Raw genomic sequence first — 64,836 nt, 5'->3', positions numbered from 1 at the left:
CCTGCAGAGATGGAAGAAGGCAGCCAATCACTTACTCAGCACTAGGATCTAGAGTCTGTGCTTGTCCGTAGCTGTTGCAGCAGAGTACCACACGGTGATGGAGGGGATGATGATGATGGACTCCACGATGGCAGTGTAGAACTGCACCAGGATCTGGAATATCCTCAACTGACACAAGAAGAACATTCACTTCTGGGTCTTCTTCAATCAACACAAGCTATCATGCTAGCGAAAACAGAGTAGCTGCTGGTGACACAATACAAATATATACTGTACATTTTCATGAGTTCAGATCTTTTAAGAAAATTCTGTCTAATCTGTGACTTAAAATGTTCCTTTTATATGACTAATGATCCAGGGTTCTTGCCCTTCATAGCTCTGTAATAGTAAGTAAGTCATTTATATTTATAGAGCCATTTATATTTTCTAGACCAGGGTCAAAAAGCTAACAATACTCAAAAAATATATAAGAAACTGGCATCCATTGAACAGTTTTAAGGATCGGAGAAATGTGAGTTCTTCTACTAGAGCAGGTCAGAATTCTTGCTGCAGTGTTCTATAGCAACTGCAGGCGAGACAGATCCTTCTTGTTTAGACATGAAAACAGACTGTTACAATAGTCCAGACGAGAAGACACAAACGCACGGATTATAAGCTCCAGATTATGTTGTGTCAACATTTTCCTAAGTTTAGAGATTTTTCTCAGTTGAAGGAAACAGTTTCTGCTAGAGACAAATTCAGTAAAATTGAATGTACGGACATGTGTAGTTGAGTCTCACTGATCGGCTATTAGTGTTCTCACTAAGTGTATTCAAACTTGGACACACAGTTCCAAAACAATCCCTTCCTGCATTGTGTTTGTTATTGACCGAGCGCTGCCGGCAGCTCTTTGCTGCAGGTGAGTCATGACGACTGGTGAGATATTGTTATGTGACACGAGGTCAGTCTCGGCCCGACACCAGCCCCATTCCACAAATTGCTTGGACAACATCACAGGGCAAACAAACTGTGAAATCAATAACCGGGCAAATATTTGTCCTGCAATTACACCTTCATGATGGACTCGCTTCCTCTCAGCGCTGGCTCACCTGCATTTTTAACGTGATGTGAGGCAAATGTTTTAATTATTATTAATTATAGAGCTATGTTTAGACAAATGATTATGAGTCAAATAAATATTCATATTTTAGGTTCCCATAGTATTTGAATTAATTACTTTCGAATTACTTTGACTTAGTTAATTTCCCTTATAATCTCTGCCCTTTGCTTCTATTCTGTTGAAGACATTTGTTTGTTTCAATATTTCTGCGCAACTTCCAGGATTTGTAATATTGTAACGTCTGTATTTAGGATTTGTTGTTGACTTGTATGGATTCTCACTGCTGCCGCTTCTTTCAGAACCAGCAAAAGAATGGAAAACAATTTAAATCAATTTGAATTGAACAGAACACGGGAGGCAAATGGACTTCAACGAGAAATAAAATAAAATTGAAAATAAATGAAGGTGAAATACTTAATTAAATATAATAAATATAAATAAATACATGAATGAATTCATAACAGAAAATTGCCGGTCTTGACCAAACAAGCTCCTCTTTCAGGTCAGGATTAATTTAATTAAAAGCATACAGATGCCACCATCATCATGATTCAGCAAAAATAAACAATAGCCACATTTTTTTCAACCTGAGGTCAAACTTGTTTTCCTATGATGGTCCTTAAGGTCGCTTTTTAGGAACAATAAAGCACAACCTCAGATTGATGGAGCATCTTTTTAAAATCCTCAGTTAATGACATTCCTTCTCCGATAATCCCGCCTGATAATATTCGTTAATCCGAGCATCAACACGGAGGTCAAGACGGGTCAGCTTTGTTTTATCTTGTCAAAATCAGCAGATCAGGATTCGACCAGACTGTGTTCGGTGGAGGAAATGGCAGACAGACAGTGGGATAAATGGTTGACAGGATGTTTTGTGCAGGCGGGTGGTTAGTTATCTTGTCAGAACTGTTCGTTTTTTTTAAAAACCCAACGTTAATCAGATTCCTTTCATGGCAGCATATAATGGATGGAGAGATATCACTCTAATTTTGTGAAAGTCCAGAGATAAAATCCTTTTCTTTTGTGCGTCAGAACCTGTTGGTTTTTCAGTTAAATGTCTTGCAGCCAGTCATTTCACATATCACATTACAAGATGGGCATGGCCAGCCAGTCTGTAATTCATAATGAGAGGCATTTGGTCACAAGGGGAAGCATCTTCCTCTCCATTAGGATGTGGAGACGCTGGACTCCGACACTATTTAAAGGCCTTTTCAAGTGGTGAAGGTTCCTCTAGTCTGCAGATACAACGGTGAGTACATCGACTTTTCTATTATTTTCTAGTCATTTAACCTTTTTTTTAATGATGTTCTAGAATAAACTATTTTTATTTATGGGTTCAAACATTTTAAATGAATTGAGTTGATCATATTTCTGATTATTTTATATATTGAGTTTATTTATGGCATTAAGAGTGATTTATATTTTGTTTGTCTGAGACTTTTTTACAAGCCTGGTATTATCTGCCTCTGCAAACACATGAAATGTCTGTTCAAACTCCCAACATTTCGCAGCTGAATCTGAATCGCTTTACTGTTGTTTTTTCAACAATCTCTGTCCCTCTTTCGTCCGAATCAGGCTGGACCGCAAACTGTTTCACCACCCTGTGGTTTTGAGTCGAGTCAAGATGCTGATGGAGGATAAAGTTCCATCAATAGTTAACACTTACATTTGAAGTAGGAACTTGTCTAAAGAGATCAAAACCCCCAAAACCCTTTGTGTATTTATGTCTTGTCTCTTGAACATTTCAAAGATTCCCTTTGAGTGCTTCACGATTGTTGAAACCAGAGTTCCACTCGACACTCTGGATGCATAATAAATCGGCTGCTTGTGGACAAGTGAATTAAATTGATCCGTGCTGCGACCACATGTTGGTGAGGTTAATTATTGATCTATAATGTTCTCATTTAGAGGAAAAAACCTCTCTGCTAGTTTACAGGAATCATGAAAGTGTACCTGGACTCGGTTGAAATGTGAATTTACATTTACCAAGTTCTAAAATATCTAATTTTTAGGATGAGTACTCATGCGGGACTTAAACCTTTTTAAAGAAATATTAGTCTTTAAGGACATGAACCTGGTGATTTGTGTCTAATAGAGAGCTTATGACGGCCATAAAATTATATTGTAGGGAACAGATGTCATTACAGAAGCCTGAGGTCTTCCTCAATTCAACTGTCAAACAAACAAAACCTGCTTCAACAGTTGATGCTTTTCGTGAGCTTCTAACCAGATTTCTTTATGTTCATGTTTAATACTTATTACATTTTTGTTAGTTATGGCAATTATTTAACTGCTAAAAATGATATTTAATCATAAACATATTAATCAACCAAGTTAATAATACTTTCAAAAATTTAACAAAAAAAAGAAGTTAAAATCTATTGTCATTCTACTGAAATTTATATTAAATAATAAAAGCCATTTGGAGACAATTCATTAAAAAATATATTATTGAAGCAGAAAAGAGAAAAATAATTGTGATCAAAGATATAAAAGATGTAACAACGAATGGCTATATTCGCAGAAAATGCATTTGAATAACAATTGAAAAATAGGAAAATCCTAATTCCAATAATAAATAGTAATAAAATGTTAACTACATAACCAGAAGCCCAACAAATTCAACAAAATAAATTCATAAAATGACAAACATTGAAGTGATTATTTTTATTATATAGTTCAGCTACCAGTTATCTTAACGTTTTTCTTTTTTCAGTTAAATTCCTTGTTATATTTGTAAAAGATGCAAATAAAACATGTAGAAGTAACAATTGAAGATCAGCAGTTAAATTTAAACACAAAGGAAAAACCTCCACTCGTTTATTTTTGTGAGCTCGGACTGGTTGTTAAACAACCCTTCCATGAGAGTTGACAGTAATACCAACTTGATCTCTGTCCTTTGTTATTTTCCCATCAGGGGGCTGCCACATCACGTCAGCCTCCCCCACTTCAGTCTATCTTGAGCACGCTCCAGAGACGTGTTCAGCTTCAGCCGCTTCAATGTTAATGAGTGACGTCGTCTTGTGCACTTGTGTGGAGCCTAACCAGCGGCTTCAATCCTCCGCCGCATACAAACGCTGCTGAATAAGGTCAAGGGGATTTTCTGGTACGAGACAATTACGAGGTCCTCCTCCGGCCCGCCCGGGGAAGTCTGAAACAAGCCATAATTGGCTTTTTTTTTGGCCTTTTCCTCCGCGTTGAGGTCTCCGCCGTCCAAGAACCGCCTTCCGGGGGGTGGAAGACAATGTCATCCCAGCTATTGTGTGTGACTTTGAGAAAATATCTGCAGGTCTGACGGGGAAATACGTTGTGTGTCGTTGTCCTCTTGTAGACAAACACCTTCTTCCTCCATGGAAGCTCAGAGCTGAGTGATGAACTTCAACAGAAGGGTGACCAGACAAGCTAGCTGTTACACGTGCGTGGTGGAGGATGAAGAACCAACCATGGTGAACCTAAATGTACTCGAGGTGATTTTTAAAAACACGTTTACATGAAATAAAACATGTATTTATTTGCTCTTTTCAGCGTTTTAGAGACAATTTTAATTGATTTTTAAAGGCCATATTTAAATTATAAAGCAAATGTGGGAGATCATGTGAGTTTACACATACCTGTATTGCTCCTTCTAGGATGACTTGTTATCAAAGAAGGGATCCTGTTTTTCATTTAAATAATCAGCTGATAGAAATTCACTGCAATGTGTTCCACACATACTCAAGCTTTATGAGCCCACAAGTCACCATCAGTAAGGGGCTTGTGGTACTTACCTCAAAATGAATGGCTGCTGCTGGAAGTTAGAAGCAGATGCTAACGACGCCACGGTTTTTGAGATGACATCATGAATATAATTGCATTTTGCAGTTGGCCGAGAAGGGAGACCTGGCTCTGCTGGAGAGCCTGGTGAGGAGAAACGCGGGAGTCTTGAGTGAGAAAGATGAATGTGGAGCCGGTCCCCTCCATCATGCTGCCGCAGGAGGCCACGTCGCCCTCATCCAATTCATCATCAGCGCCACAGACTCACAGCGTAAGCACCGCTCCATCATCCATCACCAGCATCTGTGGATCCGGAGAACGTTTCTTCTGTAGCTCTGGACAGCTGGATATTACCATACGTGGCACTGGTGACACTTGTTCTGTCCTCTCTCTGTATTCTGCTGGATTTCCTTGAACAGTTCTGAACAGCTGCGACGACCTGGGCAACGTGCCACTTCACTGGGCGGTGGAGAGGGATGAGGCGGCGAGCTGCAGAGCGCTCATGGACCTGGGCGCCGACCCCAACACCCTCAACAAGGCTCTCATGTCCCCGCTACATCTGGCCGTCAGCAAGGGACACAATGACCTGGTGGAGGTGAGGAAGAGTCACCTCCGACGAGACGGGGAAGTGTGTTCACATCAATTTGTGTCACACAAAAATCACACGGAAAAAAATGGATTAAAGCAGCATATGTAGCTTTTTTTTCTCTTCTTCCTCTGTATAATGGGTTTGATTTTGTTGTGACTCAACGACACAACTTTACACCATTGAGTCATAGACGTTGTTTTTATTATGCAGTACTACTGAGAGACTTTTAGACGTTACCAGGATGATATAATTAAAAGAATAATAGCACAAAAAGTGCCTTTTCTTTTGTTCGTTTTTTTAAATGCACATTCTCTATTCCATGTAGTCCACTTTATAACACATGACATATACAGTGTATCTTCATGAATGTGAAAGTTGGAGTAGTTTCTAGAATGTTTAATTATTCATTTTTGCAAACCACCCAGCTGGATTTGGTCCCTTGGTCTTAGGTTCCAAACATATGTTTGATCAAATAAAACAAAACAAAGGTCAGCTGAACCAACCAAGTTGAAAAAAAATGTCCTTATGCTGAAACAAATTGGATCAACAGTTGAGGCGCTAACAGGATAACAAACATTTATTGCTGATTTAATAGCATCAAACCAATAAAACAACGACATACTCTTCACAAGTTTTCTGTGATCTGTTGGACAAATTAGTTGAGATGTATAAATATGGCTTATTTTGTTGCAACTCAAATTCCCTTGTTATGTATGGCAAGCTAATATGTGGAAAAATTACATGATATTCCGCAGCTTGATTGTGAAAACAAATTAATCAAAGTTATTATGAATTATTTGATTTAATAGTTAAGATGCAATGAGACAAAAAATGTCTTTCCGAGTGAAACCACACACAATTCTATTGTAAACAACAAAATATAGATACATTTTGGAACAAGGGTGTTCAAAAAATACTGCTGAAAGACCCCCCCAGGCTTAGGACCTCTGGTGACCCCCCAGCATGTTGAGATTGAGACCGTTGATCTAGATGCTTCTCCTCTAAACTATGATTATTAAACCTTCTAAAAAGGTAGCATATAAAGTTGAGGTAGAATCCAAACATCTCTTGGTGTAAATCTTTAACTATGAGTTGCTCTTTTGATTCCGTGCGTCTCTCCAGCTGCTGCTCTGCTACCCTGACACCGACTACAACCTGTCCGGAGATCTGGGGAACACTGCGATGATATTGGCGTGTTCCATCAATAACTTCGAAGCCCTCAGCATCCTGGTTGGTAGAATGTCTTCACAGTTACACTTGTGTGATTATTTAACTTGAACTTTTTTTGTCTCCGCTCTCTGTCCCAGCTGAAGAACGGAGCGCGGCTCTGTAAACAAAACAAGCTCGGACATTTTCCTGTGCACGCAGCTGCCTTCGCAGGCGCCAAGAAGTCCATGGAAGTGATCCTGAAGGCTGGTACGATGTTCCCAACAGGGAACGATTATTCATAAAGAAAAGATGCACAATTCATTTACTAACAACGGAGCCCACCTGAAGTATTTCCTGTACAATCAAGAGTTTGTGGGCGACGCATCGAGAGTACATCTGGTAGATAAATATAGACATGGAAGAAACGCCAAGAAACATATTATTATAGAAGATGCTGAAGATAAACATTACTTACGATCCAGTTTAGACGTTTTAAATGAGTTCAATGACTGTCTTTTAAAATTATCTATTTTCCTTTAATAGCAAAAATAACAGATTTAGACCCAGTTTTATTTTTCAGGTCAATTTCCATTTGCTTTCCTATATTGAAGCTTTGATCACCTAAATGAACTTTGAAAAAACATTTGTAAACCTTGACAACCAGTGGTTAACTATATTGCGCTGAAACACAACCAATCACGTAAAAATCTAATCCAGGCATGTCCGAACCGTACTTTTTTTTAAAAACTATTGTTTATTGCCATTACTACTTATCCATAGCTGACATGTCCATCATCGTTATAGACATAGATCACTGGATATTAAAGTATCCCATCAGGTCAAACACAATACACATGATACACAATGGCAAATAAAAATAAATTAAACCTATACCTTAACACCAACTCAGCTACAACTAAGCGCACGTTCAATCAGAATTCAAGGCTTAGACATTTTCCTAGGACTTAAAATAGTTGTTTTTTGTATTTAACTGGATAGAGATATCAGAGAATTTATTTTCAACCTCTGAATAAGACGTTTCTTGAAAGCCACAGTTGGCCGTCGCTCGTTTTCACATCATCGAATGTGACCATCCTCGATAACGTTTTAGATACCTCTGATCTAATGAGCTAGACAACAGAATGATCTTGTCTAGGGTGGAGACTTCAATGTCATTGAGACTCAAATAACATCTAGTACCTTCATAAACCCAGATGCCCAAATTTGGGGAATAATATAAACATGTTTCAAAAGAGGAACATAATCCATTCATTAAAAATGCACTTGCTAGTGAGGAGAAGAGGTTTGTACTGTGATAGAAAATGTCTTATCTTACCCTAAGACTTCTGTCTATATCTTGGTATACTATGACTAAACATAATTAAAGGTGTCTGACTATGTCTGACTAAAACTTCCTTGCATGTCAGGTGTAGAGTTCGGTCACCAGATGGAAAAACATATCAACTATCTGGACAAGAACAACAGCAGTCCTCTTCATCTGGCAGTGCGTGGCGGGAACCTGGAGACCATCCAGTTATGCATTTCTCTCGGAGCCAAAATTGACCAGAAGCAGGTAAAAGTGAGATGTTCCAGAATTTCCATAAATGTGTGATGGAAGGAAATGATGTGGTGAGATGGAGGTGAAGTTTCGTCACGGCTTCATCTCAGACGAGAACGCATATGGATTTGCATTGTTTTCTTTTGTCAGGGACACATTTACCTACACCTGAGAAAGAACGCTGGGAATACATTTCTAGTGTTTGGACGGGATAATCCTGGTGCTGGTTATGTCTCGGGGCTTGTATCATGAGCTGCAGCAGGAGACGCCAGCACTCTAATCGCTCTGGTCGACTAAATTGATACAAATTATCAGCACTTAGTGGGGAGCGGCGCGATGGCTGGTGTCCTGCTGCCAGTTCCGGTTATCTCATTACGGGTTTGTTGCTCGGGCCGGCGTTGAGGCTGAACAAGCCTTGTAAAAGGTCCTCGGGGGGAGTTTACAACCTCCATTTGTGTCGAGATGTAAACGATCCACACGTCGGCTCTTCTTCTTTCAATATTCATCACTTTGTTTATCCGCTGTCCTTTCAGAGCGACAAGTCCACGCCGCTCCACTTGGCGTGCACGCAGGGCGCCACCGACGTCGTCAAACACATGCTCTCCACCTTCGACCACGTGGAAGACATCATCAACCTCAACGACGGCGCCATGCAGACCCCCCTGCACAGGTGGGCGTCCTCTTCTCGGGCAAATACACCGCGTGTAGGAAACTGCTGATTATTCCCTGGTCAGTGATGGATGGATGAGGTGTTGGAGGGTTCGTGTTTACTTATCCATACCATTTGAAAAGTGGTTACATGCAAATTTAGCCCCTTAATTGCCTCTCTTTACAGTCAGCTGCCCATTTGACTAATGATGCCGAACCTTTTCATTAGTTTCCGCAGCTGCTCAGCAGAGCGACGCACGCGTTTATTTGCTGGCTGCCACTCTCCTTCTATTTTAGATTCAAGGGATTGTTCAACAAAAAGGACATGTTTGTGTTGTTTGACAAGTGCGAGTGCAAAAGTCTTCTACATCCAATAACTGTTTTGTGCTGTGCACACAAGCCAGCTACACACGCGAGTGAAAGACGTACGACACAATGAACCGACATTGTTCACGTAGATGTTGAATGACCTTCATTTGACCTTTTGAGAGCCTTTCTTGAAAATAATTGATTCCATAGAAGCAAATACATGGATGACTGGCATGATCTATGCCCTTATAGTCTCACAAACCGCTTGAGAAAATTGAGAAACTAATGTGAAAACCCAACTCTCCTGACTCACATGTTTAAAAGTTTAATCTTCCTCTCCAAGATTTAGTCTCTCATCATGACCATGTTTTGAATTTATTACTTTATAAAGTTCTTCCTCATCTGAAATCATGGCGAACCAGAGGTTACAAGAGCAAAGTCCATTATGACACTCCAGCCAGCTGTAATCACGTCTCTCTTTGTTTATACAACAAGTCCCTTGGAGGTGAAGAGGATTTATATATGACATAATTAATATAAAATATTTCTGAAACATTAACTCCTATGTTCCTTTGATTTTCAGGTAGTTCAAAGGGAGGAAGAAAACTCATCTTCCATAAAATTGAAATGGGTCAAATTTCATTTTATTTCAGATTTATATAACATATAAGATTGACTAAATATCTGTTTAAAGAGCACCAATCCGATTTATTGTCTTTCTGTTCGTCCAAAAAGACATGGATTTCTCTTTAAATATTCCTAACCCTTTGTCGACATGAGGGTGAGAAGAAAATGAGTGAAATTATTTTGCCCTATGAGGCTGACATTATACAATCAACGCAGTGTATTTCAGCTAGTAACAGTATACATCTTTAGCACAAAGTGATCTACAATATACATCCTAAAGTGTAAACCCACACCAGAGTGAAATCAAAACAATCCGTTTGCTAATGAAACTGCTTCTGTTGTTCTGCTCATGTTTTGCCGCAAGAAAATGAGAAGACTGTTAGCGGTCATTCAGCCGCTGCAGAGGTCATTAGCAATGGTAATGAGCTCCGTGTTGATCTTGATCACCGACTGTTAACTTTTCCTGTTGAGCGTTTCGTCCGACTGCTCCTATCAAATTAAAATTAAATCAGCAAACTCCTCAGTGGGCAAAGTTCTAAGTAGCAGAATAAATGACATAAATAAAACACTGCCTTTTAGACACAGGCACAATTACATATATGTGACAAAGGCTGGATATTTTCTCCTTTCAGTAAATTAGTTAGAAGTTAGAGAACAGACGGAAAAGCCAATGAGCAAGAAAAGATGATTAAAGGCCAATGAAAAAAAGCTCAGTTGTTTCACCCGAATTTGATTGAAGTTACTTTTGTTAACGATGATTATTTAGGGGGTAGAAATGTAAAATAAACCGAAAAACCAGAAGGGAGAGCAGAGTTCCATAACCAGCACGATTCAACATGTTTTATAATTGCAAAAGTTTAAAATATGGTGAAAACTGAAGCGTCTCAAGCCTCACTCTGTGTGTGCAGTTGTGTAAAGAACAAGAGAGTGTACTCAAGTACTCTGTGTACATGGCCATGTCTTCATCCATGTTGGAAATTAGTCCAACCGTCGTCTCCAAAGCACTCCATTAAAGGAGTTTGGTGGTCAGGTGGATGGTTTGACCAATCAAATAATAGCTATAAAGTCCCAACTGCACGGTCGTGACAGTTTCCAATGGTTGTGATCTTCCCCAGCATTTCATGTAAATCCCACCCTGAACAAAAAATGTTGGTGTCATCTGCAAATAGAACTAATTTTAACATTTTTGAAACTTTGCAAATTTCATTTATGTTAAGTCAAAACAATTTTCGGACCCAATACTGACCCCTGTGGAACGCCACAAGCAATGTCCAAGCATGATGATCAATATTTCCCCAGCTTCCCAAATTGCTATTTGTTACTTGAATTACTTCTCACCCAGTGCGATACCAACCCCCTGATCCCATAGCGTTCAAGTTTATTATCAATATTTGATGATTTATTGTGTTTTTTCAAGTCTATGAATACCACAGTGTGAGTGCAGTTTGTGGTCTGTTGCATTTGTGATCTCCTCAATCGATTCTATTAATGCTAGTGATGTTGAACTGATTGCTCTAAATCCATACTGGCTGTCTGAAAGTAATTAATGTTTGTTGATTAAATTATCTAATCTGTTGTTGAATAGTTTTTCAAGGATTTGGGAGAATTGTGGGAGTAAAGAAACAGAGATTGTAATTTGAGAAGTGTCTATCCCCAGCTATATATATAGCGGCACAACTTTAGCTCGGACAACGTTCTTCAGTCCATCCCACTGCAGTATTAATCCCAGTGCTGATATAATCAAATGTACTTATTAAGCTTCTTCAACACGTACTTGATAAGTAGACGAAGATATTCATCATAAATCGTCAAAATATCTGTGAGTATCTGTAATCCAGGAGATGAACGACGTCACCTTCGCTATCAGCCCTGAAGGAGAAACTGTTCTCCCTGGTCAAGCTCTGGCAGCACTAAGTGCTTGTTCACTACCGTGTGTTGTTGTGGGTTTACAATGTATTGTGTTTGTCTATCCAGGGCTACAATATTTGACCATATGGAGCTGGCGGAGTACCTTATCTCTTTGGTAAATATCGCTTATCTGCACATCTATCAACACCGTGTACAAGATAGTGATGGATCAATTGAATTATTAAATGTAGCTGATAGTGTTTATACAAATATAAGATAAGAAATGATTATTGCTGCGACCAGCTTATTAGTGTCAACATCTGCTCAGCCGCACAGCAAATTGCTTTAGAATGTCATCACGTTCCTACAGAAAATACAAGCACAAACAAGTTCATACTAGAACTCATGTACAATTAGTAAAATAAGCTAGTGGTAATAAATTAGACATTAAAAGCTTTCATGGTTGTTGTACAGATGCCTATGAGAAAATAAAACAAATATAATCTTTTTTTTTTTCAAGTTTATTTTCTCCCCCCAAGAAATAAACAGCAACTTTAATTAAGCTTTGATATACTTTTTTTGTAAAATGGAATGCAGTTTTAAAGGTATTTACAATAGTAAAAGTGTATAACACAACCATTTAACTGGAGGTTGGAGTGCACAGTTTTTCACAGCTCTTCTTAAAACTATACAAAATGTTTATTTGTCCCGCTATAAAGGGTGCTAGTCTGGATGACATGGACTGTAAAGGTAACACCCCACTGTTGGTGGCGACCAACTGTGGAGCCTGGAGAACTGTGGCCCTGCTGCTGACCTCAGGTGAGCTCGCCATCGCCGCGAACGCACTTATGAATGACGGGTTTGTTTTCTTTGGATCGACCAGGAGCCGACGTGTCCATTACCGACAGCTTCGGCTGCAACTTCCTCCACCGGGCGATTATGCAGCCGAAGGGCCTCAAGAACCTCCCACAAGACGTGCTGCAGGTAACGTTAATGATGGGGTCATCTAAGTTAAACAAGCAACACTTGCAAAATATTTAATTTTAATAAAAGTGGATTCGTACACAGTAGCTCTCTGTTTATTTAGACAGATATAAGAGAACAGGTGTAACGCACTTGAGTTAAAGGCGACCCATGATCAATAGATTATTAGAGCATAAGAAGCCAAAGTTTATTATATATATAAAGTCAGTTTAATGGTCTTAAAAAAAACTAAAACTTTTTAGTACCTTGGGCAGTAACATGAAACATTAGAATAGTTTCCTCGGACGAGAAAGAGAAAACAGTAACATTTGTCAAATAAAAACTCCACACAGACTTCAGCAGTTAAATTTTATACATTTATTACACTGAAACAGATAAGCTACCATCTCGAGCCATGAGTTTTACCGTTTGTTGTCTGCTGGGTCAAGAGTTTAGAAACAAACTGAGCTCCATTGTTAGTGAACAGTACATTTTAAGCCCATGCTCAGAGATATCAACCATTCAAATGTATAAAGCCGTCAACTAAAAAAAAAAAGAAAAAAAAAAAATGTCAACTTCTTAAGTTAATTCACGTTTCTGTTTTTTTCTGGTTTCCTGCAGAATGTTTTCTTTTTAATCAGCTTAAGGTAGATATTTTAATCATTATTATAACTTAAACCAGCTATACAAACTAAGATAATTAATGTTTGTTGTTGTATAAAATATTAAATTGGGCATATTGTCAACATGTGTAAAAAAAAAATGGAGGTATTCAGACTGATATCGGTTTCAACAATAATTGTATTGAATGTGGTAGGGGACATCTTGTGTGCCTTGAGAGTTCCCAACAAAAATAAATAAAAGTAAGTAAACATTTAGATTTTTAGTGAGTAGAGAACTAGAGCCGGGAACTGCTGAACCTGATGGTGGCAGAGACCGCCACTCCATCATCCCAGTTGTGTGCACCTGCCTGAATCTGTCAAGAGGGAAACGCCACCTAAACCCGGAAAGGGACGAACAAAATAAAACCAGATCAACAGGAAACATGACACACGGTTTCTCATGATCACATTTTGCGTGTAATTCCAGTGGAGCAGAGTGAAAGCGTTGCTCAACTGTGAGGACGGCGATGGCTGCACTCCGCTCCACTACGCCTGCAGACTGGGCATCCACAACTCGGTCAGGAACATGCTGGGCCTCTCGGGCGAGGTGGGACTCTCGTGCAAATCTCGGGACAAGAAGTCTGCTCTTCACTTTGCTGCACAGTAAGTTGTATCTTCATAGCAATGAGAATAAAATGATCCTTAGAAACAAACCATAGCAGTTCAAGCATTGACTCTCTGGAGCTCATACATAATTACTCTTCCTGAAAATCTATCAGAGTGACCTGCGGGCAAAAATAGAATTTCCTCGAGGCACCTTTGAATGAATGTTAATCCGGGTCAAAGTGGAAGAAATTCTAATATATACAGAAGGCTTTTCATTTCCTCCATCTTCCGTTTCAGCAGAGCTTCAGGGTCACATTTATCTGGTCAAAGAATATTTTCACACCAAACGTTATGATGGTGCTTACGATCACTGTGGTTGTGTGCGTACATTTTTTTGTGAATATAGTGTTAAATAATTGCTACATTTGTGTGTCATACTTAAAAAATAAGCAATTTGAGGATTTGCCAAATTAATCTCTTCAATTTTTATTTAATTATTTTATATTTCTCCATTTAATTTGAGTGCCTTTTGTTTTATCTTAAAGCATCTTAAATGTTTGTTAGAAGTAGTTCGTCAATTTTATTTCCTTCATAACAATACTCACGTTACCTATGCCCTGTTTAACAGAGCATTTGTAAATATAGAATATTTTAAATTAAATTAAAACTTGTCAAATTTCCCTTATTTTCTTTTTTTCCCATTGATAACTCTTGATACTGTCTCTCTCTGGGTCAGTTGGCGGGCAATTGCGTTGCTGTGGTTTTCAAAAGAGTACGCCATCTGCTTCTGTAAGATGCCAAATTGGTATCATACCATACATTCCTTGTGAAGTTGTCCTCTTCACATCATCAATCCATGACGTCTCCTCCATCCCTCCCTCGGCATCCTTCTGCAGCTCCCTGCAGAATTTGTTTTTCAACTCCACTGCTCCTCCTTACAATGTGGCCAAAGTAGCTCAACTTTCTTTCCAGGATATACTTCCTTATGGTTAGGTATATTCCAATCTTATCCAGCACCCAGATGTTTGTCCTATTATCCTTCCATGACACTCTTAGAAGCCGTCTGTAGCACCGTATCTCAAATACATCTATACTTCTCTCGTCATTCTTAGACATGGCCCAGGATTCACATCCGTAAGTCATAATTGGGAAGATCACGTTAAGTAGGCGTAATAGACGTAAGGCGTAAGTAGGCGTAAGTAGGTCGGTTAATAGACCTTGGCTCATCCAGATTTTTGTCACATGGAGGTATTGCCATGGCCAACGTTCTCTTTATCGTAGTTTAACTATAACCCTTGGTGTTTATCAAAGAACCTAAATACTCAAACTGTTTCACCTCTTCAATCTTCTGACCATCTATCAACAATTTCTCTCCAGTAACATTCCTGTCTATAACCATAAGGTTAGCCTTCTTTGCATTGAGAAGAAGACTTCTCTTCACTGGCTTCCTTTATGCGACTAAATATATCCAACCACTCCTCTCTGCTGCTAAATATAAGCGCAATTATATATCAAATTTTTAATTCTCGTGCCGCCAAATTTCCAACGTTTTAATCCATTCAAGGCTTCTCTCGTGATGTCTTCGGCATAGATGATGAACAGATTTGGTGACAATGTGCCACTCTGTGTCTCCACTACTTGTTCTGACTGCAGATTCCTGGTCTTCATACAAGTTGAAGATAAGATCAACAATGTGAGCCGGGAATCCCATCTTCATCATGATCTTCCACATTTGGTTGTGGCGGACGCCGTCAAAAGCTCAATACTGTATCAAAAAGTTTATTTACCCATTAATGTTATTTTTCTAACCGGCCTACAACTGTACTGTATTTATTAAAAAAGCAAAGCTGAAGTTGGTTAAAGAATTCTCGTCATGTTTTCAGATACGGACGCATAAATACATGTCATAAACTACTGGAAAATCTGAAAGACTCTCGGTTGCTGAACGAAGGCGATGAAAAGGGCCTCACGCCTCTTCATTTAGCTGCCAGGGAAGGTCATTCCAAGGTAGTGGAGCTCCTCCTGCGCAAAGGAGCTCTTTTCCACTGGTGAGTTCAAGAACCTGCGCACACATTAGTTGTCCAGCTTCATTTCTCACCTAATGAAGTGAAACTTTTTTTGTAGTGACTACAAAGAATGGACTTGTCTTCACCACGCTGCATCAGAGGGATACACTCAGACCATGGAGAAGATCTTGGCAGCCAATATCAAGCTCATGGATAAAACGAATGAAGACGGGGTGGGTTATCGATACATCTAGAACCCATTTAAAATTGGCTCTTTGTCAACTACTGAATTTATTTAGGCCACGATAACATCATACATTGATATAAAGAAGTGTGATCGAGGAAGTCCATCCATCCATCTATCTTTAGATCACATGATCCTTAAAGTCATGAAAGGCATTCATTTCATGAATCTAAAAAATAAGACAAAGTTAAGATTTTTACGGTAGTTTCAAAACAAATAAATATCTGGTAACATTTATTTATTTAAAATAATTCTCCATGGCTGCAAGTGGTACCAAACAACGTGTACAGGCACATGTGGAAGAAAATGTAACGGTTCAGCTAGCAAAGGTGACCCAGAAGCAGAGGATAATAGGTCAGCAGGCAGAGGTTCACAACAATTATAATTATAATAATTAATAATCCACAAAGACACAATGTAACATACAAAACGTCCACAAGATGGCATCAAAGTTCTGAGTCCAGTTCTCAGTCTATATGGGTCCAATATAAAACCAGAGCACACTCTTTATGCACCACCAACGGATTGGCCTGATCGTAGACAGCTGTGGATCTTGCCAACACCGCACTCACTTACGTTCAAGATAGCAGCGCAAACACAGGAAACACAGGAAAAAAATGTACAAAATAAAAGTACCAGAAAGGAGAACGTGCCATAAATCATGCAATAATTCATGGTGTTGTTGTTTTTTTTTTGTTTTTTTTGTTGATGTTCAGTGCTGTCTTTCATTTCATTTTATTGAATGGTATCCCTAAAAATCTTGAATTTAAGTTGCCTTAAGGTGTATGAACTCTGAACCATCTTGGCATGCCCAGTGTTGCTCTGTGTCCCATAATATATGATAAGAATGTTCAAGTCCTCTCTAAAGAAGTGTAGAGAAACACTGTTAAAAAATCTCAGTCAATAGTAATTTTGCCACTGGCTGGAGCTAGCGGTCAGAAATAGGTGTCGATCAACAGGTAAACCGAATGCTTTGCCTTTTGGCTCAGTCCCTTCTACTAGGTTTTAAATAACAGATGATTGATGCAGTGTTGACTTCACTGAAAATGTTCCATCTGGTTATCTCAAACTTTCCCTACATGTAAACAAGTAAGGGGAATGTTTACATCCACCCAGCTGGGCCAAGAACCAGATGATCCTACTGCAACTTCACTAGCCAGAGTCATCACTGACCCAAGATAAGTATCTTGATAAAGACAACTGAAGTTAGAGCAAGTTATTTCACATTTATTTCCCACAACTGAGGATTTTCAGGTATATTAAACGAAAAGCCCTGCCAAAATTAATTTCCTTGAAGCCAGGAAGTCAAAGGTCTCACAAGCAGCAAACACACCTTTATAAAGTCTAACATGTAAATTAGAAATCATCTGGACTTAGACGTGTGAAGCTATATCATCCTCTCAAACTGCTGATCCAGTAAAAACAAAACCAATCATTTATAAAACTGTAGAGTGCAAACGGCACCATAGCACTCATGTTCTTCATTTTTCAATCGCCAGAACACGGCACTGCATGTTGCTGCGAAAGAAGGACATGTGGCAGCGGTCAGACTGTTGATGAATCGAGGCGCTGAATTCGTCTTGAACAAGAACGACGCCTCGTTCCTCCATGAAGCTATTCAGAATGCAAATGGAGACGTGGTGAATGACATCATCGACAATCACAGGTACTCCGAACCTGACCTCTCCACAACAAACACGTTTAGCTCGCAGACTGATTTGGTGAATTGCTAAAACATCATCATCTAACCTTTGATATCTTCTCTCAGACGTGATGAGGCCATTCGTCTCTTCATACCCAGCTCCCCACAGCGATGCCCGTTACTTGACATGATTGAATTTCTGCCAGAAACTTTCAAGGTAAGAAAAACTAAATTGCCAATATTAATAAACATTACAACTCTTTTATTTAGCACCTGCTGGATTCCTGTGTGAAAGAATCTGATGACCCCAACTGTCCCAACTATAAAGTAAACTCTAGCACAGACACCCAAATACAACTACATATATTTCAGTGCTTTTATATTTGTATTGCTTATAGGTTGAGTACAACTTCCGGTGGCTTCAGCCTCCTCTTACAGAAAAAAAATACCATGACAAGACTGTCAGATTCAAGCCTCTTGCTGCCCTGAACGTAAGACACGTCAAAGGTGTTGTTGGTCAAGAGAGTTCAGACGGATCTTTTCTTGTCAACAGGCTATGGTGACCTACAACCGCGTTGATCTCCTAACCCATCCTGTTTGCAAGAAGTACCTCTCCATGAAGTGGTGAGTCCTGTGCCACGGAGCGTGAGGCGCCGTTAGAATGGCATCTTCACGTGTTGATCTTGCATCAATCCACAGGGGAGCTTACGGGAGCAAAGCTCATCTGCTCAACATGTTTATATATTTGTTGGGACTGCTGCCACTGACGTACCTGATCATATCACTGAGACCAACCATGAACATCACGGATACAGGGAAGTACAACATCACCATGATTCCTGTCTCCATCACAAAGGTGAAGAATATATTAGTAAAAATCTAGTTATTGTACTTTTCTTGTCAATGTGGGAAGGTGGGTGTCACAACATGATTTTCCATGCGTTTGTGTCTTCTCTATTATACTATTGTAACAGTTTATTTCCATGTCTAAACAAGAAGGAGCTGTTTCGCTTTCAGTTAATACAAAACTCTGCAGCGAGAATTCTGACGCTCCTGTAGGAGAACTCACATTTTCCCGATCCTTAAAACTCATTGGCTGCCAGTTTTTTTCAGGATCAATTTTAACTTTCAGAGCTATTCATGGTCAGGCTCCACATCAGTGATGTGATCCAGACTTACACCCCAGCTTGGGCCCTGAGGTCTGTGGATCAGAATCTACTGATGGTTTCTCGCACACGGTTCAGGACCAGAGGAGAGAAATCCTCCTAAGCTTTGGAACGATCTTCCTCTCTCTTTGTGTTTGATGGATCTACTGAATCCTTCAAGAAATATCTTAAGGTCTTTTTATTTGTGCAGGTTTTTTCTTAATTATATTGAGGCTACTATTTGTTACTGTGTCTTGTACTTTTAACGTTTTTCAGTTTGTGTGTATTTTTAAATGTGTATTGTTTTGTCGTTAAAGCACCTAGTGACTCTGGTCTGTGAAAGGTGCTGTAGAAATAAGGCTGACTTTCTTCATTACTAGGTTTTAAATAACATATGATATTTCTCTTCTCTTTTTTCCTCTAGAACTCTCAAATCTACGTCTGTATGGTGATGGTGTTAGTCATGAACATATATTCCATAGCAAAGGAAGTGGTGCAGATACACCAACAGGTAGAGTTTCAGCAGAACAAGCATTTTGAAAATAATGTATCAATATCAATTTTTTTTTTTTTTTAATGTTCTTGACAATTTTTATTTGAATTTTATCAAAAGCGCTGGAATTACTTCAAGGATAGTTCTAATCCCAATGACTGGATGGTATCTATCCTGTGTCTTCTGTTCATCATCCCTCTACTCGTCCAATCAAATGGCACGCTTCACTGGCAGGCAGGGGCGCTCGCAGTCTTGACCTCCTGGATCGGATTTCTTCTCTATCTCCAGAGGTACTAAACTGATCTTCTCACCTCATTTCATCAGGTCTCTATTCAACTTTTTGTTACCATCAAAATGTGCACTTTGAAATCAAGCGTGACGTAAGACAAGAATACAAATTGTAAAAAGTAATATCTTCTATTTTATTAACTAATAAAATATTTGTACTTTAGTTTTTCACAGCTTATGTTGTACATGTAGTGAATATTTATTAGTTTTTGCCATCACTGTTTTCATTCTGCCACTAACAAGAGCTCCATTTATTCAGTATCAAGAGCAAGAGCGGATAGATGTGTGCGTAGAAACAGCATTTTTATTGATGTTCAGAAGGCATGTTGTCGGTCATAATAATTCCACTTCTCATTCATAGTTTTTCTGTTTAACTAGTGTTTTTTTAAGACTCTAATAAGGTGTTACATTCCATGATCTCAACAGGAAACAACAATCTCTGATTCAAACGAGCACTTTGCACCTGATTTTTTTTTTTAGTTCATACGACCTTAAAATGAGTAATATTCCACTTCTCCAGGTTTGAGGGTGTTGGCATCTATGTGGTCATGTTTGGAGAGATAATGAAGACTCTGGTTCGTGTCGTCTTGATCTTCATATACCTGCTGTTTGCATTTGCTTTGGCCTTCTACGCTCTGATGCCGAATCAGGTAGGAAATGTTCAAGAAAAAAATGACAGGTGGATGATTCTGTTATCTGGTCAAGTTAAGCCTTGTTTTTGTTCTTTTACCCTCAGAATGAGTTTAAAACCGTGCCCCTCTCGGTGATGCAAACCTTTGTTATGATGGTTGGAGAGCTCAATTATCAAACCAATATCCTGGATCCTTATCTGAAGGACAAGCTTCCCTTCAGCTATATGACCTACTATCTGTTCGTCATGTTCGTTCTTAGCATGCCCATTCTATTGATCAATCTCATGGTGAGTGTGTCGTACACCTGTTAAATCGTAAAAGCTGTTAAAACCCCCATAAAATGAGGGCTTTAATTAACATCACTTGCCTTGTCTTGTCTATTCACCTGTCACTCATGTAGATGGAGTGATGAATGAATAAAAAAGTGTGGAGAATCAACTTTAATATCAAGAAATAAATAAATAATCTTGTTAATATTTACAGTTACATGGATAGTTTTTGGTAAATTCCTTTTAAAATATTAATATTTATCTATTTTTGTTTAATAGATTGGTTTGGCTGTTGGAGACATTGCTGAAGTCCAGAGAAATGCATGCCTGAAGAGAATCGCGATGCAGGTTTGTTCATATACAACTATGTCTGGGATCTAATGTCGGTCCTTTCTTTACTTCATTGATGAACAATATGTGGCTGTAGGTTGAGCTCCACACTGCCCTGGAAGACAAACTGCCTTACTGGTTCATGAAAAGAGTTGACAAACGCTCTATCACCATCTATCCCAATCGCAACTGCAGCAAGGTGAGCAGCAGCGACATGATCTCATTATATCATTGACCACATATGAAGGTGCCGCATTAATCTCCTAAACTTAATTCCAGCGCTTTCTGAAGATGGTAATTTCAAATGATTTTCAGAGGAATGAGTTGTGGAAGCATCGCCAGGCTAAGTCAGCGCGCTGCACTTTCATGCAGAACGAATTGAGAAAGCAGAAGAGCAGGTAAAACTTGCATTGTTAGTTGAATAGTCTAATATTTTTAAACTAAATTTGAGATTAAAAAGTTGATATATAATATGAGACAGTGCAAACACAGGTTATATTTATAATTCATGAATTGTACGAACCCATGACGAATATCTACTCGATTTAAATAATAAATTAATAATAACATCTTGTGATCACAGTGACATGAAATTTGATTTACTGTGTTTTATTAACTAAAGATTTCTGTTTTCTGCTCATTCTTACCGGATGTGGCTGTGTAAGCAGCAGCAGTTATAGGCCATACGAGTGAACGACGGATCCTACAAAACACTACCAACATTTAAACACTGCCATGCAACCACAGTTAACTCATTTCTAACCAACCTTGGAGTTAAAATGAAGAAAATAAAAACATCCATTTTTTAATGGGGGCAGTCGCTAACTTAAATAGGCAGAGACCCCCTTTCTTCCCATAAGCCCATGGAAGAACTGCATTTTGACAACTGAGGACCATTGCCTCCGATCATGAGGAGCAGATCCTCAAGGTTCATCAACAGGTTCATCAAAATCTCCTGTTAATGCTGGAACTAAGTGATATTAAATGGAATATCAAAGATAAGAAAAACCATAATAAGCTCCGCAATATTTATCTCAAAGTCACGATGTTCAAAAACTATATTCAACATGGATAATATTCATGTTTAATCCAAAAACATTAGAACATGTGTATTAGTATTAGCATGTGTGAAAACATGTTTCTGATGCTTGAGCAGCCCCTGGTGGAACAAAATAACCTACAATCAGATTTAATACTGAAAAAGTGGGTATTTTAGATGTAAGGGAAAAGTGAAAAACGTTGTATATTTTCCAGGATGAAAGAAATGTCCAGCATCCTGGAGAAGCAGCACAGCCTGCTGAAGCTAGTCATCAAGAAAATGGAAATCACGTCAGAGGCGGACGAGTATGACGGCGGCCCGGCCAACATCCCAGCTCTAGGCTGGTCCAGCGCTCAACAGATCCGACCAGGATCACATCGCATGTCCCGCTGGGCTCCGGTGTTGAAGGCTTTAGCGGATAAAAAGAAATAAATATCGTGGTTGATAACTAGACTTTACTGACAATGTTCTTAATCATATTAGTACTTGCGTGGTCTTTATGTAACCTAATCTTATTTAAGTGCCTGTTCTCAATATAATAACCTGTTTTGTCATCTTTTAAAATCCCATCTAATTGGATGTTCATAAATGTTTGCATGAATACATGTTTATGTGCGAAGCTAGCTCACTTGTTCCCCCTCTTTTCATTAGACTGAAGGGTCTACTTCTTTCCTTTATTTCTGATCATACCAGAAAAAGTAAGTGTCGCTTTCGGTCCTAGATTCGTGAACAACATCAGAACCAAACAATCATTCAATGAGGTTTGTAGGGAGAGAGAGAGAAAAAAAGGATAATCTCTCTGACCTCATAATCTTGCACCTGTCCCTCCAGCTTCCAAGCCTCGGGGTCAGGACCCGGAGAAGTCCTTGCTGATAGACAATTGCAGGCTCAGCCTCTAAGTTGAGTGTCAAGTGATATTTATTACCGCTGGCCCTGAATTTCATTACCCTCTCGCCCTGCACAATAGCCTTGTAACCATCAGTTATGTGGATGTTTTGGTCTATATTTCTGCTTTTACTTTGAGAAATGACAAGCTGCGAATCACTTATGGGCGCCCTCGGTTCATCACGTGGACAGGAAATGAAACAGCAGGTGAAGATATGTGGCCTGCATGAAATCATTCTTCTTGCCGTGTAAAAAAGATTCATCTGATGAAATGAGATATAATGTCAGCGACAGAATCCCTTGACCTCAGTGACGTCAGGAATGTGTATCTACCATGATGGACCAGCTGGCACCTTGCCTGACGCTTTAATAGTCTGGCAGCATGGGAAGTCTTCATTTCATGACAGGACCATGTAGAATATAAGAAAATGAAGGTCAGGCTCACTAGAAGGAGACTGTAGTTCACGCTTTGGTCATTTTCTTTTCAACATGACTTTGTTGTTCTTCAGATAAAAGTGATTTCATGTTTGTGCAGCGGAAATAAAATATATCCTTACAATAACAAAGTGGGCGGCAATCATTCAAACGTATTCTTATATTTACTAATATCCTCTCTACGGTCACAAACCTGAGTTATCTATTATTTATCATGCTTCACTACATTAAACACCCCATGAAGATGCAACTTTGCTGAGCCAATCAGAGGCCAGGATCCTAAATCGTGCACTTCTGCACTTACACTTATTATTTTGAGTGCACAAGGGCGTCCCAATTAGCAGTGTGTGAAAATGTAGTGCGCAATGAGCACTTGAATGGCCAGAAACTGTGTGGATCGATGGACACTTTCCATCTTCAACAACCGCCATCTTAGTGACGTAGATGACGGTAAACAGAAGCTACGTCACTGACAGATAGAGGAGTCAATGTTTAAGACAAATTTTACTAAAAAACAACACAACAACAGTAATAACAAAAAATAAAACACAACTTAATAACTTGTTTCAATTGGTTAAAACCGCTGTCAAGTGTCAGAGATATTGTTGCAACGGCTGGTTACAATGAGCGTTTAAAAGTAGTAGAAGATGAAGCTGTAGAGTCATTTCCAGTAATTGGTAGTGACAGTGTTTGTAAGTAAGCAAGTGCACTGTCTTAACGTGTACTGTAAACCAGTGCAGTCCGGGATTTGGGACTCAGACCAGGATAATGTCCGTTGGTCTGTACTTACCAAAAAACCTTGGCTTCTTCGCTGCCTTAAACGTCATTTTAGGAAACAATGCCTTTGTAATAGTAAGTAAGTAATTTGTATTTATAAAGCGCTTTTCCAGACCAGGGTCACAAAAAGCTTAAACAATCAACACAATATTCAATAAAGTATATACTTTAAAGATCAAGATAACACTGTGGACAACACAGGAGTTCCAGAAAATCAAAGAAAAGCCTGCACGAATGAAAATGTCTTAAGATGTTTCTTGAAGGAGTCAGTAGATCCATCAAGCGCAAAGAGAGAGGAAGATCGTCCCAAAGTTTTGGAAGAATTTCTCTACTCTTGTCCTGAACCGTGTTCAGGAACCATCAGTAGATTCTGATCCACAGACCTCAGAGCCCGAGCTGGGGTGTAAGTCTGGATCAGATTACTGATGTAAGGAGGAGTCTGACCATGAATAGATCTGAAAGTAAGAAACAGAATTTTAAAGTTGATCCTGAATGAAACTGGAAGCCAGTGAAGAGATTTAAGGATCGGAGAAATGTGAGTTCTTCTACTAGAGCGGGTCAGAATTCTCGCTGCAGAGTTCTGAATCAACTGCAGGCGAGACAGCTCCTTCTTGTTTATACATGAAAATAAACAGTTACAATAGTCTAAACGAGAAGACACAAACGCATGGAATATAAACTCCAGATCATGTTGTGACAACACTTTCCTAAGTTTAGAGATTTTACAGAAGTCACTGTATCATGATACAATACTCAAAGTAGATCTAAAATACTTTCTATTTTCATTGTTCACAAATCTGTCTCCTCACCTCACAGGTGTGACATATCAAGGTGCTGATTGAACATGATTATTGCACAGGTGTGTCTTAGAAAGGCCACTGAAATGTGAAGTTTTGTTTCATAGTTGGGGGTCTGGGGACTGAAAAAAAACGGGAACTAGCTCGAAGATAACCCCCTCTTCAACGTGCCAGGCGAATTGAATGTGAGCATTTGCCCACTCAAGTCGGTTACAAGGACTAACTGGAGAAGGGCCAAGACCCCGATTGAGGACGAGCAAGTGGATAAAATTTCCTGAGACGATTTCTGACAGTTTGTGCAGGAATTCTTTGGTTATGCAAAGCGAAAGCTGCAGCAGTAGCTGGTCTCAGATATACTTGGAGCTGGATGTGGAGGTCCTGGGCTGGTGTGGTTACACTGTCTCAGATCGTGCACTTCTCTAAGTGCACTGCTTTACAGAACACTGTAGGACAGTGCAGTAACTTGTGCAGACCTCAAATATCGACAGGGTAGTACTGTCTCAAATCAAACACTGTTGCTACACGCTTACTGGAAAGGACTCGACAGCTTCTTCTTCTACTACTTTCCAACACTGACTGTAACCAGCCGTTGGAACAATATCGCTGACACTTGACAAAGTAACTTAATAAGTTATTAAGTTGTTTGATTTTGTTATTCTGTTGTTTTGTGGTAAAATTAGAGTTTTCTTGAGACACTTACGCCGGTATCTGTTCCCAAGACGCGTCGTCAGTGACATAGCTTCCGATTACGTTCATCTACGTCACTAAGATGGCGTCCATTAAGGGTGGAAATTGTCCATCGATCTACACTGAAGTTTCTGGCCATTTGAGAGCTCATTGCGCACTTCATGAAAGTGCATGATTTGAGACACAATCATGTGCAGTGTCTACTATCGCATGCTCCTCTTAGGGCACTGGAGGTTAGTATGCATCAGGATAGTGTACATACTAACTAGTGCGCAAATTCTCGACAGATAGTATGTATCAAATCAAACACTGCCTCTAGGCACTAACTGGAAATGACACGACAGCTTCTTCTTCTACTATTTAACGATGGTTGCAACCAGTTGTAGGAACACGATCGCCGACACCTGCTGACAGCACGTTTTGCAAGTTTGGATCAAGAAATATCCGCAAGATATTTACGCTGGTAAGACGTGTCATCCTCCTACTGCTGGCTGAAAATGCACCTGTTAGTATATGCATATATATATGCATATATATATATATAAACGTATCTTCGTCAACGTCACTTAGATGTCGGCCGTTTAGGGTAGCAAGTGTCCATCGATCCGTACTCAGTTTTGTGGGCGTTTTAGTGCGCCAATTTAGTGTGCATGGCGCACTACTTTTCAAATACTAAGAATTGAGACGCACTTATGCACTAAAAATACTAAGATTTAGTACGCAAGTATGTGATTTGAGACACAGAAATGTGCTGTGTCTCAAATCGCATACTACTCTTAGTATGCTAGAAGTTAGTATGCATCAGTTTAGTGTACGTACTAACTAGTACGCAAATCCTCCACAGATAGTATGTCTCAAATCAAACTCTGCTGCTACACACTAACCGGAAATCACATGACAGCTTCTTCTTCTACTACTATTTAACGATGTTGCAACCAGCTGTTTGATTGTATCGCCGACACCTGCTGGCAGAACGTTTTGCAAGTTTGGAAAAAGAAATAAAGAAAAAATATGAGAATCTAAATAATCGCGAGATATTTAAGCTGGTATCAGCAGCGAAGAAGTGTTTATCCTCCTACTGCTGCGGAAAATGCACCTGTAAGTATATGCATATATATGCATTTATATATGACGTAACTTCCGTTTAAAACGTCACTAAGATGGTGGCTGTTTAGGGTAGATAGTGTACATCGAACCATGCTCAGTTTTGTGGGCGTGTTAGTACGCCAATTTAGTGTGCATGGCGCACTAAATTTCGCATACTAAGAATTGAGACCTGTAACGCACTAAAAATACTAAGATTTAATACGCAAGTATGTGATTTGAGACACAGAAACGGTCTGCGGTTGTGAGGCTGGTTGGATGTATTGCCAAATTTCTTTGAAACGCCTCTAGAGACAGCTTATGGTAAAGAAATGTACATTTAATCACGAGCAATGATGGACATTCCAACTGTCAGCATGTCAATCACACCTAAAAAGTTGCGGCATCTGTGCCATTGTGCTGAGTGATTTCATTTCAGAGTGGATTGTTACTGTGGCCAGTCCAAGACACACCTGTGCAGTAATCATGTCTCATCAGCATCTAGAGATGTCACACCTGTGAGGTGAGATGGATCATCTCTAAAAAGGAGATGTTCTCACTATTAAGACAGATTTGTGAACAATATTTGAGAGAAATTTCTATTTTATCTATAAAAACATGTTTTATATCTTTGAGGTAATCTCATAAAAAATAAGAGCAAAAACAAAAGTGTCGCCTTTACATTTTAAAAAGGCTCAAGAATGAAGTGCACACCATCTTGGGAACCGTCTTTAGACAAATACGGTGCCTCTTTGCTGGTTCCCCTCCCTCGCCATGCCAACGATCCAGATGTCATGGGAACCGATAACAGCTGTGGCTGGTGTACTTGGGCTTCGTGTGAAAAGCCGCTCCATCTGCGGAAACCCAATCCCTCTGTGAAACCAGCGAAGGATTAGACACTTTTGATAAGGTCCTCGAGACATTTCTATTAGAAACCAAAACATACACCTTTACCCAGTGATCATAGCCATTCTCCAGTTTTCTACCATCAGAACAAAACTGCTTTAACAAGTGTTAATCTTCTTTTATGGACACTTTCTTTATATGTTTGTCCCTTTTCATGTCACTTAACTCTGACTTTGACTCTGGGAAACATCTCATGAATGACCCAGAGTTGCTGGTAGAGCGTTCTGAGGTCATAGTGACTTGCATAAAAGGGGGTGGAGAAAAGTTCAAGAGTCTCTGTACACATGCCAGGCCTGGTACCCTTAAATTAAGGGGGGGACACCTCTGTGAGGAGACTCGAGCGAGCTGAGAGTTGACTCAAGGAACAGGATTTTTTCGGGGTTCCTGTCGAATTTCTCAACAGATTCATTAGAAGTTCCAGCTGTTGACGTGTCCCTGCCGTCAGGGCCGATGTGGAGTCAACATGTCCACAGGCTCAGCGACAACCGATGACGACTGCGACACATGTCCCAGGAATACTGGCCCAGCCTCTGCGGGCACCTGCTACAAATCCAAACGCTTTTACGACGCAGACCAGGACGGTGCCGGCCGGAGGAACAAGCCGGAGCGCAGAGGAACCAGGACGCAGCACAAGGACCCCGAGCATTCCCAGAGGAACGCGGCCAACGCGAGGGAGCGCGCTCGGATGAGAGTGTTGACCAAAGCCTTCTCTCGGCTGAAGACCAGCCTGCCGTGGGTCCCCGCCGACACCAAGCTGTCCAAACTGGACACGCTCCGACTTGCCTCCAGCTACATATCGCACCTGAGGAAGCTCCTGCAAGACGACCACTTCCAGAAGAACTTTGTGCACCCGGTCAACCTGGTAAACATCTCGCCGTTATGGTTCAATCAAGCTGGTTAACTCATCGATGTTGTTTTGACAGACATGGCCGTTTTTGATGACCGCCCGCTCAGACGACCAGGACACTCCCACCGGCCTCAGACTCTGCGGAGCTACAGCATAAGACTCTTGACAAGAAGTATTCCAGGACCATCCAAACATTTCAGGACAACAACCGGGAAAAGTTGCTGACTACTTTTTTCTTCTTTTTATTTGTTGTGGAGGAATGTGGGCCAGCAGTATTCTTTCAGCACTAAGCAATCTCTCTTCCCAGATGTCAGTCCAGTTCTATTATTTACTTTTGAAAGAAGTTACTCAGCGTTTTACAAGGATTGAAAAGACTTCACCGCATAAGAAAAAACTTTTTTTTTTATGTGCACAATTCAATAATAAATGCATCTGATTCTAATTTTCTGATACAAAACATAGTTTGACAACTTTTCTTATACCTAGCATGTGTCGATCTCATGTTCATACATTCTTCTTGTACAATATGATCCTGTATTTTTTTTATTTTTGGAGAGGGAAGTCTTGGTTCCAAAGTCCTCTTTGTGTTGGCTGCTGCCCCCGCGATGTAAGGAGAAGACAACGGATGGAAGGACAATCATGACGGTGCAAGTTCAGTTTAACTTCTCTGTGATCGCAAGTCAATAAATATATCGATGGATAACAAACCAGTGTTTTCAATTCATTTATTCTTGTCTAGGGTTGATCTAGTTGTAATACTTCTTTCATTACAAATTCTCCAGACCATTTTTTGGTCCCATTACTCCCTCATGAAACCCTGAGAATTTATTTTCAATAAACAAGGAACAATAGGAAACATATTTCTCATAATAAACAAGCCAACACTGGCTCATACTTAAGAAATATCCTTAGTAGGGTTTGAATAATGGATACAAGAAATAGTCGAGGGACTCAAAAGTGTATATTTTTTCAATTGCAATTTTGATCTGCTGTCATCGTTATATTTTAAATCCATGTTTGCATTGTGAATGACATATTTATAAATAAAGCTATGATTAATTCAATGGACAAGCCATGATTAATTCATTTGAGAAAACGACGACAGCTTTGACTGACTGTCCGTGAAAGACGTTTCTTGTTAAACCTGATGAGGATCAATTGTCATCAGCCTTGAGTAATTACTTTAGATTTTTTGTTGTGTTCTCTTCCCCAGAAAATACTCATTATCATTCCAAGTGTGTACACATGTCTCCTACTACTCAATATTCTACTACAGTTTTTCCATGAAAAGCATGGGAAACATCAGAAAATCCTACTTTTTTAGGTATAAAATGGCGGTTTATTCTAGTGTAGACCACGTTACTAAAAGCCCAGACAAAAAAACTCAATAGGGATCAAAAGCCTTGTCAGTGTATTCACTTGATCCCTCACACACATGAGTGATCAGGACAGAAGCCCGCGGTGTTTAAGATGAAGAGAACCAGGGACAAAGTTTTCATCGAGTCGCAGTTCGTACTGCAGCTGTCGGGGTGTGAATGAGTTTCCCAGAGGCTGGACCTTCTCTCCCGGGACCAGCAGGGACTGCGGTGTCTAATGAGGGAACTTCTCACACTCACCGTCACGTGACGCGCTTGAACGTCCAGGGGATGTTTTAGTGTCGACTTCAATAACAAACCATCACTCAAGATGATGTGTCAAAAACTTTATGGATGAAGTCACTCAGGATTGATTGATTTTGAAATGTACTAAATAATCCAGAGATTTTCTTTTTTCATTCTCGCAGGCACTGCGCAAATAGATGCTTTGGGAGACATCTAGTGGCGACTGTTGGGTACTTCAAAGGAAAATATTTAATATTTTACCGGATTTATTTCTCATTTTATGGTTTCATCGTTGTAATTGTATTTCAATTAAAAGTGTTGACGTTACTATATCCTTGTTGATTCAACGTGTAGCATTAAAATATTATATTTTTTAGATATAATAATATATTGTAAAGCTTACCCCTTGAAAATAATCTGATTTCATGTTTTGTTGTTAAATCATTTCAGATTTTAATGAATGTATTACTAAATACGCAAGAAGGCAGAATTATTATAACATGACATGAATAAAAAAAAAAGATTTTTTTAATTTTTGTTTTATAATACTCCTATTAACTTATTTCAGTTATTATTTCTATTAAAAACAAAATAGATAACATCCCAATACCTTTTGCTGGGATTTAATTTCGATCACCCCAATAATATTATTTTCATGATGACCAGAAAAATCATTTCAGAAAAATGTAAAGAATGAATAAACAATTAATGAATTAATTTATACGAAAAAAGGATGATAATGATGGATAACCTTTTTTTATTACAACATTTAAATTCATTAACTAGTTAACCAGTTAACGTGGGTTCAGACTCAGTAAATAGTGCGGGTGTGCGAGAATGGTTTTCTGTCTCCATGTGACTTTAGACGGACAGTTGACATTTACAATTGTGTCCCTTGTCTCACCCTGAGTAGCTGGGACGGAGTTCAGGTCCTGAACTGTAAATCAACAGCGTGATTCTTTTTTTAAAAGGCAAAAAAAATAAAAAATCCAGGTTCATGCTAGCACAGATATATCATCATGATAATTCTGAATTTAATTTAATAAAAATCTGTGTCTAAATCAGGGGTAGGCAATTAAAATTCTTCAAGGGCCACATTACATTCTGTGGATGTTGTTAGGGGTCATCAAGCTAAAGGAAAGATGAAAAAAAATCCCTAAAAAAAAGGACATGCGTCATTAGGCCGTGACATTTATTAAACTAAATAAGATGCAATTTTATTCTTGTATTGATGAGTTTTTTTTCAAAACATTTCTTCAATTAAATAAAAAAAATGTTTTGAGGGATTAATACATACTCAAAAAATTACGCACAAAAAGGAGGGAAAAAGTAAATAAGTGTTGTGTGAAAATGTAAATTAATAATTAATACAAAATACATTTGTTAATGCATTAGAACCACTTATACATGATCATACTTTGAGATTACGAGGGCCACATAAATACAATCAAAGGGCCGCATGTGGCCCCTGGGCCACTAGATGGATTATTGAATTAGTACATTAGAGCCAAATAACATAAAGCAGAGAGCGCCATCTAGTGGCCTTTCCAAATTAAGAGACTGTGTCTTGATAGTTTACTTTATCCATTTTATTTATCACAACTTCTGACACAAATGTTGTCATCAACACAAGAACATCTAATTATGTTGCTTTAAATTATTTCAGTTTGAAAAGGTTGCCATAAACAATATCCTCCAGCAGAGGTCAGTATAAGCGCACAATACATCTCTGGACGAGCGTTTCTCTCGCTTGACTTTAACAACCTTTCAAAAGTGTAATGTGAGCAGAGAGCGACCCTCATACACAAACCCCCTCCTCACAGCCCCCCACCCACACACACATTACATGGGTTTTTCTCATGATTAACATCTTACCGTACAAACTATATCTTAATTTTGTGTGAAGATAAATCAAGTCAGACACGTTGCTTTGATTAAAAAAAAACTGCACGGTCAACTCTCAAACCTTATTTTAGTTACTGAGGGGTTTTTTTTTCTTCCTCATCTGTCCAATAATTTCCATGAACAGGAAGGAACTCAAGGTCCAAAGCCAACATTGGGGAGTTCAGTGAGGGCTGTCTTTGTAGCTGCACCAATGATTTTCTGGTTCGTCCAGTGCACAGGAAACTCTCCCAGCACCCTTCGAGCCTTCCAAACCCACTTTCAGTGTGTTTGTTATTCAATATCCAGTCACTCAATTCCACTAATGAGAACAGATATGTAAATCCAGAACCATTTCGATCACGTTCGACTATACACGACCTTCTGTGTCTGGGCTTTGTTTAGCGAACACACTCGCTCCAGGTACCTGGAAGTTCACCTTCTGAACCTCGACACTCGTCCAGGAACACGATTTGAAAATGATCGCTGGGCTATTACCTCACGGCAAACTGCAGCTATTATGATGGTTTGAACGGCTGGAAAAATGGACGCATCAACGTGCTCGACACAAAAACGAGTTTTCAAAAACACCGATGATTGACAGGCGACAGCTAGATATGTGATGAATGTGTCTGTGAATTTGAAGCAGGCAACATCTCAAAGTTCTCAAACTCTGCCTCTGTCCTCACAAAAACAAATGAACTAATAACTGAATGAAGTACAAACTGTCTGTTACATCTGAAGATTAACCTACTGATCACTAACATCCAACAAACTTGAAGGACACACTTTAAAGACTTTATTAATCCCTCGGGAGACCTCCTTCTGGAAATAGGGTTTGCAGTTCACATCAGAAGATAGTTTCATAAAAACAAGAACAAAATGTGTTTAAAAGAAAAAATAGCAAGAAATGATAAAGTTCAAATATAAAGAACATGGATTAAAGCAAATAACACAAAGAAAAGGATACAAAGACTATATAAAGCTATATAATAATAATAATAATAATAACAAAAATAATAATACATTACAAACTAAATACATTGTTCACTTTATTATTCGTGGCTCTTTATCAACGCCAACCTGAGAGAGTAAAAAGTTAAATTAGAAACCAAGATTAGTTTTAAATGTAAAGTGTATGATCCATACATGTGTACACTGTAAAATAAAACACTTTGATCACTTTTTGCCCTATTTTAACATTTAGATACAGCTTTATTATCAGAACATTAGGAAGTTTGTATTTTTACACATTTTGATGTCACAATATATTATTTTAAATTAATAAAATCGAAAGAACGAGCTGTAAAAAAAATAAAATAATGTATTTTTTGTATTATTTAATGTGTAATTGAAATGTGCTTGTTTTATTTTTATTTTTATTTCCGTGATGATAATTTACAACCCACTTATCCCCCCCCCGCGAAACAAACTTATTTTTCTTGTGTCTTTTTCTGAATGCTATTGGATGGTGGGAGGAAACCTGGAGTGAACCAACACACGCACCAGCTAGATTATGGTTCCATACTGATCATAATGAAAATGAAAAAATCTTATGTCGTCTCCCAGGGAAGCCGTTCAGTTGTTTTCATCCATAAGCGTTGATTTATTAGATTTTAAAGAGCCAACAACCTGACAATATAAAAATAAAAATGATCTATAACAAAAGCAAGAATGGAATCTCTATTGGTGTCAGACTTCCTGTCAGCGTGGAGACGAGACGCTCTCCTGGTGGAAAGGTGATTGGATTACAGGGACTGTCTCTCCTCAGGAGAGAATGGACGCTCTTTGTTGCCGCACGAAAAGAGAAAAAAACAAAGATGAGGAGACGATGCCAAAATCTTTTGAGGGAGAAGGGCACAGACAGAAACATCTGCGCAAACTCTCCATCAACTCTCGGGATCTATTGTCTCTGGAGCGGCGGGTGAACTCCAGCCCGGCGAAGCTATTCCAGTCTCTCTTCCAGGAAGATCCTGTGAGTCCAGGAGAAACAGATACTGGAGTTTGCTCTCGGGGCATGTGGAAGGATCTCAGACCCATTTACAAGTACTGGGCGGATCCCAGCAGCCTATTATCTTGTCCTCGCCTCTCTGTCTCTCTCACAAAGAGATTTACACCAGCAGTCCGTCTCACTCGCCTGGTTTTATGGACATGTTGACTGCACTGTATTGTCTCAGCGTCACGTGAGGCGCGTTGAGCACAAATATCCTGCATTTATTTCCTTCTCCCCGTTATTTCCGCACCACTTCCTGCTAGTTCTGCTGATAAATGATCCCTTTCTAATGAACTGAAAGGAGTCAATGTTACGCTGTATCTTCACGCTAAGAGAGATGTTTAGCAGTAAATCATCGAGCTTGTCATATTCGGGCTGCTGTAGAATTTTTACAAGACATCGAACTCGAGAACCGTGAGACGAAGCTGGTGATTTTATGTGGAAGGCAAAAGCTGTAAATATCTAAAGTTGGCTCAAAGTAACATATAATAATTTACTATTAAAAAATGACAACAATTTAATAAGAATGCTCTTCGTTATTAGAACTGTTGCAGTGCATTATGGGACGAGAAGCTTAATATATACTTATTATTAATAATAATACATTTTAAAGTGCCCTGACTTTCAATGGAATGTCTGCTGTGGGAAGGTTGGTGTAGATGGTTCATTTCTGGTCACTACTAAAATAAAAACTAAATCCACTTATTTCTACCTAATAAATATTGAATGAACTTGGTGTCAATTTATTTATGAATTTGTTCTTTGCCTCCGCTTGATGATTAAAAACATATTAGCACTAGCAGACTTCATGTGGCCACAAAAATGTCACACATTACAGAAACTTTTCAAGACAAGATCTTGAGTTGAACGATAACAAACCCAAATTAATCAAAAGTGTTATTGCTATTTTATTTATTTTTTTTCCATTTCCATTTTTTTCATAGGAGGGGGGACTGTAGCCTATAACAGTTTCTCCAGGCAAGAGGCAGGGGACACCCTGGACAGGACACCAGTCTGTCCCATAGCACATAATGACAAAAAACTATTCATGCACAAACTACGGACAATTTCCCGAAAACTACCCAACTAACCTCCTATGTTTTTGGACCTTAGGAGGGAAATGGAGTGCTCAGAGTAAACCAACACAACACGGGGAGAACATACAAACTCCACACAGAAAGGTCACAAGTTTGCTCCCAACTCCTGACCTGGAAGCAAACCGAAAAACATACAGAGAAATTGTTTTCAAAATTGTTATCAACCCCCCCCCCCACCCCTCGTTGCCACATTCCCCCCCCAGTTCATCTTCTGACAAAGACAACCACCTACTGACAATGAGATGATTTTTTCCCAGTCCCTGCTCTGGGCAAAGGCTCAGTCTTGGTAAGTAGCCCGGGTTTTCCCATCCTCGTCAGACGGCCCTGCCCAGTGGAGAAACGAGTCCCCAGGTTGCTCGAAGGCCCGACCTGTCAGCGGTCCAGAGGGATTAGCCATTCACAGCCTCCGCATTGTTCTCCGGGCCACAATGGGCTGCATGGAGCCCAGTCTTTTGTTCCCAGCTCTGTTGTGAACTTCTTCTGGGGCAACAAAAAGTGTAACACACCTGCAACCATGGATTAGAACATTTCACCTTCCCTCGCCTCTCCGTCTGACACATCGCCCCGGGCAGGGTGGGCCACATCAAAAGTGCTCTGACACACGGAGGAGAACCTGAAGGGCGAGGCCAGGGTGGAGGTCGTGGTCGGGGTTTGGTCAACCTTTATTAGTCGCACAAAAGTCAAATAAGTGGTCCCAGTAATGAGAATCAACTCCTGAAATCAAGGGTTTCGTTTTTCAGTGCACATGTATACCCACCACCACCAGAGTAAATCCAAACATTGAAAAATAATTGATATGTGGTTATTTTTTTGGAAAAAAAAACGTTAAAGATGAGTTAGTAGTAAAATAAATAAATATACAGTATTTTATTTACAAGAAGATGTATTACATGATATAAAACAAACAAAACATGTCTGGGTTAAGTTACTGGGTGGGTGACTAATTAACCAACCCACCAGCCAACCTACCAACTAATCAACCAACAATTACTTACTTACTATCTAGATCACTAATTAACAAACCAACCAACTTAATACATTTTATTGACAAGAAGATGGATGACAATTTACATAAAACCTTTAAAGATGAGTTTCTGTGTGGGTGACTAACAAACTAACCAACTAACCTACCAATAATTACTTACTTACTAACACAATAACTTACCAACCAACTTATACATTTTATTGTCAAGAAGATGGATGACATTATACATACAAAAACATTTGAAGATGAGTTTCTAGGCGTGTGACTAACTAACTAACTCAAGAAGCGACTAACCAGCTAGTCAACCGACTAACCCCCGAACTAACTAACCAACAAACCAACCAATGAGTACTTACTTTGAAGAAGTTACTGGGTGGGTGACTAATCAAGCAAGCAACCAACTAACCAGCTAACTAACCAACCAACCATTACTTACTTACTAAACCACTAAATACATTTTATTGACAAGAAGATGGACGACATCATACATACATTTTATTGACAAGAAGACATTATACATTCATTTTATTATTTTAATTTTTTTTTTTGCCAAAACACAAAAGGAAGCTTCTGCAAAATCAAGGAAAAATAAATAAATAAAATCGCAGAAGGACAGATTTCCAGCTTTCTCCAGTTGAGAGCTAATTTTAAGTTTGCGAACAGAATTTGTACGGATATAGAAACGAACAACATCTTTCTTCATTCTAGACATTAGTCTTTTTTTTGGCAGCCCCGGGTGACCTTTAACCCTCAAGAAAAAGTCTTCCGTCGGGACTTGGGTCTTAATGGTCACATTGGAGCAACTGAACCCCAAATCCAAACATTTCTTCAAAGAGGCTTGAACTTTTTGTGACCACATCCAAAATCAAAGCAATTTCACAGTTATCAAGCAGAACGTGACGTCCTAAAAGATCTGTGTGGAAGGAGAACATTTAGTGAGATGTGTGATCTTTTGTTGGGTTTTTAGGACCAAATAATTGACACAGGTGTGGCCGCGTCTCTGAGCTGCTTCTTTTTTTTAATACGTACATGCAAGATTTTAGTTTTTTATTTCTTAGAAACCAAAGAGAAAGAAAACGTGTTTCTAAACATTTGTATTATTGTAATAGAGCCATTATTTAAAATTTAAACCAGCAGTTAACAGCATTTTAATTGTAATAAATACAAGAAATAGTGGTTATAAGTATAAATTGTCAAATTCTTAATTTCTTATTTTTTTAAATTTCACTAGGACAGTCATTTTCTTTTCTTTTGTTCAAAAATGAAACAATTTCCTAGTTTATTTTTATTCGAATAGACAAAACCCAGCAGGACAGTTACTCAGATGCAACATTTAAAATTCCACTTTTATTAAGTAAACCGATGTTAACTTCCTTCATTTTATTTTTTACCTAATAATAGCAATTAAGTATGTAAGCATGAGTTGGGTAAGTAACATAAAATCATGATAAAAACTATCCAAAACATTGAATTTCATAATATAATTAATGAAATAATACAAAATTAAGTAATTAATTGGCTGTTCGTAAATCACGATACACTATAATTTGGACATTTTTAAACAATATTAAGTAATGGGTAGAGACACATCATTGATCTCGGATCAACCTCAACAGAGCTCGACGGAGAAGCATTCAGTCCTAAACATTTTTGACGCCCTTCACCATGACTTCAGACCGCAGGAGTCAACGAGAAAACCCAACACTGGATTGACCCCCTCGGGGTGTGTCTCTTGACGAGGCCGAGCAGGATCCTGTAACCGGGGCGTCCCTCACCCGGGCCCTGGACTGCGATCACTACCCTGACGTAGTAACCAATAGTGAAGCTCGATTCGACGGATCACTGTAATTAAGAACCCCAAGGTTACCGATGATAACCCATGTTCTAGAAATAACATGAAATAACATCCAACCACAACATTCTGGGCTCTCAATACGAGGAAGCCCCTCCTTTTATAGGGCACGATGGGTTGCGAGCCACAGCGTCGAGGATTAACCATTAAGGAAGCTTGGTGAGCATTCATAGAACCCGGGTTATCCTATGTAACGAGGGGGGTTACATGATGCATCTGATTTTAAATTGCCAATGAGGGGATTGTCATTACAGCTCATGATGGTCTCTTCGGGCTGACCTCAGGGTCGCTATCATACGACAGGACGCAGCTGACAGCAGCCCTTAACGCCGCTTGATGGATCACCTGTGCGGCGGCAATTTTCGTGCACGCGTACCGAGTGTGTGTGTGTGTGTGTTGGTTAATGGATTGATGTGTCCGTGCCCGACTGGTGAGCCTCTGCGGCAGGACGGTGTATCGGGTGGCATGTTAATTACTCAGCCTTCAAAAGAAGGGCCGTGCTGGTCAGCAGTGAGTGGACGGCCGATGACGGCGCGGCGGTCACTGTGGGGGGAAACGGTGTTGAGATGAAGGACACATGCGGGCGTCACGCCGTCTGAAACCATCTCAGAAGACTTTCTAATGGTGCCGTCCATCACAACTGTCAATCAACAGTCAAACTTTTATTTTATTGGAATAAATAAAAAGGTATTTCTGTACATTGTGAAGTCATGTCTGTGTGTGTTGGAGCTCCACAGCACAGTGAGATGGACATCAACCTTTGACCCCGCTTGACCCCCCCCTCGCACCCCTTCATGTCTGTCGTCCCATCGCTCTCCCTCGCACACTCGGCCACATATAGAGCTTAAAGGTCCCTAAGCCCTCTCAGGACCCCCTTCTTCTGTCCGTCAGATCAAAGCTCACTGGGGGTGGAGAGGGATGTGACCCGTGGGAGAGGTGGAGCACCCCCGCCGTTTGGCTTGTCCGTGGTGTGGAAAGAGACAACCAGGCAGCCCCCGGGGTTCAGTGCACAGCGCCCCCAACGCTCCCGGGGCCGACATCTGCACAAGTCCGTCAAGGACGTCGGCGACAGAGGAGGACGTGTGTGTGTCGAAGGAAACACACACTTAAACCTCATGAGCAGCAAAGATGGAGAGTCTATGAGGAAGAACGCTAGATTACGTGTGTCATACATGACTAACTGACACTCGTGTTGGCTTCATGTCATGAGCCATGAAAATGTATTAAATAAAAAAGTGTTATGAACAATTTCTATTCAAATAATGCCCTTGATATTCAACCTTTTTTATTTAAAATATAATACAAGCCTTTAGTGACATCATAGAGAAACAATCTCACTCAAACCCTTGTAGGGACCCAAGGTCTCCAGCTGGCAACTCCTCTCAAAATGTGATACAATTTATTTGGTATTTTTGGGGTATTTGGATACAACTTAGCACTTAATTAGATAGAGACAAAGTTTCCTTTTTGTCAACTTTTGAAGGCAGTTTTAAACAGAATTCTAACCCAAAAGTATTAACTATAGTTCCTAGCTGAGCTGCCTGATAACAGTACCCTGTAATTCTTTGTGTCTTTTGAAGAGAAGGGAATATACATTCTGTAAAACTCTAATTAGAAGTAAAAACTTGAGTTGAACAGATTTATATATATATATAAAAGAATAAAAACAGTATCATTAATAGAGATTTGTTGTTTTGTATACAGTAAGTAATACTTATTCAATAATATAGATATTTAAGTATTTAACGTTCCAATCCTTGCTCGTTAAAAATACAACCATGTATAAGAAATGACACAATTTTCATTTGTATATATAGATATTAATCCAACTTCTATAAACATTTAGATTTCAACCAAAAGACTGACATGCACGTGTTTCTATTCTCTACTCTCTTATCCATTAATTTCTCTGCTGCTTCTTTCTTTCGTAGGTAATTAAGTGACTTCATTAAGCGTTTTCGTTCCTGGTGTTCATTAATCTGCGGGATGATGAAGCCCCCGAGGCTGTGTGATCAACATAATCACTTAATAATCCTGCTTTGCTGAAAGAGTGCAAGTTTAATGATGCGTTGACTTCGTCGATTAGATCTAATCAGTAAAACACAAAGAGGCTCCATATGAGGGTGAATCACGGCTTTCCATTTGTGCCATAAGTTTAAAACAATTGAACCTGAAGGCAACAATCCCAGGGTAGAGTTTCCCATCACTCTCAGCTCAGAGCCGTAAAATATAGTTTTTGTAGCTTGAAATTTCCTTTGAAATCCCACAGACACCTGATGCTTGTTTGAGCTACTTCATGCGTCTCAATCTTGCCTCCTTCCAATTTTTATGAAGCTCTGTACGATATCAGCGTCTTTGTTCCCCTCAGAGTTCCCCCGTCCTCCCGAGGGCCACAAAAAGATGCACGGCGGCGGCCCTTATAGACTTCCCCACGCTCGTCTCTGTTCTCCTCTGTTTACAAGGTGACAAAGCTCGCCGCTGTGCCTGGAAGCAGCTGGCATCTCCAGTTAACGTGGCTCCCATGTGTTCTATCTGCACGCTGCTCATGTTATCTCCAGCGAGGGCATTTAAAGCTCTATGTCTTTTCCACATGGTCCGCTCTGGTTTAATCACCCGGCTTCAGCTGTGACCGTCGACGCCCACAACGCCGGTTCTGTATGTGGGAACCAGGATGTAGGAGGACAGGGCATGGAGCGCTAATGTGCTGGTGTTCCATGTGGAGCAGAACTCATCAATGCAGACTGTTACACACATTGTTTTTATTACACTCTTTCATTTGCCCCCCCCCCCAGGATTTGTGGAGCGCCAACCCTGGACAGCTCAAGAGTTCATATTTACCAAAAATGTAAAATAGAAATGGGAACCCCATTTTAACACCGAGAAAACCCACAAACTAAATAGACTCTGGTTGGCTCCCGTCCTTGCTCTGTTGCAACTCTGAGTGTGTCGCATTAAGAAAATCCCAAATACAATTCCTCTGCATTTATGTAAATTATCAAGGTATTTTTGACACCTTTTTTAGCATTACAAATTTCATCATTACTTGTATTGTTTATCTACAAACGGGTGGCACACAAAAATCTTTTGGCAAAATATATATTTACCAAAATGTCCGTAAAAGGAAGTATAAATCTGATTTCATTGTTATCTTTTATTCTTGGAGCCTCAATTTGGACGAATGCTCCTCCCAAGATGCAACACTAATAGACTAGGAGTCATCCATTCCTCGTGTTATTAGATTGTATAATTCTAATTTTTGGGGGCCGGACTGGAGTGAAAAGATGATGATATTCCATGTTAATGTTTGTATCCTTTTCTTTTTGTTATTTTTCTTTGATCAATGTTCCCTTTTTTCATTTGTATTTTTGTTCTTGTTTTCATGAATCTATCGTCTGTGTTTCTGTATTGAAAACAATTTCCTGAAGAAGACCTCCAGAGGGATCAATGAAGTGCATCTATCTATCCATCTGTCCATCCATCCGTCCATCCATCCATCTATCTGTGTTTGTCCTCTATTTAAGACTCAAACAATTCCTCTGCTTCAACACATTTTAATGGTATCGCAAGTCTCTGTAATAATTGTTGACGTTGATCAACTGTGTTGCTTAGCTTATATCAAACACACTCATCTTCATAGGTCAAGAAATAAACATGAACATTGAACTACTTTAGTTCAATGGGCCACATAAAATGACAAGTCGGGCCAGATTTGTCCCCCGGGCCACGAGTTTAACACACGTGGTCTAGAGTAATAAGACAATTGGGACATGATTGGTCTGGATTTTATTGTTTGTTCCCATTTTGTCAGACTTGGATGATGTTAGAAAACAGACGTCAGCTGCATCCTCACTGTAAGGTTTGTCACTGTGGCTAAACAACGACACAGCCATCAGTGCTAACTGAAATGAGAAATGATATATTCAGTTGAGTCTCATCCAGGGCGATCAGTCTTAGATGAAGCTCACGATCCATATCAGGTTAAAAAAGATCAGATCAAGTCTATTTAGTTGATGAAAGAAACAGTCACACTTCTGCAGATTATAACTGTTTGTTTAAAATATGTAGATTAGAAAACTATTCTTTTCAGCAAATGTATTTTGATATTACAATTTGGGATGATTATGCATATTTTCTTTATAAAAAAAAACTTTATATTTAAGTACTAAAAACTTTAGTTGTTTTTATGTTTTAACCGCAAATCTAGCCATTTTAAATTTAAACATTTGACTATTTTCTTCAAATGTTCAATATGAATACAGTATATAGAAGTAGTACTAATGAAAACTCTCCTAAAATATATAAACATCAACAATATAAGTAGTCAGGTATGTTTCTTTACGTATTTTATTCAAACAAATGAGAGAAAATATGTAAAATATTTTCAGTTGGGGGCGTCGCGTCCCACCAGAGCAGAATGTGGAGGTGAGAGCGGATTAGGATCAACCACAGTGACCTTTTCACTCCACGACTCTCTCCTCCCCCCCCGTCACTCTCCTGGCACCGTTGGCGCTGGATGGCACCCAAGAGCCACTCGGGTTACGAGCGCCGGGGCCTCGGCTCTCACATGTTTTAACAATTTCCTCCCTTCCCTGTGAAATTATGCAAATATTCTAGTCCAGTTTCCTTAAGTCTGGAACACCAATTAAATGTGTCTGTTTGGTTTTCGTGACAGCTGTTGAGCTGGCTTAGTGACAGGCGGGCGAGGCTGGAGGTTGAAGGTACAAGAACTTAGAGCAGTCTAGACGTAGAGAGTGTTGAATTGTGGGTAAGTTAAATTTGGTAACTGAATTGCAGATCAGACTAAACAAATATCTTCCTGTTTGGGAAAGAGCTCGCGTTCTAGTTCAGGTCAACAGTGGTGAAACATTAACAAATATTAAAACTCAACAGCATAAGAGATGAGATATTTATTTATTTTCAACCTCCAAAAAAAATCCCCCTGGACCGTGGCCGAAAAGCTAGTTCCACTGAATCCAACTCAACCTTAAATCCACTCCTCCCTCAACATCCCCTACTGGCTCCAACAATTCTGCGCCACCGCTGTAGAATTTGATCCAGTGATTGAGCTGTCTGTAAGAGTTCACTTCCCTCCACCGGGGGGAATTGATCGAGGTCACGGCAATAAAGAACGTCGCCGAGTTCAAAGGTTGGCACGAATGCGAGTCCCGGTCGGAGATTCATCATAGTCAGGAGGAAAACCTCTTGAAAGCGGGGGCATGTAATCGCGGCTCGCAGCATGACGGACCATGTCGTTATTAAATGGTATTGTTAAGGGAAATTGGAGAGCGAGGTCAAATTTGATGTCTCAGATATATGTTCTGCCCTATTGTGACACCCGAGTCCGATGATAGATATCGAGTTGGCTTTGATGAGATCATCTGTCGCCGTAAATAATCATCTGAATGTGCGTGACAGTCCTGTTTCAGAACCTAATGTTTTACTCATTTCAATTAAATTTTGTGTTTAAACCTGAGTGAAAAAGTTGGTGACCCCCCCCCCCTTGATCGCCCTGTTTTCTTTATCTCTGTTTATCTTCCTTCAGGAAGTCTTCCCATCTTCCTCTCCTCTCGGCAGCGTCTCCTACCGATGAAAACTCTTCTCCTCCAGGTGGTCTGCAGCCACCTGTGTTGTCTTTGTGGGCCTGTCATCCGTCTCCGGCCGGGCTTTGTGGCGTTGCCAGTGTGAGAACGGGACTGGCCGGGACTGATGATGGAGATAGAGCGTCCTGCTTCTGTTTCTCCCAGACTCTCTCAGGGCTCTGCTGTTGTCAGACGTTTGTAGTCCTGCCCAAGACGTTTCATGAAGTTTGAAAACACTGAAACAGAATTTGCTGTCACTTTAAAATCTAAATAACGATTCAGATCCATTAGATGAATACATTAAAAAATGAGCTTGTAAATGAGCTTGTAAATTACTAGAATATTTTTAATTAGTTTCAGTACCAAGTCTGTACTTAAGGTATGATTCTGTATTTTGTTTTTATTCCTATCGACTACAGTATTTCTCCCAGAACAGATGTCCTTGCTTTGGATTTTACATCCAGGCTCGTCCAAGTCTGACCCATTAGCCATTTGAAGCTACTGAGCTTAATTTCATGCAACCCTTCAATTTTGTAATATTTAAACTCAAAATTAAACAAACAAACCATTCGACAAGATACTTTGAGTCGAATGAAAACCTCAGAAAAGTTGTGCTACTAATATCTTTTCATCAATCTTATGGTCATTAAGACTTAACTCTTTCTCTCAGGGTTTTAGATGTTTATATTTATATTTTAAAATGTATCTCTGAATCAGATCTTGATCATATGATTTACACTACACTATGTATTAACTCTAAGTGTTTTCTCTGGGTCAAGATGACCCATAGGCCGGGAAAACAAATGTGCCCGTCTCTGGGTCAATGTGTTTTCTGTCCTTAGGTTCACCTTGACCCTGAGATAAAACCAATGTTAAAAACATTTTAATTGATAACTAGATTTGTTTTTACCTGAAAAGACATCAAATAACTTAAGTTTCATGAATATGTCAAAGCAGGAGGAGAGACAAATGAAGCAGAAATATGATTTATATTTACATTTGCAACACACTGTCGCTGAGCTCAGAGTCAGACAACACATGTTTAGACCAATAAAATATATTTTCCAAAGCATAAAAATGTACTAGGTAGAGCTTATATACAAACATGCTTACATATATGAAGACAAAAAAATGATATTGAGGACGTATAAAAAATAAATAATAAAACAATACATATGTTCTTTGATCTGTTATTGTAGAATTGATAGTTTGTTTATGAATCTCCATGTATAATGTACATTATCACCTATTAGCATTTACAGCTAGTTTAAGCTAGCACTAACAAATGGATTCAATGTGTCAATGTTTAATGTTTTATTTAAGAATCAAATGGTTCAATCACTGAATAAAATGAGAGAATTTAAAACGTTTACTTTCCACGTGTTAATCTGTTGTGCATCACACAGGTTAAAGTACAGTTTAAGGGGGAAAGAAAATGGACTTAATTGAAGTCTGACAAGGGTCTCAGGTCAGACACGTCTTTATTTACCATTACACCACTGGATATGCTCAGCATCCCATAACGGCCTCCTCTTTCCCCCTCGGTTACATATTCAGAGTTTTATTTACTCCCGCTCCAGACGGTGGAGTGTTGATAAATGATGGGGCTGCGTCCTGGGACTCTCCTGTTTAAGGAGCGCTGGGGCGATTTATGAGCGCGCTCCCGCAGCCTTCAACGTGATTAATCGACGCCGTCCTGCGCGGCCACAGGCGGGGCAGGGGCCGCCGGCCCTCCAGTGTTTGGATAGGGAGATAACATCAAAGCGGCCTGCTGCTTGTGTTAAGAAAATACTGCATTCTGGGTCAGCGCAAATGAATCCAGGAGGAGCTTGAAACGTTTTTTTAATGGCTTTCCCATCAATATATTATCACTGTGGAGAATTGTGGTGATGAAGCCCTGAATGACAAGAATGACTCTGTTCCAACACGTTTATCCTTAAAGAGCGCGTCCCTGAAGACCATTTATTAAATACTGGTTCACCTGACCCAAGATCCTGCAGAGCAGAACCAGTAAAGAATACACCTGGTTTAGTTGGTCATGGTCTAGAGCAGGGGTTCCCCGACCTTTTTGTACTGTTTTGGTCTAATGTCAGAAACGACTGGCCTGCGGCTGGTTTCTCTGCAACAAGATGGTCTCATATTGAGTTTGGGTCACTCATTTATCACTAGTTTACATGTTTGAGTTTTAAGTAAATGTGACCCAAACAACTGTTTGGTATGTTACCAATAAATAAAGCGCCTTTTAGACAGTAATCAAAGCGAGGTGGTTTGAGACCTCTAGTCTAGATTATTCATTCACATATGTCATTACCATTAAAAGACCGTTTTATTTGGATTGGAAGCCTCACCGTCTTCCAGTGATCCCTCTACATTACACCAAACATTGGCAGGAATGTCAACTAAAAACCTCATTGGCAGCTAAAATGCCAGCCCAGGGGTGGAAACCTTCATTTCCCAAGGGGCCCCATTTCATTCTCAGACAATTATCAGGGGCCAAATTAAGAAAACGATGTAGATAAATATTGATAATGATAAAACTAAGCTTAAAGATCGTATTTTATTCAGTCATTTTCTGATGCTTATTCCCTTATGAGGGTCGCGGGGGGGCGGGTGCCTATTCCAGTTTATCGGGGGACACCCTGGACAGGACGCCAGTCCGTTGCAGAGCACACAAAGACACACAACCATTCACACTCAACCTCATACCTACGGATAATTTCCCCAAGTTCCCAATCAACCTCTGTATGTTTTTGGACTGTGGGAGGAAACCGGAGTGCCCGGAGTAAACCCACGCAACACGGGGAAAACATGCAAATTCCTTACATAATACAATAACTGACCGTCAGAAATCTAGTTTTAGTCTTTCAGGTGACATGAGACACACTGATAAACTAGTAGTATGTTTATTAAAAATGGAGAAAAAAAGACTTATTGTATTACTTTCGACATACAATAAAGCGATGCACCAAAACATAATATTGACACAAAAAAATCAACCATTTCCTTTGATGTACGTATACCTATTTTAAATCTTAGTTTGGGGCACATTTGAACCTCCAAAGAGGAGTTAAGGGTTTTAGCCTCCCAGATATTTACCTGCTGTCTCGCCTCCTCCACACCTGCACCATTGATCTCGGGTCAGACTGATGGGCCGGCGGCTCCAGGGCTGACTCTGATCTCCATGTGGAGGCCACATCAGTCTTGTTTTTTATGTTATTTGAAGTCCCCGGGAAGAAAGACAGAATTCCAACAAATGTGTTCCTCAGTAAGGATTTCAGTGAAAGCTCCCGAACATAGAAGCTAAAAATACAAACACCTCCATTCAGGCGCTCTCTTTTTAATGCAATTTGCACATCAAACTTCTTCGCCCACTCTCCCATTGTGAGTTCACTCTACTCCTGAAGTCAAAAGGGAATTGTTGGACAAATTTCCATTTTTTTTTTCCACATCCAACTCAGTCCTCCTGGCTTCCTAAAAGCACGCCAATTTAGCAGAATTGAGGCCGCTGTGAAAGACACTCTGTTACCTGTCCGCTGGGGTAGAACCTCTGCGGTGGCTGCCCTTTCCCATGCTTCCACTCGGGGACCCCGACCACAGGCAAACAGAGGGGACACCTGTTCGTTGGGAGAGGTTGGCCGACATCTGAAATCTAAGTGGCGGTCCGGCCCATTGAGAGCATGATAAGACTGTGCACTGTGATGGAGCGAAAGAAACCCGAGAGGAGGGCAGGAAAGGAGAAGACGGCGGCCTGATGAATTTGGTGCAATTTGCCAACACGCACTCCCGCCTTCCTCCAGACCCGTATCAACACTTGATAGAAGAGCGATCTGCCTCTGCACTTATATTCTTAATTGTGAAGCAGAGTTATTATGAATTAAACTGGAAGGCTAAGTGAAGAAACAGTGAAATGTTGAAGCTAAAATTCAACCTGATTCTATCGTTTTAACAAGAAAAATGTTGGATGTATTATTAAAAACTAATTGTCGAAAAGACATTTCGTTTCAAGACAAGCTCAGTTTTTATTTTCAAACAATGAGAATCCTTCTTAACCAAAGTGCCACATTGTTGAACAGATTTTATAATGAAATAAAACAAAACAAATTGCATTCATAGAAATCATGAGAACAGCAAACAAAAATACGAATATATTCATTTCAGTACTTAATCATCATGTGATTGGGTGACAGAAGGGAATTGCATAAACACGTTGATATGAATATGAAGCCAAATTAGATTTCTTCTATCTTAACTGCATATCAATGGATCTGTCATAAACTTTTCTATGATAAGCACATGTTTATTTCTTCCATGTGTCCCTGAATTACACGACATTTGGTTCCCAGTACCAAGAGAAAAAAGATCTACCGAAAATGGCGCAGAAATCTACTCAAGCCATCTCAGACATATATTTGAATGCAGCGGAAGTATAAACTCTCGGCCGAGGTACTGAATAAAACATGTCCAAACACTTTGTTGGAATACTGCTACATGCTAGTAGCACATGGACATGCAACCGATTTGAAGCAAAGTAAAAAATTATAGCGACATTCAACAGAAGTGAGAGTGATCGACATAATCAACAAACTAAAAAGAATCATGAGGTAAAGATTCAACCACGTATGAGGATCTTCACTCTGTTTTTAAGGAGTTCCAGAGTTCATAGCAGCAACTGATTTGATGAGTAGGAACAGCACGACCAACCGTCTGCACCTGGTGGCCTGCCAGGGTCATTGGACACCACCACCCTTCAAAATAAAGCAATGAAATTTTATAGTAAAATTACTTTCACTCCGTGTATTGTATTAAAAAAAACATTTAAACAATAGTTCTGAAACTGCACTGAAAGAAGTGTGTCCACTGGAATGCTTTGTTTAGAGAAAACAAGAAAAGGATTCTTCAAAGATTACTTTGTTTAATAGACATTTTACCAAGACTTTCAGTACCTCAACCTCAGATACAAATTAGTTCATTAAAGGAAATGTTTTTTAAAATGTGACAATGTTACGTAGTGCTGCTTCAACCTCAATTCGATCGACTTTGTGATACAAAAATCTCAGATTATGATTCACCAGAATCTGGGTCTGATTGGGCACAAATGTTGCTGGTCAGAAGAAAACAGCAAAAACACAAACAAAGCAGCCTCAGCAGATTCCTGCCGAGGAAATGTCAAACTGAACGAGCATTTCCATTTTTGTCTCCGTTCAGAGGAAATGACTTCACTGCAAGAGCAAGAGGGAATGATTAGGGCCACGTATATAACTCAGGATATAGGATGTGAGAACTGAACAAAAAAAGTTGTTCCATGATTCAAAGGAGTCCACCGAAACTTCTGGAAACCTGGAGTTTGTGGGGCTCCAGTCGAAATCTCCTGGTACTCACTCAAGTGTAAGGGTTATGTGCACCCCCGGTGTTTGAGCATGATGTTTCACCTGGGTCCTTCAAAGAGCGATGACAATGACGTATAACCTCCCCTGTAGCGGCTGCGTCAGCGAGGCTGCTCTATCTTTGAAGTCCTGCGGAACAATTTGTAAGCACAATCAAACCAGGCTAGAGTGTGGCCTGAAGCAAATACCCACAGAACAACATTGTGATTTAAAGCGAACTTATTTCCATCATCTTTCTTCATTTACTCCCATTTTGGTTTTAGATTAAACCCTTTTTTTTTCGTGGGGGGGGAAGCTGTTCTAAACACCGGGAACAGATGGACCATAAAGAAACATAAATGCTCTTTTCTTCTCTCTACGAGGGCAGAACAGATTTTTTGAGTGGAAAAAAAAGTGTCAACAGTCCCAGAGGAAGCGAGACTCACTCTTCAAAGAGACTTTCTGATGGTACAGTCAGCATCTATATCCACTTCTCCCGCCTATATCAACGACGTCGGGCGGCAACAGATGGTTTTATTTTTTTCATGTTGCCTGGTTCAAAGCATGGCAGTTTTACGTGTCTTCCTAAGTTATTGCTCGACTCATCCTTTGAAGGGCCCTTCAAGTAAAAAATACCAGGTTCATTAAGTGCACTCGGCGATTGAACACACGACTTTTCATCTGATGTTTGTCCCTTTTAAGAACCCCGAGTACGGAGATGATTGTATTTTTAAGTGTAAATCCTAAAAATACCTGCAGGCATGTCATAAAAAAGTCATTACGATGCTAGAAACACATCTAAAAAACGACTTTAATGTCGTACAGTAAGTAAATAAATGAGGATTAGGTACATATTGATTTAGAGATTTGGAGGGCGGCTGCTTTGAGGAGATAACTATTAAAATATCTGGGCATTCTGTTCACTCACAAGAGCCATGCAGTGATATCAAAGTAAATGTCAATTCTTCTTCGTTTTTTTTTTTTTCAACTAAAGTGCACTTTGCCATGATCACTGGAAATGTTTGGTAATGGGGATGATCAATGAGAAAAGGCCCTCTGGTCACATGCTTGCCTGAAGAACTAGCTTGATTCTAATTGGACTAGGTGAGTCTGACGGCCAGGCAGAGGACCATTTGTGGCCCTTGATCAGACTATAATCCGCGATCAGTACTTAATTTAACCATCTGAGGAAAAACCATCATTGAAAGAGTGACAACAACAGCCATTCTGCAGCTGTATGATATTATGGTTCATGTTTATTTTTCAACTAAAACCCTTTTTTTCTTTACCTATGGTTCGATCTATGGCAGCAGTTGACAATATTTTTGAGCCGCATTATATCTAGTTGTAGTAGACTTTCACTAAAGGAATATAGAAAAATAACCAATGTTATAAATCATCATATAAATAAAGTGACATTACCACTGCTAAAAGTATCAATTATAAAATATATTAAAGAGCAACTAATGTGAAAATCCAACTCTCCTGACTCACATGTTTCAAATGTTGAAGTCTTCCTCTCCAAGATGCAGTACGTTCCTCATCATGACCATGTTCTGAACTTATTACTTTATATAGTTCTCCCTCGACTGAAATCTAGACGAACGAGAGGTGACGATAGCGGATTCCATTATGACGTAATAAAGGCTTCATACCTCCTCCAGCAAGCTGTAATCACACCCCTTTTGTTTATACAACGCATCCCTTGGAGGTGGAGACTTACTGGATTAACGATGCACAGTGACAAACCTCAATGATTAACCAATCACAGCAGAGTAGGTGTGGTAAACAAGATTTAATCTCCAGATAAATATTTAACACTTACATTAACACATTTAGTTGCACTTTAGGTTTCTAAGCTTATTTGCGGCGCCCTCTATTGGTATCATGACGTGTTGTTGACGTTTCAGGAAGGTCAGTTAAGAAGGGGAAGTATATCAACGGGCTTTTAAATAATCACTTTCAAAAGTCCTGACATGAACGAAAAACTTGCATGATTAGTTTAATAAAAGGCTTGAGTTTGTCCAAAAAGCCCCTAATAAATGAAACCTCATTCCTGCTTCCTCACAGGTGACTGATAACGGACAGAACGCTCTCTCTCTTGTTTGGAGTTGTCCTCACCTTTCTGCCTCACCTGAACTTGACGGAACCGTCTTTGAGGTGAGGAATCTCCTCATGCCTGCAGAGGTGATTCATGATCGTCTCACTTGTTTGAAGAGAGACTGTAGGAAACTAGTGAAGCCCTGCAGTGAGGATCAGAATAGAAGGACTGAGTGTTAACGGCTTCCTCAGGCCATTAGTCTCTCCCACTCGCGGTGGAGCTGCAACAATGATGCGTGCTCTCCTGCAGCAGAGGAGGGAGTGGAACAAACCGAGGGCCTCTAATAGGATAAACTCCCCCATTACCCCGGGGAGCTGCCTTTCAGAGATGCTATCTATCCCGCCGCACGTCTCCATCATCCCTGTCGCTATGCAACTCCGGCAGTCTGCAGGCAGCACCGCTGTCCATCATCCGGGGCGGACGATATGTCAATTGGTCCGAGCGCAGACGGGGGCAGCGGAGAAGGTGGGAACATCCCAAAGAGGTAGCATTTACATCATCCTAATAGTGCAAATGTTTACAGTGCAAACATCTGCGCAGCACTTATGGAACAGCGGCTCTAACAGGCGAAACGTACACTTGTTTTCTTAAAGTAAACTCCATCCCCACAAGCAGCTTATTATTTAAAAAGTAACTGACAGTTCTCATAAAAGCTCATGTGATGCCAGCCTCCCCCGACCCTAAATATGATGTAATCAGTGACTAATTTAGAGTGTTTACTCAAGTACAGTGAGGCTCTTTTTTTTTTCACTCGCCCTTTAAAAACCTCTGATTGCATTGGAAGAAAAAGGAAGTCTAGTGGGGGGGAGAAAGGATAAATTGTTAAATTAAATTTACTTACACGTAGGAAGCATTGGGTAAATGCAAATCTTTAATGCATGTTCACTTCTGAATGCCAAGTTATGAATATAAATATCGCATTTTCTCAATGTCCACGCAGAGATGATTGAATAAGGCCTTCAGCCGCTGCTATCGGAGCCTTATGAAGAAGTGTGTGTGGACACCTTGAGTGGATAACCATATGCTGTCATAGTCCACCAGACGTGCCTCATATTGAGCGCTCTGTTGACCTGGGAATTGTGTGGGAGGTGCAGAGCAGGGGTGGAGGGGCACTGGGGACTTGTGAGAATTTCGAGAGGTACAATTCAAGGATTTAACAACTCCAGGGTTTTCCCCCCTTCTGACTGTGTGTAGACCTGTGTGTGTTTACGGCTGCGTGTGGCGTTGTTGGTGTGGAGAGCGGATTGTTGTGTGGCGGTGCTGTGAAGGTGTACACACTCATCAGGCATCTTAAAACTCTGCGCTTCAGTCATCATAACCTGGACTTTTACTATCACAAAGATGTACATTTTCCCAAATTTTGAGCAATAATCTGGTTTAACATGACTTGAAATAGTTTAGAGACAAAACTAGTTGTATTATAAACACATAAAAGCGTGATAATCTGAGGAATTTTAGAGGTTAAAGCAGCACTATGTAGCATTTTGACATATAAATAAAGCTTTCCTGTACAGATATTTTGAATTATGAACAATTGTTTTAATAAAACAACTCTTTCTGGGCAATTCTTCTGGTCAACACTTGAACACTGTATGTGAGGAAGATATCAGTTTGAGAACGTAGATTTTTTTTTAACTCCCTGAAAGAGAAAAGTAAAGATAATTCTTCTTGGTTTTGTTAACAAAGACAGTGGTACTTCTGTTTTTGAGACAAAGATTACATTGTTTAAGAGATGGATCCAGAAATAGGCTTAAGTGCTGCTTAAAACGTTTATCGAAATGTAATGCAATAATTGAATATAAAGAATAATACATGTCCCATTTAAAAAAAAAAGCTCACACAGCTCACAGATATTTGATCGTAGGTTCAAGTCTGTCTGAATTCAGCGCTGCATCTAATAGGAATTTGTTTTGTGTTCTCCTGTACCTGCTTATGTGTCCAGTCTCTTTCCCCGAGTAGCTGGAATCGAACCAGAAGGAACTACCACTCGATTCGGATTGAGGTCAGCAAAACATTTTCAGAGATGATGTGTGAGAGTCATGTTGGTTTCTATGTAAAGGACATTGTGACCTGCTTTATCTGAAATATGCTCTCAATAACAATTATCTTTATCATTACTTATATTGTCATTTGTTTGTAAGCCTAAAAAGAAGATAAATTGATTTCAATAAAATGTACAGGATAAATGTACATTGACTAAAAATTGATATTTCAAATAAAAAAAAGATTCAGGTATATTTACAAAATACATGTACGGCAATAATATTATTTAAAGATACATTTAATAAACGATAAATTTAAAATTCATACAAATCCAAGTCCAAGAAAACATTTAAAAAATGTCCAGTTTCTACAAGAATGAAATGTGAATTTCTCTACGAAGATAAATAAAAGTATCTATCCAAGAATACTGTGATAAGAGGTGAATGGATGATGTTGGCAGCTTCATAACTCTCCGGACAGAAAATAAACACTTTTGTTGTGTAGTCTCTGCGATGTGAGTCACCTGCAGGAAAATATTGCAGTACGTTTTGATTCAGCGACTATTCTGAGGCCGCTCTGACGGAAAAGCAGGTTATCGAAACTGTGGTTTTTGGTTCATTTCTTTCCTAGACTGAGCGACTCATCAGTTTCCTATGCGCCGCATGTTCGACTATTTGCGATCTATCAATAAATGGCGACAGAAAGACTGACGCTTCACGGCCAGAAATGAAATGAAAATCACATGTTTGCCATTCAACTAAACCGCATTAGCTGTTGGGTCCTCGGGTTCGCTTCATTCGCTTCAGTTTTCTCGAAACCTATAAGCCAAAACCAACTCTCAGTAAATATACAAAATCCACAAACATCCACTGACAGACTCACAATCATTCAGCATCTGTTTGTACGAATCTTGATGGCCTTGTAGCTACAGTTAGCAGGCTAGTACTGGTGCGCTGCTAGCTAACATGGCGACTCGTACTCATCAAGAAGCGAACCCACAAGCTTGTCAAACAACTTCTTGAGGAAGGACATCTGCTCTGTGGAATTCCTGCTTGTGGTGAAACTTTGGCACGACAATAAACAAATGAATTATAAATTAAAGACCAAACAAATCAAAGAATCCTCAAATAATTTTGAGAAATCTTAGATTAGTATCTGATGGCGTCTGCTGGAATTGCGACGCCGTTCGCTGTGGGGGTAAAACTCACATCCGAACTTTAAACACCTTCACAAATCCATCTGTACTTATACTGTCATGGGAGATAGAAGTTGTTCTCCTGCATTAGGTTGATTGTGTGTTTGGGCTGTCGTACATTTTTTTGCTCTTTCTGGCCTTAATGGTGCCCAATCAGTTCCACCAGGTCTGTCCAAATGGGCTGCGTGGCCTCAACCCTGATTACACTGAATTGTGGGTATTTCCTGCCTCTAAGCCTCACATATGGATCGAGTATGGCAGTGGCTGAGCGACTACCGTTGCTCCACTACATCTTCATTTCTCTCTCCCTCTCACTCATTTTTTTTTTTTCAATGGAAAGGCAAAACAGTTTTGTTTTTTCTGGCTGTCAAGAGCTGGGCTTTGGCTCGTGGTCCGTCTCGCTTGTAGCCAAAGGAAATCTCACGAGACAACTGTGGATAAAGCCGGTTTAATCTACATGATGGCCATCAAATCCAAGAACCACACCTTTACTTTTATACATTGTGTATACCTTCAGGAGGAAACACAGTATATACGACTGAACGGATTCATATCTCAATGTTGTCTTAACGATTTAATTGAATTTACCATTTTATCTGCAGTTCCAACGTTTTATAGAGGAGATTGTATCGATATATGCAGCTCAGGTTAATAAATCCACAGACATGTATATATATTGAATCATTTAGAGATATATATGATATAATTGCTGATACCTTATCTATGTAGGTCTCAATCAAAGTTTATATTGGTGACAGCATAAAACAGAATCGTTTAAAAGTAATACTGTTAAAGTATTAGCAGTTTAAGTTGTATTCTATTGTCCTGGCGACTGCTTTTTGTGGGAGATTTCAGAGAAGTTTCACGTAAGTCACTTAGTTTTTGATCATCTGTTGTTTTACCACAAGGTTTCATTAAAGAAAACTTAGATTCAGAAAGCATAAATGTATGTCTTTGTAAGATTGATCTGGATCGTTTGGATCATGTTTGTAGTATGGATAAGGGTTTTGTCGCGTTAAATGGTTCATTTATTCATTTCCTAAAGGGCATATTACCTGGAATTTCATGGAAATATCAGTTGTTCTGTTCAAACACAGTGACGAGGTGTTTAAACGTGCTGTGTCTCAAATCGCATACTACTCTTAGTATGCTAGAAGTTAGTATGCATCAGTTTAGTGTACGTACTAACTAGTACGCAAATTCTCCACAGATAGTATGTATCAAATCAAACACTGCTGCTACACACTAACCGGAAATCACATGACAGCTTCTATTCTACTTCTATTTAATGATGTTTTTACCATCTGTTTGAACGCTATCGCCGACACCTGCTGGCAGCACGTTTTGCAACTTTGGAAAAAGAAATAAAGAAAAATTATGAGAATCTAAATAATCGCGAGATATTTAAGCTGGTATCAGCAGCGAAGACGTGTTTATCCTCCTACTGCTGCTGAAAATGCACCTGTAAGTAAATTAATATATATGCATTTATATGTGACGTAACTTCCGTTTAAAACGTCACTAAGATGGCGGCTGTTTAGTGTGTTTAGTGTCCATCGAACCATACTCAGTTTTGTGGGCGTGTTAGTATGACAATTTAGTGTGCATGGCGTACTAAATTTCGCATACTAAGAATTGAGACGCACCAACGCACTAAAAATACAAACTTTTAGTACGCAAGTATGCGATTTGAGACACAGAAACGGTCAACAAATGCTACCCTGGCGTCCATTGGACGCTCCACTCTTGGAGCATTCAGGCGATGCATTCAGACATTCGTAAATATCTGCCTCACGACTTCTTCTTTGTATGGGAACAAGAGCAGCTTATTGATCTCCTGATCTTGCTAGTGTGTGTTTATTATTAACCTGACCTATGTCATTGTGGGAAACCTTACAAAGTTGTGAAAGACCTGTTACACCACAGGGGGTCCAAAACGTATTCCAGTTGATTCCCTGGTCCCTGCAAAGGGTGGTTCGCCCTGGGACCAACTACTTGGAAGGGATACTGTTTTTTACTGCACCAGAATACTGGGAAATACTTGCTTATCCCCGTCACTTTGCTGCAGTTTAAAAAGAGCAACAGTGATTTAAACGGACTATCTTAGCAGCACTGTAAGACCTGCTCTTATACAAAACGATTTAAAAATATGAATTGATTATTTAAATTTTTATGCAGACAACAAATATACCTTTTTGCTGAAAAACATCCTACAAGTGTATTTAATCAGACCTTGTGTTGAATACAAGAGTCTGGATCAGTCTGTTTGGGTCGTATCTCACCAGCACCGTCTTTGAGACAAAAACTTGCTTGCGATCTCATCAATGGAGACGTCTCGTTGACAACCTGTTCGCGCAGACACTACTAGAGACATTACGGAAACCACAAAGACGTCTCTGGGACGCCATAGTGAAGTCTCGCCAAATTCTGTTTGAATTGGTCGTCACTTTGCTGCGGCAACTCCACCGGTGAAGCATTGTTGTGGAGATGTCGTTACGATTGTCGCGGAGATGTTGCCGCAAAGTCTCCCAGCTCCCTTTGGAGGTAACTGAAACGTCTCCCGGTCAAGGACAAGGTAAGTCCCTACAACGCCATCGCAACCTAATTGAGATGACTCCAATAGACTTGAAAATGTCTCCATCTAGTCTCCAAAAAAATCATAGTTTGAATTCCCTGCAGTTCCCTAGCGACCTCGACTTTTGAGCAGATACTAAAGTCGCTGCCAGGTCACGAGCTAGTCTGCAGCCCTTTCAGTTCCAACTGCCTACAACACATCAGAAGGAATAAACGTATATCCTGCTGCCAGATGAAAACCTTAATTAATTTTCACATAATAATACATAAATAATGGTGAACCCTAATAAAGAGGATAAATGAGGATTCTGAGAGCGTATACACGTTTTACAATAGTTGGATGTAACTTCTGTAGCCGCTCCAAGTCCCTCAACGTGTTACCTCAGCTGTAAGTGTTGTTTTCTTCATCTGTTTTTCACTCCCCCAGCTGCTAACAAAAGAGATGATGAGACACCTACAACATTAACGCTGCCCAGAATGTGATGGATTGACTTGTTGTTGGCCTGTCTTGACTGCTGGAATGTTCCGTGTGTTAAAGGTGTCCGAAACAAACACGCGGGTGCCAAACTGCTTGGGTTACCTCAACAGAACAACAGAGTGTGATTGAAAATGTTCTCTCTGAAAGTCTGACATTAGCTAAAAACAATGAGTTGTTCAGAAAAGTATGCAGGTGTGGCTGATTCCATTGATCCGGTCACGTGACTTGACCTAATGCAGAACACCTGAGCTGGAAATTGTCTGATTTGTTCTGCAAATTCTTCAATTATCTACAACAACATGAAGCTAACCGCCTTAAATACAATACCATATGTTTAATTACAATGTATTTTGGTTTTTATTTACATGATTAAAAAACCCAGTTTTTAATCTGTCTAATAAATTTAACGGAACTCATTCGTCTGATATTTGACAGATTAATTCAGAGATGTCATTATTATCACTTTTAGAAAATACTTTTTCATTTGTGACGCTTTAAGATGTTAATCAAGTTAAAAAAAATATTTGATGGGTAATCATTATTTTTGTGTTTACATCCTCTTCAAATCTAAATGTTTATATTTCCATGAATAAAAACGTTCGAAAGTGCAGACGGTGACAGAGGATGAATTACACACATGCCAGGTTTGGAAGACTCAATTTGGGTAAGAGGTGAATGACCCTCGTGAGACCCTGCATACTCATGCAAGGACAATGGATTTCTGAGTTTCGACACCGTGATGCTTTTTTTTAAGCCACATTAATCTACACTAGGAAATGATTTTGCTTACAATTGTTGTAATGAATGGACTGTTAACATAAAAGGACATTGATTTTTAAGGAGACAAATTATATTTGTTAAAACTGTTATATTTCTGTCATTAAAACATTTGGTTGTGATGGGAGAACTTATGTCAGAGCTGTTCAAATTGAAGGAATGAATGAATAAATGTATTTATTTCGATTTTTTTTGTAAATTATTTGTAAATACAAAATAACAAAACGCAAATGAACAACAACAAACAAAAAAGAGTTCAAAGGGTATGATCAAATTGATGTCTAGGATTGTTCAGATAGACTTTTTGGTGCTTTGTCCATTTTTAATGCGTTTTTAAACGCAAATGTCCTTCATGCCAGACTTTTATGTGTGGATTTATTATGGCCTCTTTGTATCTCAGATTAATGTTAGAACATCCCTTGATTTTAAGGCAATGATTAAAAATGTGAACTCAGGAAAACATTACAGACAGATCTCAGCAAATATATATACTTTCTTAAAAACACATGTTTTAAGAGGCTGTGCATCATACTTCAAACATTTGGGCTGCACTGATCACTGACCATCGTCTGAGGCATGAAATGAGAATTTTTCACGTGATCCTGATTTGCCGATCAAATTACAATTACAAATTTTCCATGAACTCATGAACTTCATACACAAAAAAAACATATGACTCTTTTAAATGGTACATAGCAATGTGGAAGTGACATAACAAAAACATTTTCAGCATTTAACCTGTGTTAAGATGCTGCAGCAGATGATGGTGGTCTCATTGCAAAACTTATTTGTAGAGGAAAATGATTATTTAAAATCTGTTAACTTGCCCCCATGACGTCAGCCACAGTGTTGAGAGGCTAAACCTCCTCCTAGAGGAAAACAAAAATAATTACCAATAATAAAAATGGACTGTGTTGTTATGGACCAACAGTTTTCTGTCTTTTACTACTGCTCGCCTGCACCTGTTCAGCTTGGCAGGTCGATGAAAAGGTACTACAGTTGATGAGGAATAAAAACCCGCCAGTGTTGAACAAGTGATAGTCGAGTTCATTCAACTTGCTTAAAATATAATTTCACTTCTTATTTTTACACCCAACTAACCGAATACAATTAAAAACCCAACTTTTTTCTAATTTGTAATGTATTTATTTTAGTTTCAAGTTACTTATTCTATTTCTATACAGAGTTGTTCACTATTGTTGTTGTATTTTAATAGGTTTTTTTGATGATAAATTAAAAAAAGGGTCTTTTTGATGGGTCATGTAGTCATGTAATGCAAGAACCATGTTCAATTTTGGTTGTGAGAGAGTGTGTTTCTGTGTTTAGTGGCAGTTTGGACTAGAATACGTGAATAGAACGATGTCTATAAATGTTCCTGCTGCTCCGCGGTGCAGTATAAATGAAGAATTATAGAAGTTCCGAGGATTAAAATCAGTTGACATCTTTGGCGTGACAGTTCTGCTCTGCTCAGTTGGAAGAGGCAGCCCCGAGACTTCCTGTAGTCTTTGTCCGCGGCCAGTGACCCGCTCAAGCCAGACCAAGCGGCCCGGACTATATTAGATCAGCGCTGGGAAATCTTCACGACGATTCCTCCTGAATCCATATCACCGTACTCACCGCGGAGGAGCGTGACAGGCGCTCGCCTCGCATGCTTTCATCAACTCCATTAAAGTCGCACCCTGCGCTCGGTTCAAATGATCTATGAGCATCACGATACGCTTGTCGGGGGTGTTGTGTTCCTCACAGCCCATGTCCAGACAAGGGGTGGTCTCTGCAACTGGATCCTCCGACACGGCGGAGAACATGCAAACATGAAACATAGTCATTGATCGTCCCGGACCTGGCTAATCAAATAGCACTCGGGTTTGTTTGAAGTTAAAAATGGTAACTGGGGGCGTTTGCTGTTGCATTTTTTTAGGACCCTCAAGCCAACCCCCCCCACCCCCTTTCAACATGCAGCGGCAGAAGTGTTATTTGTATGTGTTAAATTTACATTAAGTCCATTTTAATCGCATCAAGCCACTAAACAGATCTGGCAATAATGGGCCTGACAGAAAATTGCAATCATCTGTGAAGAGCCTGCGGTGGTGTAATGGACAAACCTGATTAATTTAATCTCGTTGCACTCCATTATAGCTGCACTTTATCATTTGAACAGATGGAGCATCAAGAAATGTATTTAAAAAAAGAAAAAAAAAAAGCCTCTCAAGTACACTCCGCACTCTCCATCCACTTGCTGGCCGTTTATCTGAAGGTGCTGCACTAAAACCGAGGCTCAGACTTGAGCCTCTGGATGAGTGCATCTCCCAACGCCAATGTAATTACGCGAGCAGTAAATTGATGCAACAAATCATTTGAATTGTCTGGTGATGTATTGCTGATCTGTTATGATCTGTCTATCCAACCTCCCGCTCCAATAAACTTGGATTATCATAGTAGTTTTACTACGTCCAGGCCTGCATCGATTCCTCTACAGAGGCATTCAACTAAAAATAGACCTGCTAGTCGACTGTTACGTGTTGTTTTTTTTCAAGACAGTATATGAATGATGTTTTCGAACTTGTCAATAAAAACATTTAAATGAGATTAGAAATACAGTTTTATAGCCAAAACATTATCTAGTATTTGTAGCTCCTCGTCAGCCTTGGACATACAAGATGTCCCAAAATTGTTGTACATAAAAATATTTGACTGTCTTCTTATGAAGCTTATGAATCCATGTTGGAGTTTCAAGTTTAACTTTTTTTTTTTGTTTATATTCTGTTTATTAGTTGATTATTTAAGTTTGTTGATTATTTATTTTTATTTATTTTCTTGAATGTCCTAATTAATGTCTGTTTAAGTCTTTAATTGTTTTAAGTGTTTAATGTCTGTTGTTAAATTTTCATGTTTTGCATCGTGGGTCAGAGAGGACCACAATTTCATTTATGCTGGCTATTGATGTCTTCATACATGCATATTTGACAATAAAAGAACTTGTCTTGACGTTTGGCTGAGTTTGGGTTTATACAACGTCACCTCCTGATAGGATAAAAATAAAAAGAGTTACTTGTAACACTGTAAAAACACTGAAATGTGGATTAGGATTTGCTGGGAAAAAAAAGGAACCTCATTTTTGTGTCTAGCACAGCAGGTGGCCTATAGGTGGCTCTCTTACTCAGAGAGCAACTTCTCACTGTACCGTAAATGCTCAACAGATTTTCTGCCTTTGCTTTTTATATCATTTGTTAAACAATGTTTTTCAACTGTATTTATAGATCACCTTAAAACGACAGCAGTTGTGGAAAAAGTGCTGGACAAGAACATACATTATGGCACAAAATAAAAATGGTAAAAAACACTAAGTTAACACTATGAACTCAAATAACACACGTAAAAAAGTATTAAAAATGCTGTGTTAAAAGCCAGGGAACAGAAGTGGGTCTTAAGAATAGTTTTAAAATAGACAGTAAAGGGGGTTCACTTAACAATTTAATCTAAGGGAAAGAAGGCCTAGCATTATCTGATATAATCTGAATTGGGCGTCACACAAACCAACAGTGGTATGGATGTGATCTGATGCTGTAGAACCTTAGATTTTAAAGTTGTTCTTCTTTAAAAAGTTAATAATTATCCAGATTTTGACCAAACCCTGCGACTTTTCGTCATGATTTTTGCAAACATACAGTCTTTTTCTACTGATGTATTTGTTCAAACAACCATATTATGCAAAACCCTTTCCGGATTTTCCGCTAGTTATTTTGGGTCCATGATGTCTCTGCATGTCAGAGATTAAATCTTTTCAGACATTCTTGACTTGAATACGGTTAATATTTATACTTTTTATTGTAGCTCTACTAGGCTGGACGATTGTTCCGTCTGTGACTAAATCGCAACAAGGCATGTGTGGTCGAGAAAAGGATCATGTCTCCTTTTAATTAAAGAGAAAAAAATTCTACTGATCTCAATTAAAATGTATTTAATTTGGAGAAATATATTCATTATAATGAGCTGATGATTTTGAGATTTGAATTTTAAACATCCATGTTGAACAAATAAAGTTTTATATAAAAAAAAGTTTAAGTTTAAGTTATTAATAGAACCAAACATTTCTCACAGCTGCTTATAAAGCAAATCCTAGCTATTAATCTAAATATAATTTGTTTAAAGTTAACTGTACTTGTAGCTCAAATTAATATTTCTTGCCTTGTGCTGTACTTATTCAAGTGACCAACTGTTTCCCTTTTTAGTGCGCGGCACATTGACAGTGATGGATCGCAGGTTAAAAATGGACATTTTCTCCTCCGTGTATGTTGGAGCGACTCGAGCACACATGGAGTTCTTCCCTCAGACCAAAGAATCTCGGGAAGATTGTGTTCCCCTCTGCTTTTCTCATTCTGATATGATACAGTTTGTCTTCATTTACTCTAGACTTGGACTCATTTCCATGATGTATAGCTCAGGCACGTGGTTCCGACAGAAGTGTAGCTGGTGTCAGAGTTTTGTCACGATCATTACCGTCTGAGCGGCGGAGGCCGGGCTTCACGGGTCCAGAGGAACTGAGTAAGCATCTCGGTGTATCAGCTGTGAAGCGGTCCTGGACTCTCTGGTTCTCACTGTCGGAGTATCGATAGTCATCCAAGTGTCGGGACTGTCTGTTCGGGAGTCTGTTATTTATGCACCTGGTCAGAAGTTATGATGTGGTTTCTGCAGAGGCCTGGCTCAGTTTGGCTCGCTGTGGTTGCACAAACCAGAAAACTGGAACAGATTTACGGCTGAACTGCTGCTCCATTTCACTTCTGTCTGTAATTGTGCTGCGTTTACTTTCTCCAACACAACTGTGTGTAACAATTCAAAACTGAGGTGATGCTTCTATTTACTTCTTCTGATAGAAACAAAAAAGTTGAAATATAGTTTACGTCATGCATTTTTACTTTTAACGGATTCGTGAAAAATGTAACACAGGTGCAAAAAAATAAAAAATTTAAATTCATTTCATGACATTTTTAGGGAAAGCACACAAAGACTTCTGTTTCTACTAGTGATGTGTTGATGAAGCGTCATGATCATGTATCATGATACAGTGACTTCAATTTGAAAGACCACTAGATGGCAGTCTTAAGTTAAAAAATGATGTCACGTTTCATTGAATTAGTAGATTAGAGCCAAACAATATAAAACAGAGAGTGACATCTAGTGGCCATTATAAATGAAGACACTGTATCATGATACAGTTTCTTTAGTTTCTACAGTAAGTTTCTTAATTAATGACTAAGTATTACAAAAAAAAGTCTGAACATAAACGTGAAAGAGCCCCAGAGGTGACATAGATGAATATTTTTTAATAGTATCTCATGATATTTGGATCTCTACATTTATTGACTCCATCTAGTGGCTAAACTAAAGAACTACTGTTATGAACATTTACTATGTGATTCAAAAAAATACTTCACTAAATACAACTACTTCGTCATCACTACTGGAGAATATTTCGGGTCCTTTTAAGCTTAGGTTTCGTGAACTAGTGCGTCAAAATAACATTATTTTCATGAGAAACTTGTATATCCACATAAAAACATGTCACCTCCGGGGCTCCGTATAAACCTGCCCTGAGTGGGATGTTATATATATATATATTCTTTTGAGCAAACAATACAAATGACAAGCTTTTGCAAGAAGTTTGCAACAGTGTCTTTTATTAAATTTATTAAAAATTGCTATTTTTATTTTGATGACAAGACCGTCATGAGGGCCACATTAATACAGACCGATACGTAAATAAATATACGTTACATCTTGTGATGGATTAGAATATTTGCAGGCCTTGATGTTTTGTGGCCCATTTGACGTGTGAACACTTGGACTGGCGGCGGCCGTCAGGGCACTGTAACTGTGTTCATCATTTGTTTAACTGCTTTGTTTGACTCATCTGTGTGTAAAGTTTTTGTATATACTTGTTAAAATATAAATCAAATTTGGATCAAAGACGAGCAGAAATAAAAGGGAGCCAAGTATTGACTGAAACAGTAATAAACAGAAAAGGCCAGAAAGAAAAGTTTCCAAACTAAACGGCAGCAACATTCCACTTATTGCATGCAATATTTTTGATTCCCTCACTGTCAAAACTTTTATATCTCCATTTTAACTGTCCTGACAACGTCATGGATTGGTGCTCGCGGTCTTGGACGGCTTCACAGAAAATCATCTGTTTCCTGAAAGATAGGAAACATCAACAAAGCTATAAACGACACTCCATCTATTTTGACTTATGAACATTGCATTTTAAAGCTTTTCCTGCTCCCTGTGGCGACCGTGCTTCCTGGGAATGATTTATTTTATAGAGCCATTTATTGACAATGTGGAATATCTTCCAGTTGATTTCTGCTCACCACCTTGAGACGCCGCAGCTGTGACCCGGAGATCCCAGTCGAACATCCATTTCGGGGTTTTATAAGTGAGGTTGCTCTGCAGGACGGCTGGGGTGGATCAGGTCTGCGGCGATGAATTGTATGATTCTCGTTCACACATGTACTAGATTGCCTACTGCAGAGAGCATGTGCTTCAGGTTTTAAGACTTCAGACGAAGGTTCTCTCGACTTCTCCCCTTGACTTTTGAAGTTACATGCTCCTCCAATTACTGGGGCCACACTGTCTCCCCCGTGGTGTCCTTGGACGGAGCTCCGAGTGCCTGAAATTGTTGCGGAACATTAATTCTGGATTGTCTTCATCTGTTTGCATACATTTCCCCCGTAACAATTTCACTCCCCCATTTTCACATGCTGTGATCTGAGTTATAGGTCTGGTCTTGTGGACTTTTTTTTTTAATCTTAGGAGGATTTATATTTTATTTCTACCAATAGAACTGTTAAAATGTTGAGGCTTGTATTTTAAACAGCACCTGTGAGAAGCTCTGGAGACCATGTATGTTTAAAAGGGAAGTAATTTCAAAATAAGAGTGGGACACTTTTTTTTAGATTATGAGATGTGTATAAATAAATACAAATATGAGCTCGTCCTCTACCATCAACCCCCCAGTACCCCTGGTACCTAGGATCGGTCACGGTCCGTGAGACATTTGCTAATGGGCCGCACAGAAGAAAATGAGAACATTTCTGTTTTCTTTTAAGCATGTGACTCTTAAA

At 39.4% G+C, this 64,836-nt stretch overlaps 2 protein-coding genes across 2 annotated transcripts; both read left to right on the top strand.

The window, feature by feature from the left end:
- The first annotated feature begins 4,470 nt into the window (after positions 1 to 4,470).
- On the top strand, positions 4,471 to 23,202 carry trpa1b (transient receptor potential cation channel, subfamily A, member 1b). Its single transcript, XM_087788987.1, has 27 exons — positions 4,471 to 4,566; positions 4,961 to 5,123; positions 5,272 to 5,447; positions 6,564 to 6,671; positions 6,749 to 6,857; positions 8,018 to 8,163; positions 8,682 to 8,818; positions 11,707 to 11,755; positions 12,300 to 12,399; positions 12,464 to 12,564; positions 13,633 to 13,808; positions 15,635 to 15,799; positions 15,876 to 15,990; positions 17,501 to 17,667; positions 17,770 to 17,860; positions 17,914 to 17,970; positions 18,042 to 18,134; positions 18,197 to 18,267; positions 18,343 to 18,499; positions 19,213 to 19,299; positions 19,402 to 19,571; positions 20,090 to 20,219; positions 20,306 to 20,488; positions 20,750 to 20,818; positions 20,898 to 20,999; positions 21,116 to 21,198; positions 22,055 to 23,202. The coding sequence occupies exons 1-27, from the start codon at positions 4,471 to 4,473 to the stop codon at positions 22,269 to 22,271; spliced, it is 3,318 nt and encodes a 1,105-aa protein (XP_087645113.1). The 3' UTR covers positions 22,272 to 23,202.
- A 4,670-nt stretch (positions 23,203 to 27,872) lies between these two features.
- On the top strand, positions 27,873 to 28,666 carry msc (musculin (activated B-cell factor-1)). Its single transcript, XM_087788085.1, has 2 exons — positions 27,873 to 28,271; positions 28,333 to 28,666. Exons 1-2 carry the CDS (start codon positions 27,873 to 27,875, stop codon positions 28,411 to 28,413), a joined length of 480 nt encoding a protein of 159 aa, XP_087644211.1. The 3' UTR covers positions 28,414 to 28,666.
- Positions 28,667 to 64,836: the final 36,170 nt, after the last annotated feature.

Source organism: Callionymus lyra, chromosome 4 (assembly GCF_982586985.1).
Source record: "Callionymus lyra chromosome 4, fCalLyr1.hap1.1, whole genome shotgun sequence".
NCBI lineage: Eukaryota > Metazoa > Chordata > Actinopteri > Syngnathiformes > Callionymidae > Callionymus > Callionymus lyra.
This window is presented reverse-complemented; position numbering and strand designations above follow the sequence as displayed.

Bases quoted from the DNA above. Each gene is read 5' to 3' on its own strand.
- trpa1b (XM_087788987.1), top strand. From the start codon at position 4,471: ATGAACTTCAACAGAAGGGTGACCAGACAAGCTAGCTGTTACACGTGC. The intron at 6,672-6,748 runs GTTGGTAGAATG...TCTCTGTCCCAG, and splicing joins TCGAAGCCCTCAGCATCCTG to CTGAAGAACGGAGCGCGGCT. The intron at 12,400-12,463 runs GTGAGCTCGCCA...TGGATCGACCAG, and splicing joins GGCCCTGCTGCTGACCTCAG to GAGCCGACGTGTCCATTACC.
- msc (XM_087788085.1), top strand. From the start codon at position 27,873: ATGTCCACAGGCTCAGCGACAACCGATGACGACTGCGACACATGTCCC. The intron at 28,272-28,332 runs GTAAACATCTCG...TTGTTTTGACAG, and splicing joins TTGTGCACCCGGTCAACCTG to ACATGGCCGTTTTTGATGAC.